The sequence below is a fragment of the Erinaceus europaeus genome, chromosome 18 (genome assembly GCF_950295315.1).
Source record: "Erinaceus europaeus chromosome 18, mEriEur2.1, whole genome shotgun sequence".
NCBI classification, from domain to species: domain Eukaryota; kingdom Metazoa; phylum Chordata; class Mammalia; order Eulipotyphla; family Erinaceidae; genus Erinaceus; species Erinaceus europaeus.
Window position 1 is genome coordinate 31,724,697 of NC_080179.1, and position 72,089 is coordinate 31,796,785.

Genomic DNA, 72,089 nt, shown 5'->3' on the forward strand with positions numbered 1-72,089 from the left:
CAGTGGGTTAAGCCAGTTGTCATGAAACGCAAGGACCAGTGTAAGGATCCCGGTTTGAGCCCCCGGCTCCCCAACCACAGGGTAGTCCCTTCACAGGAGGTGAAGCAGGTCTGCAGGTGTCTTTTTCTCCCCCTCTCTGTCTTCCCCTCCCCTCTCCATTTCTCTCTGTTCTGTCCAACAACAACGACATTAATAACAACAACAATAAGAACTACAACAATAAAAAAACAAGGGCAACAAAAGGGAAAATAAATAAATAAATAAAATAAAAACCCTCTCTTAATTCTCACATTTTCTCTGGATTTGTTGAGGTTTTCTTCCAGTTATCTCCTTTTTGTGAGTATTCTTAGGACATGTACTTTGAAGATTTTGAAGTCTTCTTTAGGAGTGTTATACAGTTCTATTGTATTTGTTTCCAGTCAGTCACTATTACAAAATGCAATAAACTTTTACTTGTAAGCCAAGGTAATTCCTGTGAAGTAGTGTAATGTTGGCCTCATAAAATGAATTGAACTGAGAAGTACTCCTTTCTCATCTGCTGTCTGTGATAACATATATAATTTTACATTAATGTCTATTTAATTACCCAGTGAAGCTATCTGAACCTACGACTTTTGTTTTGGAAAAATTCTTACTTACTTTTCAATATCTAAATTACTTAATTTAAGTATCTAAATAGATTTAGAATATTATTGTTGTCTATTTTTCATTAAGTGAATTTTTAATCATTAAGTGATCTTTTCAAAATCCAATTTTTTACTTCATTGTTTTACTTTGTTGTCTCCATGTTTCAATTATTGTGGATTTGTCATTATTTCATTCCTTCTTGTATGCTTGGTTTAATCTATTTTTCTCTCTTTTCTTTTCTTTCATTTTTTTTTTTAACCAGAGACCTATCAATTCTAGCTTATGGTAGTGGGGGGATTATACCCGGAACTTTGGAGTCTCAGGCACAAAATTCTCTTTGCATAAGCATCAGGCTATTTACTCTGCCCTCTACCATTTCTTTAGATTTAAGCTTGTATGATTGACTTAAAGCCTTTTATAATTTAATATAAGCACTTAGTGGCATCCTTCTAGTAAGAACTGTTTTAACTGCACCTGTCAAATTTACAAAGCTGCTTTTATTTTTGAACCAAGGATTGTTTAGGAGTGTGTTGACTCATTTTCAAGTATTTAGTATTTTAAAATATCTATTATTAGTTTATTATAGTCTTTTTATTGATCAGAAATATTTTGTACTATACCCTCAATAGCATATTGCTGATAATTTTTCTTCAAACAAATTTATTTTTAAAGAAAAAAAAAACATTTCCCATATACTTTCCAAGCCTGGTGTTTTCCTTTGTATAGATAAAATTTTCCTGTGGTGTTATTTTCCTCACCACTAATGAACTTTAAAAAATATCTCTCTTGAAGTATTGTTATGCTGGTGATATAGTCAGCTTTTCTGTGACTGACTTTTTAAACTTTTCATTTTGACTGGTTAAAGAATCCTGGGTTAACAAATTTCTTTTGTACTTCATAATTGTCTTTCTCCTGTCATATGGTTTGCACAGTAACTGATAAGAATTCTTCTATAATTTCTACTGTTGTTCCTTTGTGCATAATGTATCTGTCTTCAAGATTTTTTTCTCTTTCAGTAGTTTTCAGCAATTTGACTATTGTGTGCTTTAGACTAGTTTTTTAGTTTTGTTTATTATCTTTATTTATTGGATATAGGCAGGCAGAAATTGAGAGGGAAGGGGATGATAGAGAGGAAGAGAGACAGAGAAACACCTGCAGCACTGTTTCACCACTCGTGAAGCTTTCCCCTTGTAGGTGGGGACCAAGGGCTCAAATCTGGGTCCTTGAACACATGCTTTACCAGCTGCACCACCACCGGTAGCCCCTACACTAGTTTTCTTTATGTTTTATCTGTTGGATTTATAAAGTTTAGATATGTGGGTTTGAGTGTTTGTCAAATTTGAAATACTTTTAATTAGTACACATTTAAATAATTTTCCTCTTCCCACTCCCTATTATGGGATTGCAAATAAATGAATATTAGGCCAATAAATAGTGTCCACTGAATCAAATTATAATTCCTTACTTATTTTGGTTTTGTCTTACCTTTTTTCTTATTGCTTCATTTCATAGTGTGTCTTTATGTTCATTGATCATTTATGCTGTACTTACTAGTTTAATATTAATCTCATTTCATAATTTTTAATTTCAGATATAAAATTTTTATTATTACTTTGAAAATTATTAAATTTACGGGCCAGGTGGTATCATACATTTTAGAGTGCACAAGGACCCAGGTTCATACCCCCAGTCCCCTCCTGCAGGGGGAAAGCTTTGCCAGTGTTGAAGAAGAGGTACAGGTGTCTCTCTGCCTTTCTCCTTTTCTGTCTACCCCTTCCCTCTCAATATCTGGCTGTCTCTTTCCAATAAACAAAGATATGAAAAAAAATTCAAAAAAATTATGAAATTTAATTTATATAAGTAGTATTGATCATTTGTTTCATATTTCCTCTCACAAGAAAAATATGTTTTAATAGTTGTTCTAACATATTTGCCTGCTAGTTTCATCATATTTGTCTATGTGCTTGTATTTTTTTAATTACTTTTTTTTTTTTTTTTGCCTCTTCAGTTATTGCTGGAGCTTGGTGCCAGCACTACTGATTCACTGCGCCTGGAGGCTTTTTTTTTTTTTTCCTTTTTTATTGGATAGGACACAGAGAAATTGAGTTGAGAGGGAAGGGTAAGGGAGGGGAGGAAGTGAGAAGGGACAAAATGAGAGGGGACTGGTGGGGAGGGGAAGATAAAGAGTGGGAGAGGAAGACCTATTTCACCACTTGTGAAGTGACTCCCCTGCAGGTGGAGAACTAGGAATTTGAACTTGGGTCCTTGAGAGGGTCCTGTGCTTTGTGCTGTGCTTAACCTGCTGCACCACCCACCCATCCACTCCCTATTTTTTTTTAGTTCTTTATCGCTGTCGGACTTCACCACTAAAAGTGACAGGCACAGAGAGAAAGAGGAGAGGGAGGGAGGTGGGGAAGAAGGAGAGAAATATATAGAGAGAAGGTGAGAGAAAGGGAGGAAGGGTGGATGTGAAGAAAGGTGAGGAGGATGAGGAGGAGACACTACATATCAAAGGTTGCTTCAGTGCCATAGTGAAATTCAGTGCCATAACCTGAGTCCTGCACATGGCAAAGCAAGTTTAGCTATCTCACTAATCCTATGTGTTTATCTGATAAGCTTTTCTTGATTATGGATCATATTATCTGTATTTGCATGTGAGTAGTATTTTTTAAATACTATGATTATATGTTTTGTTGCTGGATTTCTTTAAAGATTACTTAAATATTACTTTAAATATTAAATATTACTTTAAATTTAAAAATTCATGTATAAATTAAGTAATTTGAAATCAGTTGAACTATTTAAGTGTTGTATTTAAATTTTTCCTTAAGATAGGCTCAGATCTAACTTTTTTTAATATTTATTAATTATTTATTCCCTTTTGTTGCCCTTGTTGTTTTATTGTTGTAGTTATGATTGATGTCATTGTTGGATAGGACAGAGAGAAATGGAGAGAGGAAGGGAAGACAGAGAGTGAGAGAGAAAGATAGACACCTGCAGACCTGCTTCACTGCTTGTGAAGTGACTCCCCTGCAGGTGAGGAACCGGGATCCTTAGGCCGGTCCTTGCACTTTGCACCACCTGTGCTTAACCCACTGCACTACCGCCTGACTCCCGAAATGTAGCTTTAGTATAAAAACAGATTGGTCCTGCATCTTAGGACAAAGTACCCAAATGTGTATGAGGTCCTAGAATTTTTTTTCTGATTATCAGTGATTTCTGACTCAAGTCCAGGTAGTTTTCCTTATATGTGTGTAAATTCTTAACCAGTGAAGAACTCAACAGATCCTGCTATATGTCTCTAAAGTCCAGAGTCCTGTGGTTGCACACCTAGTTGAGCATACACATTACCATGTACTAAGACCTGGGTTCAAACCCCATTCCCACACTCTTGCAGGCGGGTAGCTTCACAAGTGGTAATGTAATGTAGGTGTGTGTGTCTCTCAGTCTGCCCACTTTCTTAATTTCTTTCTATCCCATTAAATAAGAATAATAAGCAGATCTCCAGAGCCCCTATAACAAATATCTGCCTCTCAGTTTCTAGCCTTTCACCTTCCTAAAATCCATTTTTTTCTTCTTCTCTAGCTTTGTTGAATTCTCTATTTCTCCACTGAACAGTCTCCAAGCCTAGTAAGCTATGTCTTATTCTTTCTTTCTTTTTCCTTTTTTTTTTTTTTTTGGTGGGGTTGGTGGTCAGGATCACCGATATAGACTGCTTTAGTCCAATATCTGAAAACCTATTCTTCCATTTACATCCCAGCCTTTATGATAAAATGTTATATCTGTTTCCTCTTAGACTTTTTTGGCTAGAATCAAAGTTTCTACCAGTTTAAATACATGTTTTTTTATTATTAATGAGGTTTAGCATCTCAATGGATTTAAGAATGGACATTTGTATATGTTTATACCCTTCATCAACATCTATTGTGTTATTGGTTCTCTCATAATTTCCAGTCATATCATTTAATGCTGAAATTCTGTAACATTTATTCTTTATAATTCTGAAAATAATATTCTGTTTCACTGATATTTCAAGAACTCTTCCTAAAATAATTTGCAAGGCAATTCTACTGTTGTCTTAGACATTTTTTATACTGATTTTGCTTTTGCATATTCCAATACTTAAAATGTAAGTATCAATTAAACATTTTGAAAGTATCTAATTCTCCTATACAACTATTCTACAATAAATAGAGTAAAGTAAGCAAAAGATAGCTTTTATGAGCTGAAAGAACATACTATATAGGTGGGAAGAGAAAATATTCACTGAAGTCATATTTAATTTAATAAACAAAGATTCATTTACAGGTTTTATTAGCACTCTACATTTTCACCAAGTTTCCCTTAACTTTAATAAGTAAAGTTTGTAGATCAGGATAAGGAGAGAACACAATGATAAAAGACACAAAATAAGATAAAACATAGCTTCCAAAGAAGTCAAATTCGCAGATAAATATGCACAGCATATCACTAAGAAAAATCTTAGATATGAAAAAACAGAGTATAGTGGGAAATTTTGAAATATCTCTTTCAGAGATATAGTGAAAAGTAAGCAGAGAAAGTAAGAAAAAAAGATGAAATAATGTAAAAAACACACTCATGATAATAGGAATGCTTCAAATCTATAATATTTTTCTATGTTCCCAGGATGTATTTGCAAAATTAGTTCTGAAATAACCAAAACATTTCTTGGTAATTTTTTTTGATATTTATATATATTTTATTTATTTAAGAAAGGAGACATTAACAAAAATCATAGGATGGGGGGTACATCTCCACACAACCCCCGCCACCCAATCTCCATATCCCATCCCCTCCCCAATAGCTTTCCCATTGTCTATCCCTCTGGGAGCATGGACCCTGGGTCTTGTGGGTTGCAGAATGTGGGAGGTCTGGATTCTGTAATTGCTTCCCCTCAATTGAACATGGGTATTGACTGGTTGATCCATACTCCCAGTCTGCCTCTCTCTTTCTCTAGTAGGGTGAGTCTCTGGGGAAGCAGAGCTCCAGGATGCATTGGTGGGGTCTTCAGTCCAGGGCATCCTGATGGCATCTGAAACCTGGTGGCTGAAAAGAGAGTTAACATACAAAGCCAAACAAATTGTTGATGAATCATGGACCCAAAGCTTGGAATAGTGGAGATGAAGTGTTGGGGGGTACTCACTGCAAACTCTAGTGTACTACGCTTTCAGGTATATATTTGCCCAAGTTTATGGATACCTGTGAACATATGCTCTGTCTCCTGGAACCTGGTCTATGTCTAGGTTTTGGGTCTTTGTTAAAAAGTGAACCACCTGGGATGGAATTAGAGAATACTATGAAAGGAAAGGTCTCACCCAAGTGATGAAGCTGAAGGGTTGTCGTTCCACACCTGAAGTCTCTGGACACAGTCTGAAGTGAAGCATGCTGGGGTGGCACTCATTGCATTGATTAGGTTGCAATCATTGGATGCAATATTATTTGATAAGAATTGGGAGAAGCATACGGGAAAGTGGGCCCTACCCTAGGGTCCCAGGACTGGGGGAAGTTTAGGCTCTATAGTGGAAATGTGAGGTTCCTGCTGTCTTAGGGTTCAAGAAGACAATGGATAGTTATTCTTATCATCACATTATTTGGTAATTGGGTTAGCTTTCAAAAATCCCTTTGTTAGACATACAAATCAATTTTTCTCCTCATATTAATTATGTGATTTATATTACTACAATTTAATAGGTTGTACATAAACACCATTCCCATCACCAAAAGATTGTGTCCCATGCCACCCACCCACCCACCATCCCCTGCCAGCCCAGGAAGCCACATGTCTACCCTCCTGCTCACCACAGGGATTTTACTTTGGTGCCCTACTTTCAAGTTAGTCAGATCCTGCCTTTAGTTTCCCTTTCTGATCTTCTTTCTCAACTTCTGTTGATGAGTGGGATCATTCTATACTCATCTTTATCTTTCTGACTTAGCTCACTGAACATAATTACAAGATGGGTCAGAGAAGTTGAGTTCATTGTTCTTAGTAGCTGCTTAGTATTCTGTCAGGCTGGCTTCACGAGAAGAGACAGATGACCCGGGACTCATGGTTGAGCTGTAGGCAGTATCTCTTTATTCATGCAGGACGCAGCACAATCTAAGCCGAGCTAGACTAAGCTAACTAAAACTAACAATGCTGTCTTATATATACTTGCCAAGTAGGGTATAAACAGGATGTGATGTAGAGAGGGTGGAGAGAAAAGTGACTGGTGAAAATCAGGGTGTGACAAGGAGAGGGGGCGGAGCAGGCAAGAATTCTACCACTGAACTACCAAATGCCCTGGAGGGAGGGTGGTGCATGTTAACAGTGGTTATGTAAATAGAATACAGTGGTTATGTAAATAAAATGCAGTGTTAAGCAGGGGGGATTAAACCAAATGAAACAGAAGGGGTTTTTAGAAGCAGAATTAGAAGCATACCAACAGTATTCCATTGTGTATATATACCACAGCTTTCTCAGCCACTCATCTGTTGTGGGGCACCTGGGTTGCTTCCAGGTTTTAGCTATTATGAATTGTGCTGCTATGAACATAGGAGTACACACCTCTTTTTGGTTGGGTGTTATGGAATCTTTGGGGTATATCCCCAGGAGAGGAATTACTGGGTCATATGGAAGGTCCATGTCTAGCCTTGTGAGAGTTCTCCAGACTGCTATCCACAGTGGCTGGACCAATTTACATTCCCATCAGCAGTGCAAAAGTGTTCCTCTGTCCCCACAGCCTCTCCAGCATTAGTTGCTGCTGTCCTTTTTGATGTATGCCATTCTTACAGGAGTGAGGTGGTATCTCAATGTTGTCTTAATTTGCATTTCTCTGACAATCAGTGACCTGGAGCAGTTTTTCATATGTTTGTTAGCATTTTAGATCTTGTTTGGAGTGAATGTTTTGTTCATATCTTCTGCCCATTTATGGATGGGGTGATTTGCTTTTTTGTTGCTAAGTTTGCTGAGCTCTTTGTATATTTTGGTTAAAAGTAAATCAGTAACTTAAATTATCTCTAGCATGAAGTTTTGGTATTCTCAAATATGTGGTTTAATTCAATTTTATACATCCACACTCATATTAGAGTTAATGCTTAAACATATAGGAGAGGACCCAGAACAGTGTATCAGACACCTTATATTGGTAACTTTAAGTTTATTGCTGAGCTTCTGCCTGTTCAGCTTAATAGAAAGTTTTGTCTGTCCTTCCTCTGGGTAGTCCATGGGTTCCACCTGTTACTGTGCTCAAAAATCTCCCACAGTGCTTCCTAGTCTCCATAAGAACAGCTTTCCTATTTTCAGTGGACTACTGGAACCAGAATTTGAACTGCTGTCTCTGAAGCTCACATATAATGGAGAACTTCTTAGAGAGCATTCAGTGTAGCACCTAACACAGGCTCCACTTTTCTCAAAGTATTTGCTTCCTTGCCCCACTGTTCCAAAGGAAAAACATGTAACTGATCCTTCTTTCTAGCTCTTTTGGAAATTCATCAACCTTCTTATTCCCGGCAGGCTCAAATGCCTACTCCAGAATCTTCACGTGCCTCCTGGAAGTTACATTATAATGAAGCAATCCAAAAATAAGAGCAATCAAACCAAGAGTAATATAACATATAGTGTCAATTTCTAAAACATAAAAGAGGATACTTCAAACAGGATCTAGATAGGAAAGCTATAGTACAGTATTTAATATCAGAGACTAGTAATGTTGTTAGGCTTAACAGAACAAAAAGATGAAAATAAGGCAATATTGAACATTTGTCTCTTGGATTGGAGAATATAAGGAAGAGGTGATATCATTGAAGCCCAGTGACCAAGGTCAATTTTTTCTATTAAAAAAAAAGGTGGAGATAAAGTCATTTCTAGAAATGTCACAAAAAAAAAAAAAAGAGGGGCAGAGGGAGGCGTAAACTGGTCTCTTCTCTTTCTAATTCTTCCTCTATGGAAATGTCCCTTCTTGACCAAATTTAACTGGAAGTCAATTGAAAAGGATGCTGGCAGCTATAGTTTGCAAGGATCAGTCTCCTAATTTCAGAGAGAATAGAGAATGTTGAAGATAGATCAGAGCTGAAACTCAATGAAGGATTCAGTTACAAGGTGGTTTTTAGAGAATATTCTTGGTACAGCACAATTACAGTGTAACAGCAGCACTATTCACAGAGAATCCCTATTTTTGTCTTTCTAAACCATTCAGATAGAAGCAGTCTTGAGGGAATGGGAAATGAACTATCTGGCTTATATTGGTGCTGAGATTGTTTCCAGTGGGGTTGTAAAAAGATCAGAAAGGAAACAGCATAATGGGTATGCAAAATGACTTTTAGACCTGAGGCACCAAAGGTCCCAGATTTAGTCCCCAGACCATAATAAACCAGAGCTGAGCAGTGCTCTGGTAAAAAATGAATGAATAAATAAATAAATAAATAAGAAATAATTATAGTAAAAATATAAGCTCTTGTAGGAGAATGAGAGATCTTTTTCTTTAACACAGAATTACAGTTAATAGAATTCACTCTATAGTATGCTAATTGGTCTGAAAATGTAGAGAGGTTTCATGTGTCAAAAATATTATTTGTATAGTTCTTTCATTAACATTATGAAAACCTTCCCTAGTGTTAAGCAAAAAAAAAAAAAGAAAACCAAAACAACAACAACAACAAAAAAAAAAACCCAGTAGGTCAGATTGGACTTTCTGGTTTCAGTTCCTCAATACCTGTTCTAATGTAGATAAATGGTCTTATACAAAGTTGCCAGTGGTTTATTTAAATATAACTAATTCATGAAGCATCTCCTCCCCCCCACCACCACTCCACTTCCCACCCACACCCTCTACACACACTCTCTCTCTCTCTAAGGCAAATCTAAGCCACATTGGTCCTAAAAGGAACTTCTAAATTTTAGTTAGAGAGTATCACATACAAAAGATCTAGAAACAGAATTCCATTGGATTACTGCATATCAATACTGGAGTAGAAAAACAATGAAGCATTTCAGTTTTTTAAAAATATTTATTTTATTTATTGGATAGAGAAGTGAGGGGGAGATAAAGAAACCTGCAGCCTTCTTTCACCACTATGAAGCCTTCCTCCTACAGGTGGGGACCAGGGGCTTGAACTCTGGTCCTTCCACACTATATAATATGAGCGCTTCACAAGGTGCTCCACCGCCTGACCCCTCATTTCAGTTTTCATAATAGTGATTTCCAACATAAAATTAATTCTCAAAGCATGAAAATAGAACAAAATTAAGTTAGTCACTGATCTAAAAACAGGGGACATAATTAAAAAAAATCCCCAGGATTATGACAAGATAAAACTCATTGTTGTTGTGGTGGTCTGGTGTCGGGCTGCACCACGGAGAAAAGAGTGGACGTCCAGAGCAAAGGGGTACACAAATCTTTATTATAGAATGGGGGGGTTTGGTTCAGACCACGTGGGGCCAGCCGGCAATGGGGGTCCCCACTACCTGACCACTGGGGGAGAGAAGGGGGCGAGATCTGAGAGAGGGGGAGCTGAGAGCCCAGAGAGAGAGGGGGGAGTGAAGGGGCTTTTTATTGGGCGACAACCAGGGGTGACGTGTGGGGCCAGGATTGGTTTGAAGGGGGCACTGCTAGGATTTCACAGGGCGTAGTAAAACCTGGGGGCGGAGACTGCTTCAGAATAACTACTCAGCAACAACTCATAAGCAGTAGTGTATCAGACCATGAAAGTCATGAAACTAGAATAAACCGTGAGCACATATTAGTACCACAAGTTTCCACTTTTCTTGGTAAGTTAAGGATATATTCGTGATATGTAACTTGTTCTACCTCTGTCACTGTATTACTGGTAATCTAATGCTTTCTTAGTGTGTATATAGTGATTTTATATATATATATATATATGAATACTATGTAACACAACATATGTAAAACCCTGTATTAAAGGTCACGTGGTGGCATACCTGGTTGAGTGCACATGTTACAATGTGCAAGGACCCAGGTTCAAGCATCCTGTCCCCATCTGCAGGGCTAAAGCTTCATGAGTAGTGAAGTAGTGTTGCAGATGTCTCCCTGTCTCTCTCCCTATCGCTCCCTTCATTCTCAATTCCTGGCTGTCTCTATCCAATAAATAAATAAAGATAATTTTTTCAATTATATAAAAAAAACCCTGTATTATTAATTGTGTTACTATGAACATAGGAGTACACACCTCTTTTTGGTTGGGAGTTATGGAGTTCTTGGGGTATATCCCCAGGAGAGGAATAACTGGGTCATATGGAAGGTCCATGTCTAGCCTTGTGAGAGTTCTCCAGACAGCTCTCCACAGTGATTGGACCAATTTACATTCCCACCAGCAGTGCAAAAGGGTTCCTCTGTCCCCAGCCTCTCCAGCATTTGTTGCTGCTGTCCTTTTTGATGTATGCCATTCTCACAGAGGTGAGGTGGTATCTCAATGTTGTCTTAATTTGCATTTCTCTGACAATCAGCGACCTGGAGCAGTTTTTCATATGTTTGTTAGCCTTTTGGATCTCCTCTGGAGTGAATGTTCTGTTCACATCCTCTGCCTATTTATGGATGGGGTCATTTGCTTTTTTGGTGCTAAGTTTGCTGAGCTCTTTGTATATTTTGGTGATTAGTCTCTTGTCTGATGTACGGCATGTGAAGATCTTCTCCCTTTCTTTGAGGGGTCTCTTTGTATGATAGTTTCTATCCATAAACTAAGGCAAATATATACCTGAAAGCAGTAGTACACTAGAGTTTGCAGTGAGTACCCCACAACACTTCATCTCCACTATTCCAACCTTTGCATCTATGATGCTTAAACTATTTTTTTGGCTTTGTATGTTAACTCTCTTTTCAGCCACCAGGTTCCAGATGCCATCAGGATGCCAGCCAGGCTTCCCTGGACTGAAGACCTCACCAATGCATCCTGGAGCTCTGCTTCCCCAGAGACTCACCCTACTAGAGAAAGAGAGAGGCAGACTGGGAGTATGGAACGACCAGTAACCGCCCATGTTCAATTGAGGGGAAGCAATTACAGAATCCAGACCTCCCACATTCTGCAACCCACAAGACCCAGGGTCCATGCTCCCAGAGGGATAGACAATGGGAAAGCTATTGGGGAGGGGATGGGATATGGAGACTGTGTGGCGGGAATTGTGTGGAGATGTAGCCCCCCATCCTATGATTTTTGTTAATGTCTCCTTTCTTAAATTAATTTAAAAAAATAAAAAATAAAAATAAACCCTGTATTAATTATACATACTTTACTAAGTGAATAAATAGCTATATGGCTATCAACAGGGAAAATAAGAAAATGGACAGGAAATTAAATACAAAAATAATATACCAGGGGATTCTGGAAGATGGCGGAATGAGAAGTGGCTTGAGTTCCGACTACATCTACTGGAAATGGTAGGATTTTTGCCTTTAGTAGGACAGTCGATAAGGGGTCCTAGAGGTGACACCAAGGAGTTGACTATAACTCAATTTGGGTTAGAAAATAGAGTAAAAAGAAAGGGAAAAAAATTTTTTTAATTATTATTCCCGAAGCGCACCCTATCCCCCCTCCCCCCCCAAAACAGTCCCTGGGGACCAGAGATCTGCTCCTAGCAGGCTCCTCTGCTGAGCTTCTTTCTTTACCAAGATTTCTGTCCCACCAGGGGGTGTCATTCATTCTAATTCTATTCCTTTCGGAAACCTTTGGCCTTTTTTCTTTCTAAGTAGCCAATTCCAGATAAAATTTTCCAGCAAGCAGAGTCTTACTCAGACAGGGAAAGACCATCAGATTTTTTTTTTTTTTGCTTTATTTTCTCAACAATCAGCTGCCTCTACTCAGGGGGCCTGAGCCAATCTGGAGCCATCCAAGCTGAAGACAGGACAGGTTTTTCACTCTGTTCTATTTTATTATCAATACAAGATAAATGTTTATCCCTTTCCCCCTCTACTTCAGGTTGACCAGAATTAACTCTTAATGTCTTTTCCATTGCTAGGGGACTAGCGTCTTATTCACTGTTAAAGTAACTTGTTTCACTCTTCCTACCGCCCCTACCCATTCTCTCCCCCCCCACATAGCTAAAGAATAAATAAATAAATAAATAAATACTATTTCCTTTCACTGGTCTTTTATTACTGTTATTTTTCTTATCTTTTTCTTTTGTCTCTCTCTGTTTCTTTTCTTCTTCTTTTTCTCATTCTTGAATTCCTTTCTTCCTTCCTCCTTCAGCTTTCTGAATTCACTGATACATGTTAGGAATTATGTTGGGGAAGAAATCTGACTCAGCATGGACTCTCTCTGCATGTATCTCTGCTCTACTTCCCTTTCTCCTTTAGCTACCCCTAGAATATACAGTGGATAGTAAATTTGCATAAGTTTATTTGCATAAGTTATTCCTGCTATTCTTGTTTAGTCCTGAGGGTTTTTTGTTATTTTTTTTTAAATTTTACTTTCTGAGCAATCAGCTGCCTCTGCTCAGGAGGCTTGAGGCAATCTGGGACAGGTTATTTGCCCTGCTCCATTTTATTATTAATATTATATAAAGGTGTATCTCTTTCCCCCACTCCTTTAGGTTGACCAGAATTAACTCTTAGGGTATCTTTTATTGTTAGGGTACTGGGCATCTTATCCATTGCAAGAGGAACTTGTTTCACTATTCCTACCTCCTCTACAGACCCTCCCCTTCTCCCTCTTCCTAGCTAATTAAAAAATAAAATAAAATAAAAAATAAATTAATCAATTAAAAAACTTTCCTTTCACTGCTCTTTTATTACAGCTCTTTTTCTTATCTTTTTTATTTTCTCTCTCTCTTGTTTCTCTTTTTTATCTTGTCTTCCTTTCTTCCTTCCTTCTTCTTTGGCTTTCTGAATTCATGGATATTCATTTGTGAATTAATTTGGGGAAGAAATCTGACTCAGAGTGGACTCTCTACGTGTGTATCTCTGCTATACTTCCCTATCTCCTCTTGCTACTCCTACCTTGTCATAAAGGTATTTAGTAGAGTGTTGCTTGTACTCAAAACACAACAACTGAGAAAAAACAGAACATAACAATAACACATAAATCAAAAAAATGGATAGATCAAAAACAAATAAAACTGCTACTACAATGAATGAAGACAAGAGCCCAGAAGAAACTACAAATCAGTCAGAAGTAACCATAGATAAGAAAAGTATGCAAGCAATAATAAAGTTACTAATCACAGAAATGAAAACAACATTGGAGGAAAGGAATGGCAGTATTAGGGAAACAACAGTTGAGACCCCCAATGAAAATACTGATTATCTTGAGGCAATTAGAGAACTGAAAGCTGAAATAGCAGAACTGAGGAAAGAAGCTAAGGGAAGGGAAAGCAGACTAACAGAAGAAGAAAACAGAATTAGTCATACAGAGGATGAGTTAGAGAAAACTAAGAAAGAGGTGAAAGAGCTCAAAAAGAAATTGAGAGACACTGAAAACAACAACAGAGACATATGGGATGATCTCAAAAGAAGTAACATTCATATAATTGGCCTGCCAGAGGAAGAAAGAGAGGAAGGAAATATTCTAGAGGAAATAATAGAAGAAAACTTCCCAGACCTGAACAACAGAAAGGACATTAAGATTCAAGAGGCCCAGAGAGTTCCAAACAGAATCAACCCAGACCTGAAGACACCAAGACACATTATAGTCACAAGAAGTAAGGATAAAGAAAGGATCCTAAAGGCTGCAAGAGAGAAACAAAAAGTCACATACAGGGGAAAACCCATAAGACTATCAGCAGACTTCTCCACTCAAACTCTAAAAGCCAGAAGAGAATGGCAAGATATCGATGGAGCCATGAATGAAAAATGGTATCAAGCAAGGATAATATATCCTGCTAGACTTTCAATCAAACTAGATGGAGGGATCAAAAGCTTCCTAGACAAACAATAGTTAAAGGAGGCAAACATCACCAAACCAGAACTGAGTTTCTAAAAGACCTCTTATAAACAAGAACATAACTATAATACTTGTAATATATCAGAGCACATAAAAATTTGTTGAACAAATTTACAATACATTAAATCCATAATATCAATAAATGTAAATGTCTTAAACTCACCCATCAAAAGCCACAGAGTCGGGGAATGGATCAGAAGACATAACCCAACCATATGCTATTTGCAGGAATCCCATCTGACACAACAAGATAAACACAGACTTAAAGTGAAAGGATGGAAAACTATCATACTGGCTAAGGGACCACAAAAAAAGTCAGGAACATCTGTTATCATCTCAGACACAATAGATTTTAAATTAAATAAAGTAATAAAAGATAGGCAAGGACATTACATAATGATTAGACGATTAATCAGCCAAGAAGACTTAACAATTATTAACGTCTGTACACCCAATGAGGGACCATCTAAATACATCAAGCACCAACTGAAAGAACTTCAAAAATACATCAATAGTAATACAATAATAGTCGGAGACTTTAACACCCCACTCTCACATGTAGACAGATCAACAAAGCAGAGAATCAACAAAGATACAAGATAATTAGATGAAGAGATAGACAGACTAGACCTCTTTCAGAGTCCTTCACCCCAAAAAACTGGAATACAAATTCTTTTCAATTCCACATAACACGTACTCAAGGATAGAACAAATGTTAGGCAACAAAGACAGCATCAATAAATTCAAGAACATCGAAATCATCCCAAATAGCTTCTCAGACCACAGTGGAGTAAAACTAACACTTAACAACAAACAGAAAATTATTGAAATTCACAGAATTTGGAAACTAAACAACATACTCTTTAAGAACCACTGGGTCAGAGAGTCACTTAAACAGGAAATTCAAATGTTCCTGGAAACAAATGAAAATGAAGACACAACCTATCAAAATATTTGGGACACAGCTAAAGCAGTATTGATAGGGAAAATTAAAGCCATACAATCACATTTTAAACAAGAATAAAAAGCTCAAAGTAACGACCTTACTGCACACCTTAAGGACTTAGAGGAAGAGGAACAAAGGAACCCTAAAGCAACCAGAAGGACAGAAATCACTAAAATTAGAGCAGAAATAACATCGAAAGTAAGAGAACCATACAAAAGAACAATGAAGCCAAATGTTGATTCTTTGAAAGATTAAACAAAATTGACAAACCCCTAGCCAGACTCACCAAACAAAAAAGAGAGAAGACTCAAATTAATAGAATTGTAAATGATGGAGGAGATATCACAACTGACACCACAGAAATCCAGAGAATCCTACGAAACTTCTATAAAGAACTATAGACCACCAAGCTAGAGAATCTGGAAGAAATGGAGAAATTCCTAGAAACATATGCCCTTCCAAAACTGAACCAAGAAGAACTACAAAATCTAAATGCACCAATCACAGACAAAGAAATTGAAACCATTATTAAGAAAATCCCCAACAACAAAAGTCCTGGACCAGATGGCTTCACAAACAAATTCTACAAAACTCTCAGGAAACAGTTAGTACACATACTTTTTAAGCTTTTCCATAAGATTGAAGAAACAGGAATACTCCCTTCCACCTTCTATGAAGCCAACATCACCCTGATACCAAAAGCAGATAGGGACACAACAAAAAAGGTAAACTATAGACCAATATCTCTGATGAATATAGATGCCAAAATATTAAACAAGATCTTGGCCAACCGGATACAGCAACACATCAAAAAGATTGTTCATCACAACCAAGTGGGATTCATCCCAGCATTGCAAGGCTGGTTCAACATCCATAAGTCAATAAATGTCATTCACCACATCAATAAAAGCAAAGCCAAAAACCACATGATTATCTCAATAGATGCAGAGAAAGCCTTTGACAAATTCCAACACCTATAAATATTCAAAACCCTACAAAAAATGGGAATAGATGGGAAATTCCTCAAGATAGTGGAATCCATATATAGGAAACCTACACCCAACATCATACTCATTGAACAGAAGCTGAAAGCATTCCCCCTCAGATCAGGGACTAGACAGGGCTGTCCACTGTCACCATTACTCTTCAACATAGTATTGGAAGTTCTTGCCATAGTAATCAGGCAAGAGAAAGAAATCAAAGGAATACAGATTGGAAGGGAAGAAGTCAAGCTCTCACTATTTGCAGATGATATGATAGTATACACAGAAAAACCTAAAGAATTCAGCAGAAAACTACTGGAAGTTATTAGGCAATATAGCAAGGTATCAGGCTACAAAAATCAATGTACAAAAATCAGTGGCATTTCTTTATGCAAGCACTAAATCTGATGAAGAAGACATCCAGAAAGCACTCCCATTTACTGTTCCAGCAAAATCAATCAAATACCTAGGAATAAAGTTGACCAAAGAAGTGAATGACTTGTATACTGAAAACTATGAGTCGCTACTCAAGGAGATAGAAACTGATACCAAGAAATGGAAAGATACCCCATGCTCATGGATTGGAAGAATAAATATCATCAAAAATGAATATTCTCCCCAGAGTCATATACAAATTTAACTTGATACCCATCGGAGTTCCACTAAGCTTCTTTAAGAGAATAGAACAAACACTACAATCATTTATCTGGAACCTGAAAACACCTGGAATTGCCAAAACCATCTTAAGGAAAAGAAACAGAAATGGAGACATCACACTCCCAGACCTCAAACGTTATTATAAAATCATCATCATCAAAACAGCACGGTACTGGACAAAAATAGGCTCATAGACCAGTGGAACAGAATTGAAAGCCCAGAAATAAATCCCCACACCTATGGACATCTATCTTTGATAAGGGGGCCCAAAGCATTAAATAGAAGAAGGAGGCTCTCTTCAATATATGATGCTGGGAAAACTGGGTTGTCACATGCAGAAGAATGAAATTGAACCATCTTATCTCACCAGAAACAAAAATCAACTCCAAATGGGTCAAAGACCTGGATGTTAGACCAGAAACAATCAAATACTTAGAGGAAAACATTGGAAAAACACTTTCGCACCTACACATTAGGACATCTTTGATGAAATAAACCCAATTGCAATAAAGACTAAAGCAGAAACAAATCAATAGGACTACATCAATTTGAAAAGGTTCTGCACATCCAAAGAAACAATTAAACAAACAAAGAGACCCCTCACAGAATGGAAGAAGATCCTCACATGCCATACATCAGACAAGAAACTAATCACCAAAATATATAAAGAGCTCAGCAAACTTAGCACCAAAAAAGCGAGTGACCCTATCCAAAAATGGGCAGAGGATATGAACAAAACATTCACTCCAGAGGAGATCCAAAAGGCTAACAAACATATGAAAAACTGCTCTAGGTCACTGATTGTCAGAGAAATGCAAATTAAGACAACATTGAGATACCACCTCACCTCTGTGAGAATGGCATACATCAAAAAGGACAGCAGCAACTAATGTTGGAGAGGCTGTGGGAACAGAGGAACCCTTTTGCACTGCTGGTGGGAATGTAAATTGGTCCAGCCTCTGTGAAGAGCTGTCTGGAGAACTCTCACAAGGTTAGACATGGACCTTCCATATGATCTTGTAATTCCTTTCCTAGGGATATACCCCAAGGACTCCATAACGCCCAACCAAAAAGAGGTGTGTATTCCTATGTTCATAGCAGCACAATTCATAATAGCTAAAACCTGGAAGCAACCCAGGTGCCCAACAACAGATGAGTGACTGAGAAAGCTGTGGTATATATACACAATGGAATACTATACAGCTATCAAGAACAATGAACCCACTTTGGTCAGAGCTAGAAGGAATTATGTTCAGTGAGCTAAGTCAGAAAGATAAAGATGCGTATGGGATGATCCCACTCATCAACAGAAGTTGAGAAAGAAGATCTGAAAGGGAAACTAAAAGCAGGATCTGACTAACTTGAAAGTAGGGCACCAAAGTAAAAACCCTGTGGTGAGCAGAGGGTACATGCGGCCTCCTTGGCCGGTGGGGTGTGGAGGTGGATGGGTGGGATGGGACACAGTCTTTTGGTGGTGGGAATGGTGTTTATGTACACTCCTATTAAAGTATCGTCATATAAATCACTAATTAATTAATATGAGAGGGAGAAAATTAATTGTATGTCTCTACGTTTTTTAAACACACACTGAGTCTTATTAATATATAGGCTGTGTATTTGATATGTGGACTGTCTCAAAAGCCTAGATCAAGTAGATCAGAGGCAACCAGTGGCACAGCTGGGTACCACAAGATACTGGGTACTATACAGCAAACCCTACAAAAGGACTTTTCAAAGTTAACCCAATTACCAAATAATGTGATGATAACATTAACTATTCATCGTCTTTTTGAACCCTAAGACAGCAGGAACCTCACATCTCCACTATAGAGCCTATATTTCCCCCAGTCCTGGAACCTTAGGATAGGGCCCACTTTCCTGCATGCCTCTCCCAATCCATATCAAATAATATTGTATCAGCAGATCACAACCGAATGAACACAGCAATTGCCACCTCAATATGCTTCAGCTCAGACTGTGTGGAATGACAACCCTTCAGCTTCATTACTCGGGTGAGACCTTTCCTTTTACAACATTCTCTAATTCCATCCCAGGTGGTTCACTTTCTAACAAAGTCCCAAAACCTAGGTATAGACTAGGTTCTGTGAGAGAGAGCGTATGTTCACAGGTATCCATAAACCAGGGGAAAATATATACCTGAAAACAGAAGTACACTAGAGTTTGCAGTGAGTACCCCCCTCCCAACACTTCCTCTCCACTATTCCAACCTTTGGGTTCATGATTGCTCAACAATTTGTTTGGCTTTGTATATTAACTCTCTTTTCAGCCACCAGGTTCCAGATGCCATCAGGATGCCAGCCAGGCTTCCCTGGACTGAAGACCCCACCAATGTGTCATGGAGCTCCGCTTCCCCAGAGACCCACCCTTCTAGAGAAAGAGAGAGGCAGACTGGGAGTATGGACCGACCAGTCAACGCCCATGTTCAGCGGGGAAGCAATTACAGAAGCCAGACCTTCCACCTTCTGCAACCCACAGTGACCCTGGGTCCATGCTCCCAGAGGGATAGAGAATGGGAAAGCTATCAGGGGAGGGGATGGGAGTATGGAGATTGGGTGTTGGGAATTGTGTGGAATTGTACCCCCTCTACCCTATGGTTTTGTTAATTTATCCTTTCTAAATAAAAAATAAATTTAAAAAAAAATAATATACCGTATGACTCAGCTATGACTTACTATCATATCTTAGCAATACAAACACTGAATTATTATCCAGTTCTAGGCAGTTCTATAAGGAAGATGGAGTGAACCTTTGGAGAGGGAGAAAGTGTTATTTAGGATACCTTAAATATCTTCTTCTATGGTAGACAGGAAGTCCAAAAATAATAATCTAAAACAAAAATCAAGTCCAATCAGTGTAAGTAGCAATGTAAAAATGTAAGAGAAATACCTAAATAACAGCTATAAATGATTAAAAATGGTTTTATCGGGCTTTCAAAATAGCTCATTTACTGTACTATTGATACTTTTTTTTTTAATGTTACCAGGAATATTTCTGGGACTCTGTGCTGTCACTATGAATCCATCATTCCTGACAGCTATTTTTTTTTCCCACTGTTTTAAATTTTTTGATAACCCAGAGGGAAATTGAGAAGGGAGGGGGTGATAGAGAGGGAACTAGAAAGATAAACACCTGCAGACCACTTCAGCGCTCATGAAGCGCTCCAGCCCTGATCCTTGAGCATGGTAATGTGTACCCAGCCAGTGTTATCAAAACTTGATCATGTGCACACCCCAGGTTCAACTTAGGCCCCCACAGAATTTGAAGAAATTTCTTCATCTTTCTGTCTTTTCTCTTTCTATAAAAGGAAAGGAGGGGGGAGGAGGGGAGGGGAGTCCTTGAGCAGTGAACTTCTGGTTCACTGGATGACTGGAAAAAGCGACTACTGTTGGGGGACTAACAGTGGAGTTCAGGGAGTAGATGGCTCTTTGTTATATCTGAGTGGTCATTGTGAGATTTTCAGTATTATAATTTTAAAACATGTACATATGCAACTTTGATGAAAACAAAAATCAATACACAAAATACCATGTTGTCTGCTGGATACAGCACTAATTGTATGGTGGCAAGCATGAAAGCAGGAGAGTCAGCTAAGATTTATATCTAAGAAAAAGATGGTAGCAATGGAGATAACACTTGACACATTCAAAATGTATTTTGGAGGTTGAAATGACCATGTTAGTAGTGAACTGACTACAAACCCAAGACAGATGTAAATGATATTTCAGGTTGTTGGCATGAGCAACACATGGAGGCACTATTTAATGAGATGTGAAAATGTATCAAGGGTAAAGATCAAATGATGTGAGAAAATGATCACTTATTGGTTTTTACACTGACCAGCTTCTCTGAGTTTATTTTTTTTTTTTTGCCACCAGGTTTATCACTAGAGTTGTGTGTCTGCTCAGTGACTATATCACTCCTATTGGCTTCCTTCCTTTTTCTTATATAGACAGAAATAAGTTGAGAGGAGAGAGCTGGTGGTGGGGGGGAAGGGCTGCAACACTGCTCCACTGCTCAAGAAGCTCCATCCCTCCAAGTGGGGAGCAAGGGTTTAAGCCTTGGTCTTTGGCACAGAAAGCTGTGTGCTCTACCAGGTGCACAGCACTTGGCCCCCTTCTTTGATTTTCATAGGATTTTTCTTTACATGAATTACATGAATCTAATTTTGGAAAACTACTCCTATGAGATTAAGTCTCCCAAGTTGAAAGGTCAGTCATGTTGTCATTACTCATAAAAAACTATTTTTCATGCATGCTTCTCTCAATTCATACCAAATGATATTGCATCCACTGATTCCTAACCTAATCAACACAACAAGTACTACCTCAGCATGCTTCACTTCAGACTGTGTCCAGAGATGAGACATCAGGTATGGAATGACAACCCTTCAGCCTCATTACTCAGGTGAGACCATTCCTTTCATAGTATTCTCAAATTCCATTCTAGGAGGTTCACTTCCTAACAAAACCCCAAAACCTAGATATAGACCAGGTCCCATGAGATAGAGCATATCTTCACGTTTCCATAAATTAGGGCAAAATGTATACCTGAAAGCAAAAGTGCACAATAGTCTGCAGTAAGTCAGTATCAAGTTCCTAATGAAATAGTCTCTACTTAGACTTAGATACCCTTCTCACCTACTTCCTATTACAGTTCTCACTCACTCCAAAGCTAACCTCATCAAAGCAAGGACTGCAAAAGTTGCATAAGGGCAAGAGACTGACATACTTTAATGATGACTCTTCAGCTGGGGCCCTATTCAAGGAGTCCTGAGATTCCCAAACAGACATGATGGGCCTAGACCTCAAATAATTCCCTCTCTCCATTATTACCCACCATCTCTATCAGGAACAACAAAATAGACCCCTTTGTGGGCCCCCCCATAGGACCCTGCCCTCAACTTGGAATAATGACAGTAGAGAATGTTCCATCCTCCGAAGGGAGGTTGGACAACATACTCTATGCTATACCTGAGGAAGATAGGTCCTGATATTGGGGCAGCTTGGAATGTTCCTACTCATGACCACAGATGTGAGCTCAGATCTACAAGGATGCAGAGGTCACATAGGCTCCTAAGCTGAATATGGGCCCCAGATCACATCAAATCTATGGGGTTTACAGTCAACAGTGTTTATACACCTTTTCCATATTAGGGAGCTACTCTCTTCCTGATCCATCTTTCTGGTCCTTTTCCTAGCCATGACATCATCTCCCTAGACAATAACTTGGTTCCACCTGCATATCAGATTTCAGGCTCAGGGGAAAGAAAAAAAATAAAAACTAGTGTAGCCACAGGCCCTTTTCAATATAATTAAAATATGCCTACTAGCTATCTACAAAACAGAGACCACCCCCCTAACTCTTCCAGCCTTTAGGTTCATGATTGGTCAACAATTTGTTTGGCTTTGTATGTTAACTCTCTTGTCAGATACCATGTTCTAGATGTTAGCATGATGCCAGCCAGACTTCCCTGGACAGACAACCCCACCAATGTGTCCTGGAGCTCCGCTTCCCCAGAAACCCACCTTACTAGGGAAAAAGAGTGGCATACTGGGAATATGGATCAACCAGTCAATGCCCATGTTCAATGGGGAAGCAATTACAGAAACCAGACCTTCCATCTTCTGCATCCCACAGTGCAGTACATACTCCAGAGGGTTAGGCAATGGGAAGGCTATCAAGAGTGGGATGGGATATGGAGTTCTGGTGGTGGGAACTGCATGGAGTTGTACCCCTCTTATCCTATGGTTTTGTCAATGTTTCCTTTTATAAATAATTTTTTAAAAACTATATAAATGGTATATCCTTCAGTTGTTTAGAGCAATACCTACAGTGTTGTCAGCTTGCCTCACACTTTCTACCAGCTGCATATTTACAAACTTTTAAGGTAAATTTTATAACAAGTAACATCAATACTGAACAAGCTGTTGTTGTTTTCACTTAGTAAATTATTTTCCTATTATAAAAAATGCTATCTGTGTTTACACCATAATAATATTTGCTTAACAAGGTGCTAAGTCTCTAAGGGCCAACTTAGGTCAAAATTAAAAGGAAACCACAGAAACAAAGCTATTTAGCCAGAAAACTTGTGCAGAAAAACCAATCAAATTAAAAGAAACAAAACAGTTTAAAGGACCAATCTGACATCTTCCCAAAGCCAGCAGACAGCTCCAAACACAAATTGCATCACCCTTGGCCAGGAGTTTAAAGAAAAGACAGTGGTATTGAGGTCAGAGTTGATTTGTTTTTTTCCAAATTTTATTTTGTTTTGCTAATATAAAGGGAGATGTAACTATTATACTTTGGCCACCACTTACAAGAATACAGTCCATTTGCAAGCTGCGTGGACAACATATGTCAGCAGCTTAACAGGTACCAGCCTGCCAGATTTTTATTGTTTCTTACACAAACAATCCTAAATGCCACAACTTCGGAAGTGATAAGCTCCAGTTGGTTAGAGTGGTTAGCATTCCTTTCCTCTATTTCTTGGAAGCCTTTTCCACTGGCACTTGGGCTTTCTGGGCTACACTCTGTATCAAAAAACAAAGACTTATACTGTTACAATTAACTAGAATGGTTTTTGCTGTTGTTGTTGTTAGGTGTTTTCCAGTATGTATATTTCTTAAATTTCTTTATTGGTGAATTAATGGTTTACAAAAAAACAGTAAAGATGCAGTAGTTTGTACATGTGCAACATTTCCCAGTTTTCCACATAATAGTTCAACTCCCACTAGGTCCTCTTCTGCCATAATGTTCCAGGACTTGAATCCCCTGCCTCCACCCCAGAGTCTTTTACTTTGGTGCAATACACCAACTCCAGTCCAAGTTCTGCTTAGTGTTTTCCCTTTTTCAGTGTGTATACTTTTTATTTTAACTGAATTGTCTGTGAATTTTCGTACCCAGATACACCTGTTCTATGGCTTCTAAATCTACCAGCCAAACTGTTCTGAATTTTGCTAGATGCGTGTAGGTGAGCAATTCCCTTCAGTCTTGTCTTATTTTGTCATTATATTGGTAAGTTATTGCTCCTGATTGGCCTATCTTGGTCGCAAATGTGGAAAATGTACTACACTACACACATATGTGTTCCTTTAAACTATACATACATTAATAATCATTGCAGTCTCCCCAGATCACAATAAATGTTTTTCAAAACATGAAAGTATATTCTCTTGATTCCTTGTTCAACTCCAATCTGCTAAATTTAATTTACCACCAGGACATTAAGGAGAGTATGGTGTTTAAAATTCCATGGGCTAACTTAATGTAACCATACTAATAATTTGTGATTGAATTCAGAGTCTGCTAGATTATTTTATACTTTTCTTACTTATATTTCCCATTTTCCCCTCCTCAGTCTACCTGTTCTAGACTCTCCTGCATTGTTTGAGACTTCATTGACTAGGAGAGAGGGGTATAGGTAGAATGAGGGGAGGTGAAAAAAAGAGAGAGAGAAAGAAAGAGAGAGAGGGAGGGAGAAGGAAAGAGAGAGAAAGGGAGGCTATACTATTTTCTAAAAGTCTAGTCCTTCAGAAAAAAATTTTAACTTGAGGGAAAGGTAAATAGGAGATGCAACAGAAATATGGAAAAGCAGGCAGGATTAAAGGATTATCTCCTCAAGTATTAAAAATCTTCCCTGACCTAGAAGAGGAATTGAGAAAGGTCTACTTCTCCAGGACCCAGTTGTAGCCAGAGACATTGTAAAGGTCAGTTGATATATTATGTGAAAGGATGAAAGATTCTTACTTCCTAAATGTACCTGAGTTTCAAGCATGCAGTACAAATGCAGGAACAACCAGGCATGCGTGGTCATGTGATCAGGGACAGAGACCTGCTCAGGATTTATCTAAGTGTACAGAATACCAGAGACCAGATACTTAGTTACTTCCCACCAACATATTGAATGGTGTTAAGACTGTTACCATTTCCTTCCAGCTGCTATCACAAAGTGCTACAAATTGAGTGGCTTGGAAGAGTGATCACTTATATCACATTTCCGCAGGTAAAATTTCAACATTAAGATGTCAGCAGGACCATGCTCCTTGTGCATTTTACAAAAGAGAATCACACATAGCCTCTTTGAATTTCTGATGGCCTCAGCAATCCTTGTCAATGCTAATCTTGTAGATCTGTGACTCCAGCTTCTATCCCCATAACCTTTACAATAGTTGGCTTTCCATAAGTGTGTCTCTCTTCTTCCTACAAAGATATCCAGTGTAACCTTATCTTAGCTAATTACACCCGCAATGACACTATTTCTAAGTTCGGATACATTTAAAGTACTGCAGATTATAATAATAATATTATCTCTTGCAAGGAAAGAATTTCGTCCATAGTAGACACCTACACAAACTGGTGGCATCAGAACTTAAGTACAAAACAAAGTAAGCCAAATTAAAAGAAAGTTTAAAAGGAATAAAAATGTGTCTTTCATTCTTGACTTTATAGTCTGAAAATAATATACAATAGAATTTTCATTCAAATGTTTAATGTATCTGTGAAGTGCTTAACATTTTTTTAAATATTTATTTCCGTTTGTTTCTTTTGTTGCCCTTTTTTGTTTGTTTTTGTAGCTATTGTTGATGTCGTCTCTGTTGGATAGGACAGAGAAAAATGGAGAGAGAAGGGGAATACAGAGAGGGGGAGAGAAAGACACCTACAGACCTGCTTCACTGCCTGTAAAGCGACTCCCCTGAAGATGGGGAGCAAGGGGCTAAAACCAGGATCCTTATGCAGGTCCTAGCGCTTTGAGCCAAGTGCTCTTAACCCGCTGGGCTACCGCCCAACTCCCAGTTCTCAACATTTTAACAATCTATCATGTACAATAAAGCTGGTTTTACTATACTATAATTTCCTATCCCCATCCTCAGTCTATCTGTTGAAAATAATGTTAAGTACCTGTGAAATAAAAAATAAATGACTAAGCATATTATGGAAGATATCAATAGAAAACATGCAATTTACTGAATTTTAATAAAACCTGAATTTTTTCTGTGATGATATAAAAGTCACTTGGATTTGAGTTCCCCTATGGGGGGTGGCATTTAAGGTTTAACACAGACTTGAATTAAAAATAAAAATTCTATTTTTGAAAAGTGTCATATTTTTTAAAAGATGTTTATATTAAAATGATTCCAAAATACTCAAACCTCCTGATCCCTTGTCATAAAGTAGTTATTACTTATGATACAACTGTAAAAGATCTACTATTCTTTAAAAAAAAATTAAGATTCAATAAACTACTTTTAAAATTAAATATTCAGGTGCTGGGTGATAACACACTTGGTTGAGTGCAGTAGTTACCATTTGCAGGGGTCTGGGTTCAAGTCACCTGCAGTAGGGAAACTTCATATTTTGTGGTGCTACAGATCTCTCTCTCTATCATCTATCTCCCCTTCCTTCTAAATTTCTCTCTGTTCTATAAAAAATTAATTCTTTATTTTGTAAAGCAGACATAAATGGAATCTATGACTCACAAGTCAGTATGATTGATTTTTCTGAATATCTGCTCAATGTATACTCACCCTACTTCTACTTGTTTTACTATCATCATGTTAGGATGTGAATCAGAGAAAGGTAAGTTTAAGAAAAACATGTATTATATTTATTTTTCTTCAAACTGAACTCTGTTTAAATTAGTCTTAGATTTTAAAGTTAGAAGATTTCATAAATCATTATGTTGGTTTTTGCTGGTATAAGGCTCAGGGGAACCAGGAAAGCAAAGTCTAAAACTCATAGTAAATTCTTTACTTCCAAACTGTTGACTAAACTTGGAGAGAAAATGAGAACTACTCATGAATTCTGACCACATCTTTTAAAAAAAAAAACTTTGTTTATAAAATGGAAATATTATCAAGACCATAATATAAAAGGGATACATTTTCACACAATTCCCATCCCCAGAACTCCATATCCAAACCCCCCTCCCCCATACCTTCCTTAGTCTTTATCCCTGTGGAAGTATGGACCCAGGATCATTAAGGGATGCAGAAAGTGGAAAGTTTGGCTACTGTAATTGCTTCCCCACTGAACATGGACATTGGCAGGTTGACCTATACTCCCAGCCTGTCTCTCTCCCCCTGGTGGGGCAGGGATCTGGGGAGGCAGACCTCCAGGACTCATGGTGGGGTCTTCACCCAGGGGAGTCAGGTTGGCATCATGGAAGCATCTGGAACCTGGTGACTGAAAAAAGTCAATATATAAAGCAGAACAATTTGTTGATTAATCATAACCTAAAGACAAGAATATTGCACATGGAGATTTGAGGTCTCTGTTTTGGAAAAAACCTAGCAGGTCTATTTTAGGTATATTTAAAGGGGTCCAGGACTTTACTAGTTTTTGCCTGCGCCTGACAGCTAATATGCTGGTGGACCCAGGTTATTGTCTGTGGAGATGGTGTCATGGTTGAAAAAGGACTAGAAAGCTGGATCAGGAAAGAGAGTAGCTACCAAATATGGGAAAAGCATATAAATGTTGTTAATTATAAGTCCCACTGATTTGATCTGAAGCCCGTATTCAACACAGAAGCCTAAGTAACCACTGCATCCCTGTAGGTCTAAACTCACATTCTTTGGTCAAGGCTAGGAACATTCTAGGCTACACTCATTTCAGGACCATCTTCCTTGGGTAGTAGGTAGAGTATGTTATCTAACCTCCCTTCAGAGAATGGACTATTTCCTACCATTGTTGATCCACATTGAGGACAAGGCCTTATAGGGGCCCACAAAGGGGTCTGTTATGTTGGTCCTGATGAATATGGCCAGTGACAGTAGCAAGAGGGATCTGTTAAAGATCTAGGCCCACCATGTCTGTGTGGAAATGCCAGGACTCCCTGACTAGGGCCCCAGGTGATGAGATGACCTGGTAGTGATTCAAGAGTCATCATTAATGTATTCCAGTCTCTGGCCCTTATTCAGCTTTTGTATTCCTTACTTTGTCTGACAAGGTTAGCTTTAAAGTGATTGAAGGATATATAGTAGGAGGTAGGTGAGGAGGTTATCTAGGTCTAAGTAGACATTTTTTTATTAGATACTTTAAGGTGTCTTTTTAGGTCACTCTATTTGCTTGCTTCATTTATTGACTCTCTGCAAACTACTATGCACTTTTGCTTTAAGGTATATATTTCCCCCTCACTTATGGATACATGTACATACGCCCTATTTCATGGGCCCTGGTCTATATCTAGGTTTTTGGGCTTTGTTAAGAAGTGCACCACTTGAAATGGAATTAAGGAGTCCTATGATCTCGGAAAGGTCTCAACACACCTGACATCTCTGGACTCAGTTCAAAGTGTAACATTCCTAGGTGGTACTGATTGTATTGCTTTTGTTGGGGTCAGCAGGTGCAGTATCAGTTGGTATGAATTGAAAGAAGCATGCAGGAAAGAGGATCCGAGCCTAGAGATTCCAGGCCTGGGAGCAATATGGGCTTTAATAGAGAAAGAGGAAGGTTCCTACTGTCTAAGAGTTTAAGAAGACAATAGATAGTTATTACTATAACCAAATTATTTCACAATTCAGTTAACTTTGAAAATCCCTTTGTTAACATTTGCTATATCATACAAGACCTCACCATAACTTATGTCCCTTTAAACTACTTACATATAACTGTATCTAATATAGTAACACTACCAGTTGTGTCTGCTCTCCCTAGTCTAAGCTTTTAGAAGACTTAATATTTCAAAAACTAGTCATTATTAGAAATGAATTAACAATTTGAGCCTACTGCTAAAATTCAAACTGATTACCAATTTGATGTTTTAGATGCTTAGATTGAAGGAACATATAGTCAGAGCTATGGTCTATGCATCAAAAAGTTTGAGATATTCAATCCATTTTTCCTCTTTCATATTAATTCAATAGTGATTTATGAGGCTATAAGTTAATAGGAGTGCATAGTAACACCATTTCCACTATGCCTCACCCCCACACTCCATCCCACGCCCTCAGTAAAGCTCAATGTCTAATGTCTACCTTGACCCTCCAACCAGAAATTTTTACATTGGTGCCCTACTCCAAAATCAGTTAGATCCTGCTTTGAGTTTCCCTTTCTATTTGTTCACAACTTCTGTTTATGACTGGAATCATCCCATATTTTTCTTTATCTTTCTGACATCTCAATTAACATAATTCCTTCTAGCTCCATCCAGGATGGATCAGAGAATATGAGTTCGTTGTTCTTAATAACTGCATAGTATTTCACTGTGTAAATATACCCTAGCTTTCTCAGCCATTCATCTGTTGTTGGGCACCTGGTTTCCTTCCAGATTTTACTTATTATGAATTGTGCTGCTATGAACACAGGTGTACACATAACTTTTTGGATGGGCGTTAAGAGTTCTTAGGGTATATTCCTAGGAGAGAAGTTACTGGATCATATGGGAGATCTATTTCTAACCTTGTTAGAGTTTTCCAGACTGCTCTCCATGAAAGTTAGGCCAATTTACATTCCCACCAGTAGTGTAGGTGGGTTCCTTTGTCCTCACAACCTCTCCAGCATTTGTTGCTGTTGTCCATTTTGATGCATGCCATTCTCACAGGAGTGAGGTAGTATCTCAGTGTTGTCTTTATTTGCATTTCTCTAACAACCAGTGACCTGGAGCAATTTTTCATGTTTGTTAGCCTTTTGGATCTCTTCTGTAGTGAATACTTTGTTCATAGAATCTGCCCATTTTTGGATGGGATCACATGGTTTGTGTGATGGTTTCTTTGGCTGTGCTGAAGCTCTTCAATTTGATGTAGTCCCATTGATTTGTTTTTACTTTAGACTTCCTTGCAATTGGGTTTGTATCATCAAAGATGTTTTTGAGGTTTAGATGGGAAAGTATTCCACCAATGGTTTCCTCTACGTATTGGATAATTTCTGGTCTAACATACAGGTCCTTGACCCATTTAGATTTGACTTTTGTTTCTGGTGAGATAAGGCACTTCAGTTTCATTCTTCTGCATGTGTCAACCCAGTTTTTCCCAACACCATTTATTGAAGAGAGACTCCTTCCTCCTTTTAATATGTTGGGCCCCCATATCAAAGATTAGATGTCCATAGGTGTAGGAGTTTTCTTCTGGGCTTTCAATTCTATTCCACTGGTCTTTGTAAGCAGTATCAGGCACACAGTTTTGATGATGATGGCCTTATAATATAGTTTCTGGGAGTGTGATGCCTCCATTTCTGTTTCTTTTCCTCAGGATAGTTTTGGAGATTCTGGGTGTTTTCTGGTTCCAGATAAATGATTATAGTTTTTGTTCTATTCTCTTAAAGAAGCTTGGTGGAACTTTGATGGGTAGTGTGTTAAATTTGTATATGGCTCTGGGGAAATATTCATATTGATGATACTAATTCTTCTAATCCATGAGCATGAGATGTCTTTCCATTTCTTGTTACCATTTTCTATTTCCTTGAACAGTGATTCATAGTTTTTAGTAGACTAGTCTTTCACTTCTTTGGTCAGCTTTATTCCTAGGTATTTTATTGATTTTGCTGGAACAGTGAATGGGAGTGATTCTGGATGTCTTCTTCTTCAGATTTAGTGTTTCATAAAGAAATGCCACTGATTTTTGTACATTGATTTTGTAGCCTAACACCTTGCTATATTGCCTAATAACTTCCAGTGGTTTTCTGATGAATTAGGCTTTTCTGTGTATACTATCATATCATCTGTAAATAGTGAGAGCTTGACTTCTTCCCTTCCAATCTGCTTTCCTTTAATTCCTTTCTCTTGACTGATTGCTATGGCAAGGACTTCCAATACTATGTTGAAGAGTAATGGTGATGATGGACAGCCTTGTCTAGTCCTCGATGTTGGGAGAATGCTTTCAGCTTCTGTCCGTTGAATATGAGCTATTGGTTTGCTATATATGGACTCCGCTATCTTGAGGAATTTCCCATCTATTACCATTTTTTTCTAGTGTTTTCATCATGAATGGATGTTGGATTTTGTCAAAGGCTTTCTCTGTAAATATTGTGATAATCGTGTGGTTTTTGGCTTTGCTTTTATTGATGTGTTGAATGACATTGATTGACTTATGTATGTTGAACCATCCTTGCATTCCTAGAACAAACCCCACTTGATTGTGATGCACAATCTTTTTGATATACTGCTGTATGCAGTTGGCTAGGATCTTTTTTAATATTTTGGCATCTATGTTCATAAGATATATTGTTCTGTTGTTTTCCTCTTTTGTTGCGTCCCTATCTGCTTTTTTTTTTCTTTTTTATTTAAGAAAGGATTAATTAACAAAGTCATAGGGTAGGAGGGGTACAATTCCACACAATTCCCACCACCCAATCTCCACATCCCACCCCCTCCCCTGATAGCTTTCCCATTCTCTATCCCTCTGGGAGCATGGACCCAGGGTCATTGTGGGTTGCAGAAGGTAGAGGTCTGGCTTCTGTAATTGTTTCCCCGCTGAACATGGGTGTTGCCTGGTCGGTCCATACTCCCAGTCTGCATCTCTCTTTCCCTAGTAGGGTGGGTCTCTGGGGAAGCGGAGCTCCAGGGCACATTGGTGGGGTCTTCAGTCCAGGGAAGCCTGGCCGGCATCCTGATGGCATCTGGAACCTGGTGACTGAAAAGAGAGTTAACATACGAAGCCAAACAAATTGTTGAGCAATCATGGACCCAAAGCTTGGAATAGTGGAGAGGAAGTGTTGGGGGGGGTGTACTCACTGCAAACTCTAGTGCTTTCAGGTATATATTTTGCAGTAGTTTATGGATACGTGTGAACATATGCTCTCTCTCACAGAAACTGGTGTATATCTAGGTTTTGGGACTTTGTTAGAAAGTGAACCACCTGAGATGGAATTAGAGTATACTATGAAAGGAAAGGTCTCACCAGAGTAATGAAGCTGAAGGGTTGTCATTCCACACGTGAAGTCTCTGGACACAGTCTGAAGTGAAGCATGTTGAGGTGGCAATCATTGTGTTGTAATCGGCAGATGCAATATTATTTGATATGGACTGGGAGAGGCATACAGGAAAGTGGGCCCTATCCAAGGGTTCCAGGACTGGGGGAAGTAGAGGCTCTATAGTGGAGATGTGAGGTTCCTGCTGTCTTAGGGTTCAAAAAGACAATCGATAGTTAATGTTATCATCCCATTATTTGGTAATTGGGTTAACTTTGAAAAGTCCTTTTGTTAGGGTTTGCTGTACAGTACCCAGTATCTTGTATATAGTTGTGCTATTGGTTGCTTCTGATCTACTTGGTCTAGGCTTCTGAGAGAGTCTGCATATCAATTACACAGCCTATATATTAAAGAGATTCAGTTTGTGTTTTGAAAAACTTCAAGACATACAATTAATTTTCCCCCTCTCATATTAATTAACTACTGATTTATATGACTACATTTTACTAGGAGTGTACATAAACACCATTCCCACCACCAAAAGACTGTGACCCATCCTTCCCACCCACTCCCAACCCCCACTGTCCCAAGAAGCTGCATGTCTACCCCTCGCCACAGGGTTTTTACTTTGGTGCCCTACTTACAATTTGGTCAGGTCCTGCTTTTAGTTTCCCTTTCAGATCTTCTTTCTCAACTTCTGTTGATGAGTGGGATCATCCCATACTCATCTTTATCTTTCTGACTTAGCTCACTGAACATAATTCCTTCTAGCTCTGTCCAAGATGGGTCGGAGAAGGTGGGTTCATTGTTCTTGATAGCTGTATAGTATTCCATTGTGTATATATACCACAGCTTTCTCAGCCACTCATCTGGTGTTGGGCACCTGGGTTGCTTCCAGGTTTTAGCTATTATGAATTGTGCTGCTATGAACATAGGAGTACACACCTCTTTTTGGTTGGGTGTTATGGAGTCCTTGGGGTATAACCCCAGGAGAGGAATTACTGGATCATATGGAAGGTCCATGTCTAGCCCTCTGAGAGTTTTCCAGACTGCTCTCCACAGAGGCTGGACAAATTTACATTCCCACCAGCAATGTAAAAGGGTTCCTCTGTCCCCAAAACCTCTCCAGCATTAGTTGCTGCTGTCCTTTTTGATGTATGCCATTCTTACAGGAGTGAGGTGGTATCTCAATGTTGTCTTAATTTGCATTTCTCTGACAATCAGTGACCTGGAGCAGTTTTTCATATGTTTGTTAGCATTTTAGATCTTGTCTGGAGTGAATGTTTTGTTCATATCCTCTGCCCATTTATGGATGGGGTCATTTGCTTTTTTGGTGCTAAGTTTGCTGAGCTCTTTATATATTTTGGTGATTAGTTTCTTCTCTGATGTATGGCAGGTGAAGATCTTCTCCCATTCTTTGAGGGGTCTCTTTGTTTGCTTAATAGTTTCTTTGGATGTGCTTTTCAATTTGATGTAGTCCCATTGGTTTGTTTCTGCTTTAGTCTTATTTGCAACTGGGTTTGATTCATCAAAGATATCCTTGAGGTGTAGGTGGGAAAGTGTTTTACCAATGTTTTCCTCTAAGTATTTGATTGTTTCTGGTCTGACATCTAGGTCTTTGATCCATTTGGAGCTGATTTTTGTTTCTGGTGAGATAAAGTGGTTCAATTTCATTCTTCTGCATGTTACAACCCAGTTTTCCCAGCACCATTTATTGAAGAGAGCCTCCTTTTTCCATTTAATCCTTTGGGCCCCCTTTTGAAAGATTAGATCTCCATAGGTGTTGGGGTTTAGTTCTGGGCTTTCAATTCTGTTCCACTGGTCTGTGTGCCTATTTTTGTTCTAGTACCATGCTTTTTGATGATAATGACTTTATAATATAGTTTAAGGTCTAGGAGTGTGATGCCTCCATTTCTGTTTCTTTTCCTTAAGATGGTTTTGGCAATTCTAGGTGTTTCCAGGTTCCAGATAAATGATTGTAGTGTTTGTTCTATTCTCTTAAAGAAGCTTGGTGGAACTCCGATGGGTATCTAGTTAAATTTGTATATGGCTCTGGGGAGAATATTCATTTTGATGATATTTATTCTTCCAATCCATGATCATGGGATATCTTTCCATTTCTTGGTATCAGTTTCTATTTCCTTGAGTAGCGACTCATAGTTTTCAGTATACAAGTCTTTCACTTCTTTGGTCAACTTTATTCCTAGGTATTTGATTGATTTTGCTGAAACAGTAAATGGGAGTGCTTTCTGGATGTGTTCTTCTTCAGATTTAGTGTTTGCTTAAAGAAATGCCACTGATTTCTGTACATTGATTTTGTAGCCTGACACCTTGCTATATTGCCTAATAACTTCCAGTAGTTTTTTGCTGGATTCTTTAGGTTTTTCTATGTATACTATCATATCATCTGCAAATGATGAGAGCTTGACTTCTTCCCTTCCAATCTGTATTCCTTTGATTTCTTTCTCTTGCCTGATTGCTATGTCAAGAACTTCCAATACTATGTTGAAGAGTAACGGTGACAGTGAACAGCCCTGTCTAGTCCCCGATCTGAGGGGAAATGCTTTCAGCTTGTGTCCATTGAGTATGATGTTGGCTGTAGGTTTGCTATATATAGACTCCACTATCTTGAGGAATTTCCCATCTATTCCCATTTTATAGAGTTTTGAGCATGAATGGATGTTGGATTTTATCAAAGGCTTTCTCTGCATCTATTGAGATAATCATGTGGTTTTTGGCTTTGCTTTTATTGATGTGGTGAATGACATTTATTGACTTATGGATGTTGAACCAGCCTTGCATTCCTGGGATGAATCCCACTTGGTCGTGATGAACAATCTTTTTGATGTGTTGCTGTATCCGGTTGGCCAAGACCTTGTTTAATATTTTGGCATCTATGTTCATCAGAGATATTGGTCTGTAGTTTTCCTTTTTTGTTCTATCACTATCAGCTTTTGCTATCCGGGTGATGATGGCTTCATAGAAGGTGGAAGGGAGTATTCCTGTTTCTTCAATCTTATGGAAAAGCTTAAGAAGTATGGGTACTAACTGTTTCCTGAAAGTTCTGTAGAATTCATTTGTGAAGCCATCTTGTCCAGGACTTTTGTTGTTTGGGAGATCCTTAATAACAGTTTCAATTTCTTTGTCTGTGATTGGTGCATTTAGATTTTGTAGTTCTTCTTGGTTCAGTTTTGGAAGGGCATATGCTTCTAGGAATTGTTCCATTTCTTCCAGATTCTCTAGCTTGGTGGTCTATAGTTCTTTATAGAAGTTTCGTAGGATTCTCTGGATTTCTGTGGTGTCAGTTGTGATATCTCCTCCATCGTTTACAATTCTATTAATTTGAGTCTTCTCTCTTTTTTGTTTGGTGAGTATGGCTAGGGGTTTGTCAATTTTGTTTAATCTTTCAAAGAATCAACATTTTGCTTCATTGATCTTTTGTATGGTTCTTTTATTTTCAGTGTTGTTTATTTCTGCTCTAACTTTAATGATTTATGTCCTTCTGGTTGCTTTAGGGTTCCTTTGTTCCTCTTCCTCTAAGTCCTTGAGGTGTGCAGTAAGGTCATTCATTTGAGCTTTTTATTGTTGTTTAATATGTGGTTGTATGGCTTTAAGTTTCCCTATCAATACTGCTTTAGCTGTGTCCCAAATATTTTGATAGGTTGTGTCTTCATTTTCATTTGTTTCCAGGAACATTTGAATTTCCTGCTTGAGTGAATCTCTGACCCAGTGGTTCTTAAGGAGTCTGTTGTTTAGTTTCCAAATTCTGTTACTTTCAATAATTTTCTGTTTGTTGTTAAGTGTTAGTTTTACTCCACTGTGGTCTGAGAAGATACTTGGGATGATTTCGATGTTCTTGAATTTAGTGATGCTGTTTGTGGCCTAACATGTGGTCTATCCTTGAGTATGTGTTATGTGGATTTGAAAAGAATTTTTTTGGGGTGAAGGACTCTGAAAATGTCCAAGAGGTCTAGTCTGTCAATCTCTTCATTCAATTCTCTTGTATCTTTGTTGATTCTCTGCTTTGTTGATCTGTCTAAGTGTGAGAGTGGGGTATTGAAGTCTCCCACTATTATTGTATTACTATTGATGTATTTTTGAAATTCTTTCAGTAAGTGCTTGATGTATTTAGATGGTCCCTCATTGGGTGCATAGATGTTAATAACTGTTAAGTCTTCTTGGCTGATTGATCCTCTAATCATTAAGTAATGTCCTTGCCTATCTTTTATTACTTTATTTAATTTAAAATCTATCATGTCTGAGATGAGAATGGCTGTTCCTGCCTTTTTTGTGGCCTGTTAGCCTGTATGATAGTTTTCCATCCTTTCACTTTAAGTTTTTGTTTCTTGTTGTGACAGATGGGATTCTTGCAAGCAGCATATGGTTGGGTTATGTTTTCTGATCCATCTCCCGTTCTGTGCCTTTTGATGGGTGACTTTAAGCCATTGACATTTATTGATATTATGGATTTAATGTATTGTAGTGCCATTGTTCAAAAAAAATTTTTTTGTTTGCTCTGATATATTGCAAGTATTATAGTGATGTTCTTGTTTATAACCCTATCTGCTTTTGGTATCAGGATGATATTGGCTTTATAGAAGGTGGAAGAGAGTGTTCTTTTTTCTTCAGTCTTTGGAGTGCTTTAAAATATATAGGTATTAACTCTTTCCTGTAGGTTTTGTCAAGTTTGCTTGTAAAGCCATCTGATCCTGCACTTTTGTTTTTTGGGAAGATGCTTAATAACTATTTGATTTCTTTGTCTGTGATTGGTGCATTTAGGTTTTTTTTATTTTTTTTATTTAATAAAGTATTAATTAACAAAACCATAGGGTAGGAGGGGTACAATTCCACACAATTCCCACCACCCATTCTCCATATCCCACCCCCTCCCCTGATAGTTTTCCCATTCTCTATCCCTCTGGGAGCATGGACCCAGGGTCATTGTGGTTTGCAGAAGGTAGAAGGTCTGGCTTCTGTAATTGCTTCCCCACTGAACATGGGCGTTGACTGGTCAGTCCATACTCCCAATCTGCCTCTCTCTTTCCCTTGTAGGGTGGGTCTCTGGGGAAGTGGAGCTCCAGGACACATTGGTGGGGTCTTCAGTCCAGGGAAGCCTGGCCGGCATCCTGATGACATCTGGTACCTGGTGACTGAAAAGAGTGTGGTTCACTTTCTAACAAATCCCAAAACCTAGATATACACCAGTTTCTGTGAGAGAGAGCATATGTTCACATGTATCCATAAACTACTGCAAAATATATACCTGAAAGCAGAAGTACACTAGAGTTTGCAGTGAGTATCCCCCTAACACTTCCTCTCCACTATTCCAAGCTTTGGGTCCATGATTGCTCAACAACTTGTTTGGCTTCATATGCATTTAAGTTTTGTAATACTTCCTGGTTCAGTTTTGGAAGAGCATATATTTTTAGGAATTCTTCCAGAGTCTCTGGCTTGATGGAATATAGTTGGCCATATAAGCTTCACATGATTTTTTTTTGAATTTCTGTATTGTCTGTTGTTATATCTCCTCTATCATTTACATTTTTTTAAATCTGATTCCTCTCATTTTTGTTTGTTTGGGTTTTTTTTCTTTCTTTTTTTTGTGAGTCTGGCTAACAGTTTGTCAATTTTGTGTAATTTTTCAAAGAACCAACATTCAGCTTCATTGATCTTTTGTATGGTTCTCTTATTTTCAATGTTATTTATTTCTGCTCTAATTTTACTGATTTCTGTCCTTCTGGTTGCTTTGGGGTTACCTTGCTCCTCTTCTTCTTAGCCTTTAAGGTGTGCAGTAAAGTCATTTACTTGAGAATTTTCTTGTTCTCTAATGTGTGCTTTTATGGTTATAAGTTTCTCTCTAAATATTTCTTTGGCTATGTCCCAAATATTTTGATAGCTTGTATCTTCATTTTTTTTGTTTTGTTTTGTTTGTTTGTTTCTAGGAACATCTGAATTTTTCTTGAGTTCCTCTTTGACCCAGCGGTTACTAAGCAATATGTTGTTGAGTTTCCAGATTTTGTGACTTTCAGTACTTTTCTGTTTGTTGTTGAGTTTTAGCTTTTACTCCACCATGGTCTGAGAAGATACTTGGAATGATTTCAATGCTCTTGAATTTGTTGATACTGTCTTTGTGGCCTAACATCTTTGAAAACATTTTTATGTACTATTAGAAGAAATACTGATGTTCAAGCATTGACACACCCTTTTGGCAAGAAATGGAAAAGTCTGAGTGGCAACATACTTAATTTTATTAATGAAAAATGCATTAGTTACTAAACTAAAGAAAAGTTTAATAAATACTAAATTAATATATCTGTTTGCTAGCCAATGCCATCTGCTTTATCAAAGCAGAAAGCTGTAGAACCATTCTTGTCACAATCCAACTCTAGTTAGTGCTTATAAATTAAATGTCTGAGTCAAAAATTAGAAAATCCTATTTAAGGTTTAAATTTTAAAAGAGGTAGTTTTGTGCACTGTATCTTCTATGAAGATAAATAAGTGTTTATTTAGATCACCTTAATTTTTGTCCAAACTGTCATCTATCTTTTTATTACAAATATTAAGGAGGTAGAAGCTTTGTGAGGTATAATTTTTAAAATTAGAACTCTGAGGACATATTTGAAAATTAATTTAGAATTAGCTATCTATGTATTAAGAAAATAAGGGTGTTATACAACTCAGCAACAAAAAACAATAACATAATTAAGAAGAAATCAGCAGCAGATCTTCAAAGAAAGCATACAGACCATCAATAGGCATATAAAAAGATCCTCATCATTATTCATTATCAGAGAAGTTCAAATAAAAACCACAATGAGATAGCACCTCACACCTGTGAAAATGAACTATATTAAAAAGACAAGAAATAAATCTTTGATGAGTATATGGAGAAAAAGGACTCCTTAGCCACTATGAAAAACAGTACAGAGAAAATAAAATAATTTTAATTTATAAAACAATGAAAGTATTATTTGAATCAAAATATTTGATTATTTGATTCAGCAATTCCACATATCCAAAGTATATTAAAACAGCACTTCAATAAGAAATATGTACCTATATGCTACTTGAAGCACAATCAACAGTTGCCAAAATGAAAAAACCATTACCAGTCAACATATAATTGAGTGAAAATGTGAACTATATCAACACAGTGGAATACTACTCACTAGTAGAACAGATGAAATTGTGCCACTGCAACAAAATGGATTATGCTAAGTGAAAAAATCAGGTACAATTAGGAGTAGGAAATCTATGATCCTCAGAGAAAGTTCTTGTGATTATAAGCATAGTCGGGAATAAAGTTGGTGATTTTTTTGTACTGTGACTTACAACAGTAAAAAATTATTTTAGTATTTATTTAAATTAGCAATAAAAATGAAAATAATTTTAAATAATAAAATGAGGGTATTGATTATATGAAAAATAAAAGGTAATACATGAAATTACAATGATTATATACACTATTAGTAGGTGATAAGCAGTCTTTACATTTATGTCATAATGTTTACATTATCAGAAAATATAATTATCTTTAAAAAAGAGGATGATGAGAAATAGCAGCAGCTATGTATGATTAGAAAGTTGAAATTAAAATTCTTTCAAATACAAAATATTACTCATAATTTCTGAATAAAAAAGTTCAACATACACCTACAAAACCTCAATGCTATTGTCTCTGGATAACAAAACTTAATAAGACGTGGAGCAGGAGACTACCATTATTACTAAGTGTTCTATTAGTATTATACATTTAACTTTGTAGGTATATATCTTTCTTGAAAATTAACATTTTAAAAATATAAAACACTGAAAATACTTTCAAGTCAATAACAGATGTAATGAACTGATACTGTTTATTCTTCTGGAACCCAATTATTTATCAAAGGATCTAAATTCTGGGTGTCATAGCATATAGACCTTTGTCCTGATAACACAAAGAGTTAATTGACATGCAGAAGTAAAACAACGCTGGTCACAATTTGACGAATTAGCTACTAGCTAACTTAAATTAACTTAAATTAGCCACTAGCTGACTTAAATTAATGAAATGGTTAGTTAAAGTACTTGTAATCATCTATTCTTTGTTGTACTTTAGCACTTTGTATTCTGTTTCCAAGGTTTTGAAGTTCTTTCAAAATCATGTATTTGTTAGTAAGTGATCAAGGATGACAAATATATGAGGCTTATATCACCTCTCCCACAGCCAAGCCAGATATTGTTTACCAATGGCGTTCTTTAGTAGTGAGAATAACATGGTATTGTTAGAGACAGGGAGGTTGGCTGCATTAAGTAGAACGGTAGCTTATGAACATGACAGCCAACACAAAAATAGTAATGCTGAGACGTGGATAGCACTGAAAATTTTGAGTGTGATTTACTGATAGTGATAAACCTTTTTGAACTAGAAATCAAGCTTAATAAATGATAAAGCATAAAAGAAAGAGGCTATTCTAGCTATGAAAAATTAATTCAGAGAATGGTGAACATGAAGTAGAGATGAAAATCAAGTGATAGTTAAACACAGAAATAATCAAGTGAGTTACAAAATGTAAGGATTAAGAAAGAGGCGTTATTACTGAGGCTGGGTGCTGGCACTATGAAGCCACAGTGTTTGTTTTCTTTTTATTTTTTTTTTATAAGACAAAGAGAAATTGAGAGGGGAGGAAGAGGGAGAAAGGGAGAGAAAAAAGTAGACCAATGCAGAATGCAGCCTTGCTTTACCTCTTGTGAGGCATCCCTATTGCAGGTTCCTAGTGCGGGTCTCTGTGCACAATACTATGTGCACAGATCAGGTATGCCAACTGCAGACTCTAAGCTTTTTTTTTTAGCATTTATTATGTTAAAAAATGCTGAATGGAGCTCTTTACACATATTTTATTAAATTCATTGAACTATACATTATTATTCCATTCTTCACTTGAATTAACTTACAAATATAACTCTGGAAGCTTCCCACAACCAATACATAAGTATATCTAAAATGTCATTTTTTAAATGGACAATTTGTGAGTGAACAGTGGATAAAAAAATGAAACTGACTACCAGGTAATTAGAAGTTTTATGTGAGAAAGTAGAGTTTTATGTGAGAAAGTAGAGTTTAAAACATGTGAAGGGAATCATTACTATATTGATTTAAAAATGTAGCTCCTGTGAGAATGTCATACATCAGAAAAGATAACAACAAATGTTGGAAAGGTTATGGGAGGAGAGGAACCCTCCTACACTGCTGGTAGGAATGTAAATTGGTCCAATCCCCTGTGGAGAGCAGTCTGGAGAACTCTCAGAAGGCTAGAAATGGACATAACCTTTAACACTGCAAATCTTCTGCAGATATATCCCAAGGAATCAAACACACTCATCTAAAAAGATAAGTATATAATTATGTTCATAGCAGCACAATTTGTAATAGCCAAAATATAGAAGCAACTCAGGTGTCCAACAACAGATGAGTGACTAAGAAAGTTGTAATATAGAAATACAATGGAATACTACTCCGTTATTAAGAATAATGAAGTCACCTTCACCTCATCTTGAATAGAGTGTGAATGATTCATGTTAAGTGAGAAAGGATCCCAATGAGAAAAGAGAAAGAGTGAAAAAGAGAGAGAAAGGGAATCAATATAGGATGATCTCATCTCACTCATGGACAGAAGTAGAGAAATAAGAACAGAAAGGGGAAACACAAAGTAGAACTTGGACTGGGTTTGGTGTATTGCACCAAAGTAAAGGATTCTAGGCTGGGGGCTGGGGGTAGGGAAACTTCAGAACTTGGTGTAAAGGAGGACCTAGGCTGGGGTGAGAGTTTGTAGAAAATTGAGTTTATGAATGTATAAACAACTGTATTTATTATAAATCATTATTACCCCCAATAAAATAGTAATTTTGGAAATTTATTTACAAGTGAAATAAATCTTTAAGTTAATGGCTAAAGCCAGAAAAGAGAATTCACCAAAGAAAGAGTTGAAGAAAGACTTCAGTATTACAGAATAAGTCTAGGAAGGTGGGGGAGATATCATAATAGTTAAGAAAAAAAGACCCAGTTTCAAAGTCCAGGTTCAATCTTCCACACCACCATCAGCTACAGCTGAGTAGTGCTCTGATTTCAATGTATCTTTCTGTATTTATCTCTCATTAAAGAAAATATATCAAAATAAGTCTTGGACAATCTGTTACAAAAAAAGGACAGTCAACCATGCCAGAAGTTCCAGAAAGATCTAATGAGATAATAAATGAGGAAATGACATGAGACTGGTAGAAAAAGAAGCTTTTCAATTTGGTAAAGATGAGCATCAGATTACAAAGACTTAATATAAGAATAAGTGATAAAATCAAGTGATAGTTAAACAGAAACAGAAGTTCTTCTTCTTCTAGCGTTTGCCCTTCTTCCATAGCCAGTCAACAGCGTCAGGTTGAGCCTGATGTAGAGTTTCAAGACCTCCTTTGAATCTGGAGAGGTGGCAGTCATTGACTATGTGGGTCATAGTCTGTCTGTAGCCGCAGGGGCAGTTCGAGTCGTCTCTGGCTCCCCAGCGATGGAACATAGCAGTGCACCGGCCATGGCCTGTTCGATAGCGATTGAGGAGGGCCCAATCATAACGTGCTAGGTCAAAGCCGGGTTGACTCTTGCAGGGATCTGTGATGAGGTGTTTGTTCTTTACCTCAGCTGACTGCCAACACTGTTTCCAAGAGTCTGGAACAGAGAAGTTCAGTGTAGGCATAGGGGACCAGATTGGATGATGAGACGTCAAGCGTTGGACAGGGTGGGCGAAGATATCCGCATATATTGGCAGGTCTGGTCGAGCTGGGACGTGGGAAATGAACTTAGATGATGCCGCATCCTGACGAATATCTGGAGGGGCGATGTTGCTAATAACTGGCAGCCATGGAACCAGGGTGGAACGGATGGTTCCAGAAATTATCCTCATGGAGGAATATAATTTGGAATCGACCAAGTGGGCATGGGGGCTACGGAACCATACTGGGGCACAGTATTCTGCAGTAAAATAGCATAATGCCAGAGATGATGATCGTAGTGTGGAAGCGCTCGCGCCCCCTGAGGAGATGGCCAGTCTTGCAATGATGTGATTCCTTGCACCCACCTTTGCTGCAGTTTTTATGAGATGTTCATGAAATGACAGGGTGCGATTGAGAGTAATGCCAAGATAGACTGGCTGGGCTTCATGCCGGATTCTCGTATCGTCAAGCTGCACATTAAGCTCACACGAGGCCGAGGCATGGTGTAGATGGATGTTGTTTTCACCAGCTATGTTGTTTTCGCCAGGCTGGCTTCACAGGCGGGTAACAGACGACCAGGGACTCATGGTTGAGCTGTAGGCAGTGTCTCCTTATTCATGCAGGATGCAGCACAATCTAAGCCGAGGTAAGCTAAACTCAAGCTACTCTAAAACTCATAATGCTGTCTTTATATATACTTGCCAAGTAGGGTGGAAACAGGATGTGACATAGAGAGGGTGGAGAGAAAAGTGACTGGTGAAAATCAGAGTGTGACAAGGAGGGGGCGGAGCAGGCGAGAATCCTATCACTGAACCACCAATGCCCTGGAGGGAGGGTGGTGCTTGTTAACAGTGGTTATGTAAATAGAATGCAGTGGTTATGTAAATAAAATAGTGTTAAGCAGGGGGGATTTAAACCAAATGAAACAGAAGGGGTCTCATGCATACCAACAATTCCCCCTTTCTTTTTAACTAATGGCCATAGTATCAGGATTGTGGGGTGAACAGAAACCTATATCATACAGGCGTTTTCAAAAGAGCTGGCATAAGACATGGAAAACAAAATGGGCGAGCAGCAATAACCAGTGTGATGCCAAGGGGAACGTTTCTTGCCTCAAAGGGCAAGGCCTAGCAGGCGAAAGGACATTTCTTGCCTCTGGGAATGCTTCATGCCTCTGGGGGCATCTCTTGCCTCAAAGGGCATTTCCTGCCTCTGTGGGCATCTCTTGCCTCTTGGGGCGCTTCATGCCTCTGTGGGCATAACCTAATAAGGAGGGGGAGTTTTCTATCTCAGGGGACAGAGCCTGCAGGCGAGGGGGCATGGTCTATAAAGTCTCAAGGCAATTGGCTGAAGTTAGTCTTTGAGAAACACAGCAGTGTGTACCAGTATGTCCGATGGAAGTGTCAGTCCAAAGTAGCTGACCACAGAAGAAAATGCCAAGGGATGAAACGCTGCATGTCTGTCTCGATGGGGAATGTCGGCCACCAGAATTCTGCTTTTCTGTAGAGAGTGATCTTTGGAGTCTGTGAATTTGTTTCTTCAGGTCATGCCAGGTCACATAATTGGTTTCTGGGGGTGCATTGTAGTCATTCCATCTTGTGTGCGATGTCAGAGAACAGGGGTCCAAATGGATTTCCGCGAATTCCATTTGAGTAGATGCTTTTTCATGTGAAGACTTGACAGCTGAAATTCACATGTAGCACCAAGAGTCCCCAGAGGGCGTCCTAGTCCAAAAAGCTCCTCGAAATTCCATTTAGGGTGCTTCTGACTGTTCCTGCTGGATTGCTTCAGGCACCCATTTTTAAAAGCATCTTCCCATCGAAGAAAGAATCCGATCAAGAGAGTAGAACTATCCACGTGTCTCCATACTTGGGAACTGCCAGGGTACTCGAGAATGTTCTTCAAATTAGAGTAGTCCTTCTCCATGGGAAACATGCGAGAAGAAGTCCAGAAAGTCCCAGTGGAAATCCCCATGCATATCCCAAGGTCTACGATCACGGTCATAAAGAACCAAATTGTGGCTCAGAGCAAAATGCAGTCCTTCTCCTCGGGAAACATGGGCAAGGGAATCCAGAAAGTCCAAGGAGAAATCTCCGTGCATCTCCCAAGCTCTATGATCCCGGTCATAAGAAACCAAAGTTCCCAGTCAGGGAACTGAAGTGTGGCCCAGAGTAAAATGTTCCAGAGACAGAGAAACTGTCTCATAATGAAACAGTAGAGGCTTTGGCAAACCTCTTCATAAGTAGAAGAGAAGACCATAGTGCATAGGTAGGCAAAGTCTTCACTTATCTGGGAGTTGCACAGGTCCTGTCCCACGTTGTAGGCGCCATTATGTTGTTTTCGCCAGGCTATGTTGTTTTCGCCGGGCTGGCTTCACAGGAGGGTAACAGATGACCAGGGACTCATGGTTTAGCTGTAGGCAGTATCTCTTTATTAATGCAGGATGCAGCACAATCTAAGCTGAGCTAAGCTAAACTAAACTAAAGTACCCTAAAACTCACAATGCTGTCTTTATATATACTTGCCAAGTAGGGTGGAAACAGGATGTGACATAGAGAGGGTGGAGAGAAAAGTGACTGGTGAAAATCAGAGTGTGACAAGGAGGGGGCGGAGCAGGCAAGAATCCTATCACTGAACCACCAATGCCCTGGAGGGAGGGTGGTGCTTGTTAACAGTGGTTATGTAAATAGAATGCAGTGGTTATATAAATAGAATAGTGTTAAGCAGGGGGGATTTAAACCAAATGAAACAGAAGGGGTCTCATGCATACCAACAGATGGAAAACAGATGATACTGTTTTTGCAGTGCTAGGGATTAGTCGTCATTTTTTACAGTAATCAGATATCAGAGACATATCTTTCATGAGTGTTTCCTCGAGGATGTCAAACTTGGATGTTTCTAGTGAGTTACTAAATGTAAGGATTAAGAAGAAGGCAAACTGTAGGAAAGGGCTAATAATAATAAGTTTTGTTTGTCTCCAGGGTTATTACTAAGGCTGGGTGCTGGCACTATGAAGCCACAGTTTTTTGTGGGGGTTTTGTTTGTTTGTTTGTTTTTGTTTTTATACTACAAAGAGAAATTGAGGGGGGAGGAAGAGGGAGAAGGGGAGATAAAAAAGTAGACCAATGCAAAATGCAGCCTTGCTTTACCTCTTGTGAGGCATCCCTGTTGCAAGTTCCTAGTGCAGGTCTGGGTCTTTCTCCTTTCCTTTTTCTTTCTTCCTTCCTTTCTTTCTTTCTTTCTTTCTTTCTTTTTTGCCTCTAGGGTTATTGCTGGGGCTCAGTGCCTGCAACTACAGATTCACTATTCCTAGAGGCTATTTTTTCCCCTTGTTGTTTATCATTGTTGCTGTTATTATTGTTGTCATTGTTGGATAGGACAGAGAGAAATCTAGAGAGGAGGGGATGACAGAGAGAGGGGGAGAGAAAGCTAGACACCTGTAGACCTGCTTCACTGCCTGTGAAGTGACTCTGCTGCAGGTAGGGAAATGGAGAATTGAACCAGGATCCTTATGCTGGCTGCTTCGCACCACATGCGCTTAACCCGTTGCACTATACCACTCAGTCCCTAAGTGATGACTAAATTAACCCAAGTAGTGCCCTCTGCCTCTTCAAGAACCCATCAGTGGCAGTGTTGTTTCAGTACTTTGAGAAGACTGATATGAAGTAAAGATTTGTAGTTGAAGGTAGTGAAAACTTTAGGCATATTTAAAATTAGATAGGTTTTTCAGAAAATCAATCATAACTGTGAAGACTCTACTTCAGGGCTATCAAGTGGCTCATCTAGTAAAGTGTATACTTTACCATATGCCAGTACCAAGGTTCAAGCTCTGAGCCACCACATGGGAGTACCTGTCAGTACCAGGGAGGGGGGGGCCTTCACAAGCAGGGGAACAGTACCATAATGACTCTCTTCTTCTGTGTCCTTCTTCTCTGTCTCCAACCCTCAATTCTAGACAAAAGGGGAAAAATCTGCAGGTATTGAGTTCCAGTTATAATCCTGGTAGCAATAAAATAAATATATCTGAAAACACTGCAAAATCTAGTAAACCTATCTCTGCAAATATAGTAGTCAGCCAATGTATTATTCTTTCCAGATAACCTTGGGCCTAAAGCCACATAAAGTGTGTTCTTAAGATCACTAAGATTTGATGTGCCTCCAACTCCTTGCTACTCATCTGGGAAAGAAATACATGCCAAAAGGAGCCCTTTGAACATTCAGAAGAGTTAGATGATTCTTCCAGCACAGGATCAAGGCCAAGAAGATCACTCCTGGTATCAGAACAAGGTCAGTAAATAAATGAGTGAATGGAGATGGATCAAAGAGAGTACTCAAGAGTTAGACATTTCACAGACATTTGAGTGGGTGTTCCTGTCATCACTTGGCAAATCTCAGAGTAAAGTCAAGACCCAGGTGGCAGTCTGTCTGCACTAAATATGCAATCGATGCCTTTGCATGACAAACAGCCGTGTTAGCTAACCCCATATACCCATTAAACCAGTTGAAACAAAACCTTATAGCCAGCCTATATTAAACCTTTCCAGATACCAAAACTTCTGACACACCACCTGTGAAATTAAAGGGACATCAACCTTGCTTATCTCTGTCATCAAAGCTAGCACTGAAAAAAAATTGGGAAAATGAAAATTTTATGTTCTGGATTTCCCACTATAACACTAGTAGAGAAGAGATTAGAATTCAGCTATTTTTTTTTTTTTGCTTGAAATTTTCTCATCAAGTATGCTAACTCTCTTTACAATAAGTAACTCCCAATGCAACTAATTTGGTTATTTTACATTTAATGTATTTTCAGTTTGAATCAGAAACTACAAATCCAGAGTTGAATCCTTAGGCAATAGTTTGTTCTGTCTAAGCAGGGTGGGCAAAATATCCTTACCTTCTTTGAATACCCAGAGCTAACAACTAAGTTTCCATTTTTATGTCTACATCAAATCTGCCAAAAAGAAAAAATCAAATACATCTTACTTGGAACACAAAATTCAAAAGCAAAAAAAAAAAAAAAAATTAAGAATCTCTTTACCTGGTAGGTTAAAAACTGAATTTGCATAAACCCATAGCTGTCAGTCATTTTTGTTTGTGAAGATAAAAGAGGTCTTTACATATTGAAGGGCACAGGGTTGGCTGTATTATTACAAAAACATGAAAAATAGCACATGGATGAATGCAATGGAATGCTTAAATGGGGAGCCTGGCCATCATTTTAAGACAAACTACTGACGGGTTGCTAAGAGGGTACTGTAAATAGGTTAAGATTACTACCCACTGGTATATAGGTACAGTTTAATCCATAGAGAAAGAGAAAAAAGAAAAGGTTGGACTTCATATGGAAGTTTATCTGGGATCTATTGAACCTGATCCCTCTTAAATTCAAATAAAATTTTAGTTGTTGTTATTGTTGTTTCACTATTCCCTTTGTATAACATAATATATCCTAGGCAGAAAAGTACCCTTTTAGCCTTACACTGATATCTTTGTTGATTGTTTGATGCCATGTACCTCATTAAATATTTGAATAACACCCCTAGCTGGGTTCTGATCTAAACAAAAACATTTTCTGTAAAGCTAATTCATTACTTCCCTTCATAAAAATGTTTTATGTGGTTTCTTCTTCTCAGATACCTCCATATGTTTATATTTTTATTTACTATTAGATAGAGACAGAGACAAATTGAGGAGATAGAGACAGAGAGACAACTGTATCCCTGCTTCACCACTTGTGAAGCTTTTCCCCTGCAGGTGGAGACCAGGGACAGGAACCTTGGTCCTTGCACTCTAACATGAGAGCTTAACCTGGTGTACCACCACCTGGCCCCCAACCTCCACATTTCTAACCACCGATTCAAGCTTCAGTTAGCTTTTGGCTATTGCCTTACATTTATCTACTCTTCCCAGTCTAATAATTACCAAGTCTAATAAACTTGTCAATTACATCATGCAATCCTGTGGGGCACTTTCTTTCATAATCTAGAAAAGCAGGAAGATCAGACCAGGTATCACTTATGTCTACTGGTGGGTAGGTGGGCAGACAATTCCTAGGGAACTTAAAGGTGCTACCTACTGATATAGAGGCTTCTGACTGGTGATGCAATGTGAGAGGAAAGCTGGTGAGTGGCAAGAGGTAGGTGGCACAGTGAGGTGCTGTGATCAGGAATTGAATGGTCAAGTGATTGGAAGTTGTCACATGGTTGCTCAAAAGTTTAAACTTAAGTGGAATTCAGCAAGATAAGTGCCAGAATCCAATCTCAGACAAAATGGGAGAGTCCAAATGATTCCAACAATCATCACTACTATCTGGGATACTACACAGCCTACATACAGGTGATAATACCCATGTTTTTTGAAGTGTGATAGAGCCCCAGTAATGTGGAAAGGAAGCTTCAAAAAGAGTCATAGTGAAAGTACTGAACTTGGGATGCCCAGTTTTACTGATAAGACCTACCAATCTACCCTACACAGCTTCAAAGATATTGTTGTGATATAGGGTGAAACTTCAAAAATGTACTGTGCTCAACTGCAGTAGATTCAGACACTCAGAGGGAGGAATAGAGTGGTACTAAAGGGGGCTTGGAAGCCAAGTGCCTCATGGTGAAGGAATTGATGGAGGGTGAGAGGTATATTTACACCTATTTAGGGAGATGTGGAATTGTAGCTATAACAAAAAAAAATCCTGTAAATCAAAATTTTTTAATAAAATGGTTTTTATTATTATTTCAGAGTCTTACACATTCTGAATGTAACAGGCACCTACTGGTCTCAGATGTATTTCATTTTATTTTTAGTACCCATGTAGAGTGAATTACATTTTGCTTGTAAATCTCACAAACTCATAAAAATAGATCTTGAAAAATACCTTGATGAAATGAAGGAAATGAAAGAGGTTAACCACTGTTTTTATAATGTCACCACTTAAAGTCTTGAGCCAGTGAGGTTTTAAATCCAAAGCAATAAGTAATTAATAATTTTTAAATCTTCATTTTTTAAAACGGTGAATGTCATACACAGTTAATAGCTGCAGAAATTCATGATTATAGGAGAGTTGATTTATCTATGTAAAAAGGGTATAATCTAAATATAAAGCACTTTTTGGTGTAATAAAAATCAAAAGAAAAGCAGATAGGCAAGATCAACATAGCTTCTAATTTAATTTTTACAACTGGCTCCCATAAGTTTCAAAAAATAATATTCGAGAGTAGAGCACCAAAGTAAAAACCCTTTGGTGAGAGGGAGGGTGGACATTCAGCTTCCCGGGGCAGTGGGGGTGGGAACAGGGGTGTGTGGGGGGGGGGATGGGACACAGTCTTTTGGTGGTGGGAATGGTGTTTATGTACACTCCTATTAAAATGTAGTCATATAAACCACTATTCAATTAATATGAGGGGGGAGAAATTGATCATATGTCTCAAACTTTTTAAAACACAGACTGAGTCTTGTTAATACATAGGTTGAGTCTTTGATATGTTGACTCTCTCAAAAGTCTAGACCAAGTAGAACAGAAGCAACCAGTGGCACAGTTATATACAAGATGCTGGGTATTATACAGCAAACCCTAACAAAGGGATTTTTCAAACTTAACCCAATTACCAAATAATGTGATAATAACACTAACTCTCCGTTGTCTTCTTGAACCCTAAGATAGCAGGAACCTCACATTTCTACTATAGAGCCTATATTTCCCCCAGTCCCAGAATCTTAGGATAGGGCCCACTTTCCTGCATGCTTCTCTCAATTCATATCAAATAATATTGCATCCGCCATTCGCAACCTAATCAATGCAGCGAGTTGCTTCACTTCAGACTTTGTCCAGAGACTTCAGGTGTGGAACAACAACCCTTCAGCTTCATCATTTTCATAGTATTCTCTAATTCCATTCCATGTGGTCCACTCCCCAATAAAGTCCCCAAACCTAGATATAGACCAGGTCCCCTGAGATAGAGCATATGTTCACATGTGTCCTTAAACCAGGGAAAAATATATACCTGAAAGCAGAAGTACACAAGAGTCTGCAGTGAGTACCCCCCAACACTTCATCTCCACTATTCCAGCCTTTGGGTCCATGATTCTTCAACAATTTGTTTGGCTTTGTATGTTAACTCTCTTTTCAGCCAGCAGGTTCCAGATGCCAGCATGATGCCAACCAGACTTCCCTGGACTGAGGACCCCATCAATGTGTTCTGGAGGCCCGCTTCCCCAGAGACCCACCCAACTAGGGAAAGAGAGAGGCAGACTGGGAGTATGGATCAACCAGTCAATTCCCATGTTCAGTGGGGAAGCAATTACAGATGCCAGACCTTCCACCTTCTGCAACCCACAACGACACTGCGTCCATACTTCCAGAGGGATAGAGAATGGGAAAGCTATCAGGAGAAGGGATGAGATATGGAGATCGAGTGGTGGGAATTGTGTGGAGTTGTACCCCTCCTATCCTATGGTTTTGTTAATGTCTCCTTTCTTAAATAAAAAAATAATATTCAATAACTTTATAGTCACTACCTTGTTCTTAAGCACAGTTTTTCTTCCATCACAATGTAATTGAAAATAATTCTTGTAATAGTGAAAACAGTCCCCACTAGTAAGGAAAATAATTTTATATAATACATCATTTACAAAATGGCCTTTGTCTGTAAATAGTCTGCCTTTAAATTCTATCCCACTCCTATGACTGATGAGGTGATAATTTATATAATCTATAACCAGAGAAATAGACTTCTCCAAACATCACCTATGTAACTAAAAATATATGTATTTTAAAACATTGGGCCTAAACCTGAGACTTGTTTCTAATGTACCAGGACTTTGGCATGAGAAAGAAGCAAGGTTAGGATGGTAATGATTGTTGGTGGAGAAAATTCCTGTGGTTTCACTAGATGGAACCTGTTTCTAAGCAAAGCCAGCCACAGTTATATTCTCTGTTACCTCAGGAAGGATTCACAAAACAATTTACTCTAAAGTGGAAGTGCTCAGTTCCATCCCCAGGAGGCCTCTTCTTGAGGACTAGATAGTCAGGATGCTCTAGGCTGCAAGGACTAGAAAAGTCAATTAAGAATAGCTGAAGAAAGAAAGAAAAAAAAAAAACTTTATCACTTCACAAAAGTCTGCAGCAGGAGCACTTCTACAATTTAAGCAAGAGCACTACAAAGCCACTGAAGACCCAGACCCCAGGCTCTTTTCATCTTTTTGTTCAGATTTTGGTTTATACCTCAGTCTTTTTCTCCAGTGATTTACAAAATGGCTATCTGAGTTCAGTATGTTATTGTATCTTCACACAATTACTACAAAATGCAGAAATCAGATTTACCATTCATTTCATTTTGAATATTGGGGAGAAAATTCTTCCATGGAAGCCACCTATCAAATGTTTTTTCAGGTCCTTTAACCCTTAACATCAATAGAGGTAAGCAATATCACTCAATTTCTTATCTTTCATTCTTGCCTATCAACACTGTCTGACAGCAAGATAGAAGTGGCCAATGGGTAGAGAGCAAGATCAACTTCAGGATGCAGCTAAGTTGAAAATTAACAGTGTTGGGATAGGGCGGTGGTGTACCAAGTAGAGAGCACACATTATTGTGCACAAGGACTCAGGTTCAAACCCCCAGGCCCCACTTGCAGGGAGAAAGTTTCACCAGCAGTGTAACAGTGCTGCAAGGGTTTCTCCCTCTCTCTCTTGCTTCCCTCTCCATTTCTCTGTCTCTATCCAAAATGAAAGAAATAAGAAGAAAGACAGCAGTGTCATGATATAAAGTTAACTGCTTTTAGTGGCAGCTTCTTTAGAAAATATTATTTTAAAATAATGAGAGAGAGGAAGAGACCTACAACACTTTTACTACTTACAAAGTCCCCCCCACACACACACACACACACACACAGACACTGCAGGTAAGGACTGGGGGCTTGAACTTTGGTCCTTGTGCATGGTAATTTGTGTGTTTAACTATATGTGCCACCACCATGCCCCTACATTTCCTTTTAAACAGACATTCAAAGTATGCTCCTTTCTGTTTGCATATAGCAAATACTCCTTACTAGCTAGCATGCAGTGTTATGTTTGCACACTTAAGTATAAAATTAGTTTAAGGACAATCAGTGTATTAAATACTAAAATTTATAAAGTCTATTTCTATGTGATGGAAAAAAGGAGTTTCATAATGGTTGGTTTTCCCCCTTAAATATCAATTCTCTCAGGATCTTATCTAGCTACTTAAATGTTTTGTCTCAATTTCCTCATTTACAAAAAATAGATATAGAGTAATTACCATTTGGAGACAATATATGTACAGTTGGCATTTAGGAGAAAAGGTCTGATAGTTATCTAAAGGTATGATAGTTAACACCATTTCATAGAACTCTCAATATTTGCTAAAATTTCCCAAAACTACATTACTGCTTGTTAACAGCTCAGTTGCTCAGTAATCCACATTTTCAACAGGAATGTGTACTTGGTATTTATAACTCACTTTTAAGATGAAAGGCTTATAAGAAAAGCCTGCTTTAGGGTTTTTGAAACCATAATTTTTTTATTTTTACTTTATAAATAAACCAATACACATAAATGGTGGTTAGTACATATGACTTGGTAATGAGGAGCAACTTACTCCCCACCTCTCAAGTTCATCTTGTCCCTTCTTCACTCACAAACAATAGCTACTATTCACAGCTGAGAATGATCAATGAACGTTTTCCATGTGCTTGTAGGAACTCAAGAGAAAGAAGTTCTCCATCCCTCCATACTTTCAGTGATGAGTCATTTTGTTTTCTAAAGTATGGTTTGGGGAATTTTAGATAGGCAAAACTCATTCAACTACATAAAGAATATTTGCTTGGTGAGTTAACTTAACTCATTAATTGATGAATGAACCAGAAATGGTAGAACTGGTACAAGTGGGGATTTGTAGAACAAAATTTTATATGCAGTTTAATAAATTTAGGAGAAGTTTGTTAGATAATAGTTAAAACTGGTTAATGCCCACTTGATTAATAAACTGTTACTGGATAGGGGAGATAGCATAATGGTTATGCTAAAAAGACTTTCATGCTTAAGGCTACAAAATCCCACCACCACCATAATCCAGAACTGAGTAATATATTCTGTTCTTTCTACTATCTTCCTTCCATTCTTTTATTTCTCATTAAATCATATTCTTTGAACTTTTAAAAAGTTTTTTAATGAATAAAGTGTGAGCTTACTGAAATTCAGAATTATCTGTAGTAATATTTCTGAGTGCATAGCATTTTAATGTTTATAACATTTACTGAACCAGGAAACACATTACTTGAAAAGTAACAAGGTATAAAAGAAGAAGCTGGGCCTGAGAGTTGTTAGAAACTTGGACTAATAAAAGAAACTTGACTGGAACTTTGCCAAATGCTGGGTGACTTTCCAAAGGTCATGTCTTCTCTCTCATCTTCAACTTTCTCACCAAAAAATGACAAGATTAAATAGACAGATTTGTGAGAAGTAGATCTCAAATGTCAGCAAGAACCAGTGTCACTAGGGGAAGGTTAGCTTTTAAATATTAAATAATAATAAAAAATAATATTTTCTGTGAAAGAGAGGAAGAGAACAGAGCATTGGCCAGATCTGACATATGTGAAACAGGGGGTAGAATCCACTTTCAAACATACTCATACAAGTCCTGTGTTGTACCACTGAGCTATCTTCCTGGACCTAATTTATTTTACAGGTTTATTTATTTCTTTATTATGAAAGAAAGAATGAAAAAGGAATGGGAGAGAAAGAATGAGACCAAAGTACTACTCCACTCTATTTGGTAAATTGCTCAGAATTGTATCAAAGAGTATTTATCAAGACACAAAAATTCACTCAGATAGATATTGGAAGTCTATGGTTATTAGTGTATACTAATTTTAATGGCACCCTCAAATGATTCTAGTACAAATGCAGACAGCACTTTTAACAAGATCTACTTGGATATCTTGCCCAGATTTTAGAGTCCACCAGTCAATATCACAATTGCTCTGTGCTCAGACCTAGCAACCTGCTGGTTCTATCACAGAGGATATAATTTGGTACCCATTTTCTTTCAGGAGCTTGTAAGGATTTATAAACTTGATCAGTACAGTGCTTAGTAGATCCAAAGAAATAATGTACTGTTAATGAAAACACTTTTCTGGAAGGCTTTTTGGTTGCACATTAATGTATTCCAGTGCATTGCTTTGCTTTATTTACATAGACTTATGACTGATGAATTGGTCTAGCTCTTGCTACAATGTGATATTGTCTCAGTTAATATTATGAGAGAATTTTTTAAAATCTAATGCAAGTGGACATTTACAATTTTCTGAGAGCTAAAATTGTGAACTGTCTTGAGTAGGTTTGCTTTTCATCTTTGGTTATATTATAAAATGGTTCCTCTAATGTAGCCATTGATAATATATGAAAGAAGTATTAGGTCCAGACAAGCTTATATCCATAGCCCAAACTAAAACACATTTATTCATGTCATTCTTTGTTTCTGTAAAAAAAAAAAAAAGTTAAAAATACCCTTGGAGGGTATTTCAAAGAAACTTAAGCAGAAATTTTTCCATATCTGAAAAATGTTCAAAATGTAGAAATCCAAGAAGTTGAACACACTTAAATTTTTTAATCCAACATATATCATTGTAAAACTATCCAAACCCATGATAAACTAGGAAAAACCATGAAAAATTACCTGAAAACTCAACAAAATACAACCAGGATTTCTTTAGAAACTCACTAAGCTATAGACAAGCACAGATTGTGGCTACTAGGTGGAAACCGAAAAGGAAAAAAGGAACCACAGAGTTGTGAGTTTTACTCTTTCACTTTGCACCCCCCCACACCCCCAGGGAACCAGTTATGGACAAGGAGACCCTCCTGTGGAGTTAATCTCATTACCAAGATTCAAAACTCATCTGGAGTCATAAAAAGGAGTAGGGAATTTTCCCCAGGCTAAGGGTTTATTTGTTTGTTTGTTTATTTGCTTGTTTTGTTTTATTTTTTGAGGGGGGCTAGAACTAATCACTGCCTCTGTAGGGCTGTGAGAATAATCTCTTTTGGTTTTGCTTGGCTTAATTTATCTATTTTTCTTTCTTCCCTCTATCTCTGAGGTTTGTTTGATAGTTGCTACTTATAATTGTTTTTGCTTTGTTGTGTGCAGTCAATCTGAAGCAGTTTAATCTTCAAAATGATTGTTAGGGAATTTATTGTTTTATTCATTCATTCTTTTTTTACTGTTTTTTGTTTTCCCTTCTCTCTAGTTGACCAAAATTAGGTGTTGATTGGTGACTGATTGTGCATTCTACTGTGTGAGGAGCTTGCTTTTCTTTCTCTCTTTTCTCCTGATTTCTTTTTCTCTCCTCCTCTCTGAATGGAAAAATCTTTTTCCTTTTGCTGCTTTTTTTTTTCTATATTCAGTTGCACTTGGTTCTGATTTATCTTGTGGAAGAAGTCTGACTCAGAGTGGATCTCTCTCTCTCTCTCTCTCTCTCTCGCTCTCCCTCTCACTCTCGCTCTCCTTTCTTTTCTTTCTCACTATCTATAGAATTTAAAGTTTTTTTGTTGATATTTGTAATCGTTCTTGATTTGTTTTTTTTCCTCTTTTGGTTTGGATTTGTTTTTCTTCTTGTTTTAAGTTTTGGTTTTGGAGTGAGGGTTTTCCTGGGATAACTGGTTTTTGTTGAACTGCATTAATCTTTGTTTCTGTTGCTATTGTATTTTTCTGAGGTTTGTGACTTCATTTGTGAAAGGACTTCGGTTTGGTATGGTTTTTCCTTACAGAACACAATTGAATGACAACAGCCAGGACACAAAACTACAAAACACACCAATAAAAAAAATGGTCATATATAAAACAGTTAAATTGACTAAAACAATGAGTCAGGAAAGGAACCAAAAGAAATTCCAAGTAATCAAGAAGCAATTAAAAGTGGAAAAAAATTCCAAAAATTAATTAATGCATTAGTCATAGGGTAAGGAAAGCTTTTGAGGAAATATCCATGAGAAAAAGAGAAATAACTGATAAGACCCTGAAAGAAAATACAAGCTATTTTCAGTTAATTAGATAACTGAAAACTGAAATATCTGAGCTTAAAGGAGAGAGAGCAGAACAATATAATACTGAAATTATCAAGGTAAAAATTTAAAAAAGCTGAACTGCTGAAAGAAGCTGAAGGAAGAGGGAGCAGATTAACAGAAGCAGAAAACAGAATTAGCCAGACCAAGGATCAAATAGAGAAAATCAAGAAGGATGTAAAAGAGATTTAAAAAGTATATTGAGAGACACTGAAAACAACAACAAATATATATGGGATGACCTCAAAAGAAGTATCATATGCATAATTGGCCTACCAGAGGAATAAAGAGAGGAAGGGGATGAAAGCATCTAAGAGGAAATAATAGAAAAAAACTTCCCAGACCTAAACAACAGAAAAGACATTAAGATTAAAGAGGCCCAGAGAGTCACAAACAGAATCAACCCAGACCTGAAGACACCAAGACACATCATAGTTGTAATGGAAAGAAGTGAGGATAAAGAAAATATCCTGAAGGCTGAAAGAAAAAAACAAACTTACATACAGGGGAAAACCCATAAGACTATAAGCAGACTTCTCCACAAAAACTCTAACACCCAGAGGACAATGGGCATTTATCTAACTCTCGGTGAAAAAGGGTTTCAACAAAGAATAGTATATCCTGCATGGCTGTCATTCATACTAGGTGGAGGGATAAAATCATTCTCAGACCAGCAAAGTTAAAAGAGGCAACGATCACCAAACCTGCCCTAAAAGAGGTTCCTCAGAGCCCCACCCTACTAGGGAAAGAGAGAGACAGACTGGGAGTATGGATCAACCAGTCAATGCCCATGTTCAGCTGGGAAGCAATTACAGAAGCCAGACCTTCCACTCTGCAACACACAATGACCCTGGATCCATACTCCCAGAGAGATAGAGAATGAGAAGGCTATCAGGGGAGGGGGTGGGATGTGAAGATTGGGTTATGGGAATTGTGTGAAATTGTGCCCCTCTCATTCTATGGTTTTGTTAATGTCTCCTTTCTTAAATAAATAAATAAAAGATAAAGAAGTCCATATACAACAAAGCTATAGCCAATATCATACTCAATGAACAGAAACTGAAAGCATTCCCCCTAAGACTGGGGACTAGACAGGGCTATCCCTTATAACCATTACTCTTCAACATAATATTGGAAGTTCATTCCATAGCAATCAGACAAGAGAAAGGAATCAAAGGAATACATATTAGAAGAGAAGGAGTCAAACTGCCGTTATTTTCAGATGATATGATAATATAGATAGAAATGCATAAAGAATCCAGCAGAAGGCTTCCAGAATTAATTAGGCAATATAGAAAAATGACAAGCTATGAAATCAACTTACAAAAATCAGTGGAATTCCATTACACAAACACTAAGTCAGAAGAGGAATATATCCAGAAATCACCCCCATTCACTATCGTAGCAAAATTAATAAAATATATAGAAATATGTCTGACCAAAGTAGTGAAAGACTTGTATACTGAAAACTGTGAGTTGCTATTCAAGAAAATAGAAAATAATATGAAGAAATGGAAAAATACCCCATGCTCATGGATTGGAAGAATTAAAATCATCACATACCCATCCAAAAAGATTTCTGTATAGCTATGTTCATAGAGGCACAACTTTTAATTGACAAACTTGGAAGCAACCAGGGGCCAACAAGAATGGCCGAGAAAGTTGTGGTATATATATTCAATGAAATACTACTCAGCTAGTAAGAATAATGAACCCACCTTCTCTGACCCATCTTGGATGGAGCTAGAAGGAATTATGTTATGGACTTCTAATCTTTGATATAAGTGACTAGTCTATTAAATAGGGAAAGGAGAATATCTTCAACAAATGGTGTTGGAAGAATTGGATTGAAACATGCAGAAGAATGAAACTGAACCACTACATTTCATCAGACACAAAAATAATTCCAAGTGGATCAAAAACTTGGATGCAAGACCAGAAACTATCAAATACTTAGAAGAAAATATTGGCAGCAATCTTTTCCATATAAGTTTTGTATTCATCTTTAATGATGAAAAATTGCAAGAAATAATAAAACAAAAATAAACCAATGGGACTACATCAAATTGAAAAGCTTCTTCACAGCAAAATAAGCCCCCACCCAAACAAAGACACCCCTTACAGAATGAAAGAAGATCTTTAAATGCATACATCACACAAAAGTCTAATAACCAAAATATAAAGAGCTCGCTAAACTCAGAAAAAAAAATGACTCCATCCAAAAATGAGAAGAGGATATGAACAGAGTATTCAACAAAGAAGAGATCCAAAAGGCCAATAAACGAAAAATGCTTCAAGTAATTGATGTCAGAGAAACACAAATAAAGACAACAATGAGATATCACTTCACTCCTGTGAGAGTGTCATACAAGCAGAAACCATAGGAACAACAAATACTGGAGAGGTTTTGGGGGCAAAGAAACACTCTTGCACTGTTGGTGGGAATGTAAATTGGTCCAACCCCTGTAGAAAGTAGTCTGGAGAACTCTCAGAAGGCTTAAACTGGGCCTACACTGTGGCCCTGCAATTCCTCTTCTGGAGATATATCCTAAGAAACTAAACACAACTATTCTAAAAAAATTGTATATAATTATGTTCACAGCAGCACAGTTTGTATTAGCCAAAACCTGGAAGCAATTTAGGTTGCCAACAATACATGAGCAGCTGAGAAGGTTGTATATATAAACAATGGAATGCCACTCAGCTATTAAAAATGATGAATTCACTTTCTTCACTTCATCTTGCATGGAGCTTGAAGGAATCATGTTAAGTGAGGTAAAACAAGAAGAGAAGGATGAATACAGATGATCCCAATCATAGAAGTTGAAAAATAAGAACTGATGGGAAATCACAAAGCAGAACTTGGACTAGAGTTGGTATATTGCACCAAAGTAAGAGACTCTGGGGGTGGGGGGGATTGTTCATGACCTAGGTGGGAGGTTAGAGTATTATGTGAAAAACTGAGAAATGTTACACATGTACTAACTACTATATTTTACTGTTGACTGTAAACCATTAACCCCCAATAATAAAGAAAAAAAAACACTATCCAGGAATAAGGAAAAAATATTGAAGGCTACCAGGGAGAGGTAGAAAGTCACAAACAAAGGCATAATTCAGACTTTCATCAGACTTCTCATCAAAATCCTAGAGGCAGAAAAGAGCGGAATAGCTTATTCAAAGTATTAAAAGATAAGAATTTCCAGCCACAATTTTTTTCTGGATAGGGCAGAGAGAAATTGGGAGGGGGGGCAGAGAGCAGGAGAAAAAGACACTTGCAGACCTGCTTCTCCACCCATGAAGTGACCCCTTACAGATGGGTAGCTGGGGGGCTTGAACCAGGGTCATTGTGCCAGCCCTTCCTTTTTGCACCATGTGCACTTAACCAGTTGCGTTACCGCCTGCCCCCCACCAGCCACAAATTTTGTATCCTTCTATATTATCTTTCAAATATGACGGAGAAATAAAGGTCTTTGCAAGCACTCAGAAATTGAAGGAATTTGCCGCTACCAAACCTGCCTTGCAACAATTATTGAAAGGAGTCTTACAGGAAAGGAAGAATCAGAGGAATTCCAACTTTTAATATGATGAGTAGTACTAGGACAGGACCAGGAACACAAAAGCAACAGGGAAAAGCAGATACAGGAAAGGGGAGAGCAAAATACAGCAGTATGGTCCAATGCTGGTGAATCAAGACCAACTCAAAAAGAGGCTCTCATGGGTATTGTAAGATAGACATAATATCCATTATAACCACAAAGCAAAAATATTGCCCAAAATAAATAATAAACAAATAGGTAAAAGGTCAACAAGAACATAAAACTTTTTTAAAAAATGGCTATAAGCAAATTTCATTTGTCAATAATCACCAGTCAAAAAATTCAGAGTGACTGAGTAGATCAAAAAGCAAGACCAGTCTATTCTCTGTCTCCAGGAAACACACATCCAAAAGAAAGACAAACAGGAAAAATGCAAGATGGCGGCTTGGAATCAACACCTGGCATGAGCTCCAAAAAAAGTGGCTCACAGCCTGGGATCACTCTGGAGAGGGTAGGGCAACTGGCATGTCCAGGAAAGAATGAATCAGGGGTGGTCAGAATGACACCAAAAAGAGTCTTAAAACCCACTCTAGTAGGGCACCAAGTGGTTTCCTGGGCCGGTGGGTGGGTGGGTGGGATGGGACACAGTCTTTTGGTGGTGGGAATGGTGTTTATGTACACTCCTATTAAAGTGTAGTCATATAAATCACTATTTAATAAGAGGGGGAAAATTGATTGTATGTCTTGAACTTTTTAAAACTCAGACTGAGTCTTTTCAATATATAGGCTGAGTCTTTGATATACTGACTCTCTCAAAAGCCTAGACCAGGTAGATCAGAAGCAACCAGTGGTACAGCTATATACAAGATGCTGGGTATTATACAGCATATCCTAACAAAGGGACTTTTCAGAGTTAACCCAATTACCAAATAATGTGATGATAACAATAACTATCCATTGTCTTATTGAACCCTAAGACAGCAGGAACCTCACATTTCCACTATATTTCCCCCAGTCCTGGAACTTTAGGGTAGGGCCCACTTTCCTGCATGCTTCTCCAAATTCATATCAAATAATATTGCATCCACTGATCACAACCTAATCAATGCAAGGAGTGCCACCTCAACATGCTTCAGCTCAGACTGTGTCCAGAGACTTCAGGTGTGGAACCACAACCCTTTAGCTTCATTACTTGGGTGAGACCTTTCCTTTCATAGTATTCTCTAATTCCATCCCAGGTGGTTTACTTCCTAACAAAGTCCCAAAACCTAGATATAGACAAGGTTCCAGGAAATAGGGCATATGTTCACACGTATCCATAAACCAAGGGAAAATATATACCTGAAAGCAGAAATACACTAGAGTTTGCAGTGAGTATCCCCCTAACACTTACTCTCCACTATTCCAACCTTTGGGTCCACGATTGCTCAACAATTTGTTTGGCTTTGTATGTTAACTGTCTTTTCAGCCACCAGGTTCCAGATGCCATCAGGATACCGGCCAGGCTTCCCTGGACTGAAGACCCCACCAATGTGTCCTGGAGCTCCGCTTCCCCAGAGACCCACCCTACTGGGGAAAGAGAGAGGCAGACTGGGAGTACGGATCGACCAGTCAACACCCATGTTCAGAGGGGAAGCAATTACAGAAGCCAGACTTTCTACCTTCTGCAACCCACAGCGACCCTGGGTCCATGCTCCGAGAGGGATAGAGAATGGGAAAGCTATTGGGGAGGGGATGGGATATGGATATTGGGTGGAGGGAATTGTGTGGAGTTGTACCCCTACTATCCTATTGTTTTGTTAATATATCCTTTCATAAATAAATAAACAAATACAAAAATAAAATTCTAAAAAAAAAAAAAAAGGACCAAAAGAGGAAAATCTTTGACTTCACTGTTTCTGAAATCACCCTTCAACCCCAACCCCAGAACCAGCCCCATGGCTGGCCAGCTGCTCTTAGCAGGCTTCCTGGGAAGCTTTCTTCTTTATCAATATCACTAGACCAGCAGGGGTGTCATTCCAAGCCTTTTTCTTTTTCTTTTCCTCCTCTTTCTTTTTAGGTGGCTGGAGCTCTATTTGAGTGACAACATATCTGACCACTCAGAACCACAGCCCAGCCTGGGAAAGACTACCTGAAGTTTTTTTCTTTTATTTTATTTCTTCTTTTTTTAATAACTTTTTATAATTGATTGTCTTTGCTCAGGCTGCTTGCAGCTAATCTAGAGCAGTCCAAGTTCTGGAATAATTGTTAGGAATTTTTACTCTATTTTATTTTATTAAAATATTATTATATAGGTGTGTCCCTTTTCCCTCCTCTTCAGGTTGACCAAAATTAACTGCTGTTGCTTTTTACATTGATAAGTGACTGGGTGTCCTATCCATTGTGAGAGGAATTTGTTTCTTTCCCTCTTCCTTCCACCCTCCTTTTTCTCTCCTCCTAGCTAATTAAAAAATAAAATAAAATAAAACACCTTTCTTTCACTACTCATTTCCTTCTTTCTTCCTTTAGTTCTTTATTTCTTCCTTTCTTATTCTTTTCTTCCTTTGCATTCTGAATTCACTGAAACTTGTTTGTCAATTATTTTGTGGAAGAAATCTGACTCGGAGTGAACTCTGTGTGTGTGTGTGTGTGTGTGTGTGTGTGTGTGTGTCTATTTTCTACTTTCCTTTCTCCTCTTGCTATCCCTAGAAATTACAGTGGATAGGAGATTTGAACAATTGCATACTCTTGCTTTCCCCTTTTTCCTTTCTCTTTTTCCTTTGGTTTTCGTTGCTATTTTTTCTTGGACAGGAGGTGTTGTTTGGCTAACTGGTGTTGGTTGAACAGCTTCAGTTGCTACTGTTGTAATTTATGAGGTTTGTGACTGTGTGAAAAGTCTTTAGTATTGTATGCCTAGTACTCAAAACACAACCACTGAAGAATGACAGAACAGAAGAATACAAACCACATCATTTAAAAAAATGATTAAATCAAGAGCAAATAAAACTGCTACCACAATGAATTAGGACATGTCCCAGAAGAAACTACAAATCAGTAGAAGTAATCATAGATGAGACAAGTATGCAGTCAATAGTAAAGCTAATAATTACATAAATGAATACAACTATGAAGGAAAAGGCTATCATATTAGGAAAACAACAGATGAGACCCTCTAGGAAAAAAAAGCTACCTCAAGGTAATTAGAGAGCTGAAAGCTGAAATAGCTGGCTAAAAGGCCAATTATCAGAACAAGCTAATACCATATCTGAACTGAAGAAAGAAGCTGAGAGAAGGGAAATCAGATTAACAGAAGCAGAAAACAGAATGAGCCAGACAGAGATTGAGCTAGAGAAAACTAAGAAAGAGGTAAAAGAGCTAAAAAAGAGATTGAGAGACACTGAAAACACTAATAAAGACACATAAGATGACCTCAAAAGAAGTAACATTCATATAATTGGCCTACCAGAGGAAGAAAGGGAGGTAGGGGAAGTAAACATTCTAGAGGAAACTATAGAAGAAAACTTCCCAGACCTAATCAACAGAAAGGACATTAAGATTAAAGAGGCCCAGGAGTCAAACAGAATTAACCCAGACCTGTAGACAGCAAGACACATCATAGTTACAATGAAAAAAAAAGTAAGGATAAAGAAAAGATGTAAAGGCTGCAAGAGAAAAACAAGAAGACTAATACAGGGGAAAACCCATAAGACTATCAGCAGACTTCTCCACTCAAATTCTAAAGCCAGAAGAGAATAGCAAGATAGCAGGCCCTGAATGAAAAAGGGTTTCAACCAAGGATAATATATCCTGCTAGACTTTCATTCAAACTAGATGGAGGAATCAAAACCTTCTCAGAAAGGCAACAGTTAAAGGAGGCAACTATTACCAAGTCTGAGCTGAAAGAGGTTCTAAAAGACCTCTTATGAAAAAGAACATCACCATAATACTTGCCATATATCAAAGCAAAGCAAAAAAAAAAGAATTGCTGAATAATGGCATTACAATACATTGAATCCATAATATCAATAAATGTCAATGGCTTAATCTCACCCATTAAAAGGCACAGAGTGTAAGGATGGGTCAGAAAACACAACCAAAACATATGCTGATTTCACAAATCTCACCTGACCCAACAAGACAAACACAGACTTAAAGTGAAAGGATGGAAACTTATCATGAACAAAAGAAAGGTAGGAACAGCCATTCTTGACTCTGACACAATATACTTTAAATTAAAGTAGTAAAAGATATGCAAGAAATGGGGAAAGCAGAGTCTCTTCAAGAAATAGTGTTGGAAAAAATGTGTTGAAACATGCAGAAGAATGAAACTGAACCACTATATTTCACCAAATACAAAAGTAAATTCTAAGTGATCAAGGACTTGCATGTTAGACGAGAAACTATCAGATACTTAGAGGATAATATTGGCAAAACTCTTTTCCACATAAATTGTAAAGACATCTTCAATGAAAGAATCCAATTATAAAGAAGACTAAGGCAAGTATAAACCTGTAGCACTATGTCAAATTAAAAATCTTCCACACAGCAAAAGAAACCAATACCCAAACAGAGAGACCCCTCACAGAATGGGAGAAGATCTTTACATACCATACATCACATAAGAGGCTAATAACCAAAATATATAAAGAGCTTGCCAAATTCAACAAGAAACAAATAACCCCATCCAAAAATGGGGAGAGGTCATGGACAAAATATTCACCACAGAAGAGATCCAAAAGGCCGAGAAACACATGAAAAAATGCTCCAAGTCTTTGATTGTCAGAGAATTGCAAATACAGACAACAATGAGATACCACTTCACTCCTGTGAGAATGTCATACATCAGAAAAGGTAACAGTAGCATTTGCTGGAGAGATGGTGGGGTCAAAGGAACCCTCCATCTCTGCTGGTGGAAATGTAAATTGGTCCAACCTCTGTGGAGAGCAGTCTGGAGAACTCTCAGAAGGCTAGAAATGGACCTACCCTATGATCCTGCAATTCCTCTCCTGGGGATATATCCTAGGGAACCCAACACACCTATCCAAAAAGATCTGTGTACACATATGTTCTTAGCAGCACAATTTGTAATAGCCAAAATGCAGAAGCAACCCAGATGTCCAACAGCAGATGAGTGGCTGAGTAAGTTTTTGTATATATACAAAATGGAATACTACTCAGCTATAAAAAATGGTGACTTCACCATTTTCAGCTGATCTTGGATGAAGCTTGAAAATTTCGTGTTAAGTGAAATAAGTCAGAATGAGAAGGATGAATATGGGGTGATCTCATTCTCAGGCAGAAGTTGAAAAACAAGATCAGAAAAGAAAACACAAGTAGCACCAGAACTGCAGTTGGCATATTGCACCAAAGTAAGAGACTCTGGGGTGGTTGCAGGGGAGAATACAGGTCCTAAAAGGATGACAGAGGACCAAGTGGGAGTTGTATGTTTATATGGAAAACAAATGTTATGCATGTACAAACTATTGTATTTACTGTTGATTGTAAAACATTAATTCAACAATAACTAAATTAAAAATATATATATATAGGCAAGGCCATTACATAATGATTAGAGGATCAATCAACCAAGAAGATTTAACAATTATTAACTTCTATGCACCCAATGAGGGACCATCTAACTACATCAAGCACCTACTGAAAGAACTCCAAAAACACATCAATAGTAATACAATAATAGTGAGAGACTTTAATACCCACCCAACTCTAACACTTATGCAGATCAACGAAGCAGAGAATCAACAAAGAAACAAGAGAATTAAATGAAGAGACTAGACCTTCTGGACATTTTCAGAGTTCTTCACCCCAAAAAACTGGAATACACATTCTTTTAAAATCCACACAGCACATCCTCAGTGATAGACCACAAAAACAGTATCAACAAATGCAAGAGCAGTGAAATCATTCCAAGTATCTTCTCAGACCACAGAACAAACAGATAATTACTGAAAGTCATCAAATCTGGAAACTCAACAACATATTACTTAATAACCACTGGGTCAAAGAGTCACTCAAACATGAAATTCAAATGTTCCTGGAAACAAATGAAAATGAAGACACAACCTATCAAAATATTTGGGACACAGCTAAGGCAGTACTGAGAGGGAAAATCATAGCCACAAAATAACACATTAGATAACATTTATTGTGTTATCTAAGGTCAAATAAATGACCTTACTGTACACCTTAAGAACTTAGAGGAAGAGAAACAAAGGAACCCTAAAGCAACCAGAAGGACATAAATCACTAAAATTAGAGCAGAAATAAACAACATTGAAAATAAGAGAACCATACAAAAGATCAATGAAGCCAAATGTTGGTTCTTTGAAAAATTAAACAAGATGACAAACCACTAGCTAGATTCACTAAAAATAAAAGAAAAAGAAAAAAGAAGGAAGAAGATTCAAATAAATAGAATTGTAAACAATAAAGGAGATATCACAATTGACAACATAGAAATCCAGAAAATCATGAGAGACTTCTGCGAAGAACTATACACCACCAAGTTAGAGAATATGGAAGAAATGGAAAAACACCGATATCCATCAAAGTTCCACCAAGCTTCTTTAAAAGAATAGAACAAAAACTACAATCATTTATCTGGAACCAGAAAATACCTAGAATTGCCAAAACCATCTTGAGGAAAAGAAACAGAAGAGAATCGGGCTGTAGCACAGCAGGTTAAGCGCAGGTGGCGCTAAGCTCAAGGACCAGCGTCAGGATCCCAGTTCGAGCCCCCGGCTCCCCACCTGCAGGCAGGTCCCTTCACAGGCAGTGAAGCAGGTCTGCAGGTGTCTGTCTTTCTCTCCCCCTCTCTGTCTTCCCCTCCTCTCTCCATTTCTCCCTGTCCTATCCAACAACAATGACATCAATAATAACTACAACAATAAAACAACAAGGGCAACAAAAGGGAATAAATAAATAAAATTAAAAAAGAAAAGAAAAGAAACAGAAAGGGAGGCATCACACTCCCAGATCTCAATCTTTATTATAAGACAATTATCATCAAAACAGCCTGGTACTGGAGCAAAAATAGGCTCACAGACCAGTGGAAAATAAACCCAGAAAGCCCAGAAATAAACTGCCACACCTATGGACATCTAATCTTTCATAAGGGGGCCCAAAATATTAAGTGGAGGAAGGAGACTATCTTTGATAAATGGTACTGGGGTAACTGGGCTGAAAAATACAGAAGAATGAAACTGAACCTCTTTATGAAAGTGAACTAGAAACAAAAATCAATACCAAATGGATCAAGGACATGGATGTTAGACCAGAAACTATCAAATACTTAGAGGAAAAAATTGGTGGAACACTTTACCACCTAAACCTCAAGGAAATCTTTGATGATACAAACCCAAGGAAGACTAAAGCAGAAACAAACCAATGGGACTATATCAATTTGAAAAGCTTCTGCACAGCCAAAGAAACTATCACACAAACAAAGAGACCCCTCAAAGAATGGGAGAAGATTTTCACATGCCATACATCAGACAAGAGACTAATCAGCAAAATCTACAAAGAGCTCAGCAAACACAGTCTTTGGTGATGGGAATGGTGTTTATGTACACTCCTATTAAAGTGTAGTCATATAAACCACTATTTAACTAATAGGAGAGGGGAAAAATTCATTGTATGTCTCAAAATTTTTAAAACACAGACTGAGTCTTGTTAATACATAGGTTGAGTTTGATATGTTAACTCTCTCAAAAGTCTAGGCCGGGTAGAACAGAAGCAATCAGTGGCACAGCTATATACAAGATGCTGGGCATTATACAGCAAACCCTAACAAAGGGATTTTTCAAACTTAACCCAATTACCAAATACTGTGATGATAACAATAACTATTCACTGTCTTCTTGAACACTAAGACAGCAGGAACCTCACATTTCCACTATAGAGCCTATATTTTCCCCAGTCCTGGAACCTTAGGGTGGGGCCCACTTTCCTGCACACGTCTCTCAGTTCAAATCAAATAATATTGCACCTGCGGATCACAACCTAATCAACGCAAGAAGTATCACCCCAGCATACTTCACTTCACACTGTGTACAGAGATTTCAGGTGTGGAACAGCAACCCTTCAGCTTCATTACTTGGGTGAGACCATTCCTTTCATAGTATTCTCTAATTCCATTCCATGTGGTCCACTCCCCAATAAAGTCCCCAAACCTAGATATAGACCAGGTCCCCTGAGATAGAGCACGTGTCCATAAACCAAGGGAAAACATATACCTGAAAGCAGAAGTACACAAGAGTCTGCAGTGAGTACCCCCCAACACTTCATCTCCACTATTCCAACCATTGAGTCCATGATTGTTCAACAATTTGTTTGGCTTTGTATGTTAACTCTCTTTTCAACCACCAGGTTATGGATGTCAGCATAATGCCGACCAGGCTTCCCTGGACTGAGGACCCCACCAATGTGTCCTGGAGCCCCACTTCCCCAGAGACCCACCCTACTGGGGAAAGAGAGAGGCAGACTGAGAGTGTGGATCAACCAGTCAACGGCCATATTCAGCAGGGAAGCAATTACAGTAGCCAGACCTTCCACCTTCTGCAACCCACAATGACCCTGGGTCCATGCTTCCAGAAGGATAGAGAATGGGAAGGCTATCAGTAGAGGGGATGGTATATGGAGATTGGGTGTTGGAATTGTGTGGAGTTGTACCCCTCCTATCCTATGGTTTTGTTAATATCTCCTTTATTAAATAAATTTTTTTCTTTTTTTAATATTTATTTATTCCTTTTTGTTGCCCTTGTTGTTGTTTTTTTATTGTTGTTGTAGTTATTATTGTTGTTATTAATGTCGTTGTTGTTAGATAGGACAGAGAGAAATGGAGAGAGGAGGGGAAGAGAAAGAGGGGGAGAGAAAGATAGACACCTACAGACCTGCTTCACCGCCTGTGAAGGGACTCCTCTGCAGGTGGGGAGCCGGGGGTTCAAACCAGATTCCTTATGCCGGGTCCTTGCGCTGGGTTCTTGTGCTTTGCGTCAAGTGCACTTAATCCGCTTCGCTACCGCCTGACTCCCTCTTAAATAAAATTTTTAAAAAAGGAAGAACTACTAAAAACATATACCCATTCAAAACTGAACCAAAAGGAACCACAAGACCTAAATGTACCAATCACAGACAAAGAAATCGAAACATTAAGAATCTTCCCAACAACAAAAGTCCTGGACCAGATGGCTTTAAAAACGACTTCTACAAAACCTTCAGGAAACAGTTAATACCTAGTATTTTAAAGATTTACCACAAGATCGAAGAAACAGGGACACTCCCTTCTACCTTCTATGAATCCAACATCATCACCCTGATACCAAAAGCAGATAGGGACACAACAAATAAGGAAAACTACAGACCAATATCTATAATGAACATAGATGTCAAAATATTGAACAAGATACTGACCAACCAGATACAGCAGTATATCAAAAAGATTGGTCCTCATGACAAAGTGGGATTTATCCCAGGAATGCAAGGATAGTTCAACATTTGTAAGTCAATCAGTGTCATTCACCACATCAGCAGAAGCAAAACCAAAAACCACATGATTATCTCAACAGATGCAGAGAAAGCCTTTGACAAAATACAATACCCATTCATGCTCAAAACATTACAAAAAATGGGAATAGATGGGAAATTCCTCATGATAGTGGAGAACATATATAGCAAACCTACAGCCAACAACATACTCAATGGACAGAAACTGAAAGCATCCCCCCTCATATTAGGGATTAGACAGGGCTGTCCATTATCACCATTACTCTTCAACATAGTATCAGAAGTCCTTGTCATAGCAATCAGACAAAAGAAAGAAATCAAAGAATACAGATTGGAAGGGAAGAAGTCAATCTCTCACTATTTGCAGATGATATGATAGTATACACAGAAAAGTGATATGATAGTATACACCTAAATAATCCAACAGAAAACTACTGGAAGTTATGAGGCAATGGAATGTCAACCTACCAGCCTCATTACTTGGATGAGACCTTTCCTCTCATAGGATTCTCTAATTCCATTCCAGATGATTTACTTCCTAACAAAGTGCCAAAACCTATAGACCAGGTCCCATGAGAAAAGGCATATGTTCATATGTATCCATAAATTAGGGCAAAATATATACCTGAAATCAAAAGTACACAGTAGTCTGCAGTGAGTCAGTATAAAGTTCATAATGAAATAGTGTCTACTTAGACTTAGATACCCTCCTCACCTATTCCTATTTTACTTCCCTCATTCACTCCAAAGCTAACCTTAGCAAATCAAGGACTACAAAATCTGAATAAGGGCAAGAGACTGGCATACTTTAATGACGACTCTTTAGTCACTATCAGGCCACCCCATCAGCTGGGGCCCTATTCGGGGAGTCCTGAGATTCTCAAACAGACATGATGGGCTTATACCTCAAATAAACCCCTTACCCCAATATTACCAGTCATCTCAATCACAAACAACACAGAAGACCACTTTATGGGCCCCCATAGGACCTTGCCCTCAACTTGCATCAACAGTAGAGAATGTTCCATCCTCTGAAGAGAGGGTAGACAAGATACTCTATGCTCCACCCAACGAAGATGGGTCCTGAAATTGGGGCAGTTTGGAACTTTCCTACTCATGACCACAGTATGTGAGCTCAGATCTATAAGGATGTAGAGGTCACATAGGCTCCTAGAATATGGGCCCTAGATCACATCAAATTGATGGGGTTTACAATCAACAATATTGATATACCTTTCCCATATTTGGGAGCTACTCTCTTCCCTGATGTAGCTTTCTAGTCCTTTGTCCAGCCATGACATCATCTCCCCAGACAATAACTTGGATCAGTCTTCAGGCTTGGAAGAAAAAAAACCTAGGATAGTCATGGGCCCTTTGGAATATAAGCCTACTATCTATCTAAAAAATGGATACCTCCCCCCAAACTCTTCATCTGCACTATTCCAGTCTTTGGGTTCATGATTAGTCAACAACTTGTTTGGCTTTATATGTTAATTCTCCTGTCAGCCACCACTTTCCAGATGCTACCATGATGCCAACTTGACTTCCCTGGGCAGAGGACCCACGAATGTGTCCTGGAGCCCCACTTCCCCAGAGCCCCACCCCACTAGGGAAAGAGAGAGGCAGGCTGGGAGTATAGATCAACCTGTCAATGCTCATGAGCAACAGGGAAGAAATTACAGAAACCAGACCTTCCACCTTCTGCATCCCACAATGACTTGGGGTCCATACTACCAGAGGGTTAAAGAATAGGAAAGTTATCAAAGAAAGGGATGTGATACAGAGTTCTGGGATATAGAGTTCTGATGGTGGGAATTGTGTAGAGTTGTACTCCTCTTATCCTATGGTTTTGTCAATGTTTCCTTTTTATAAATAAAAAATAATAAAGAAAAATAAAGACAAACAGAAGCTCTGGGTTACAAACAGGAACAAGGTATTCCAAGTTAATAATGCATACCAATGGACAGGAACAACTATTCTAATATCCTGATATCAGCTAAATTATAGTTTTAAACAAGAAAGGTTAAAAGAGACAGACACACAGAGGATTGGTCAGAGGATCAGTACAATAGGAGGATATAACTATCAGTATATATGATATATATATATATTAACCTTAGGGGAGACATCAACAACACTGTAGTATTAATTGGAGATCCCATCACAGCACTATCACAGCACTTACAATAAGAGACAGGTGAAAAATCAGCAAGGGAATAGAGGCCTTAAATGAAGTCATAGATGAGATGAACTGAACAAATATATTC